Source organism: Staurois parvus, unplaced genomic scaffold, assembly GCF_062004578.1.
Source record: "Staurois parvus isolate SC_StPar_1 unplaced genomic scaffold, SC_StPar_1.0 ptg000468l, whole genome shotgun sequence".
Classification (NCBI taxonomy): domain Eukaryota; kingdom Metazoa; phylum Chordata; class Amphibia; order Anura; family Ranidae; genus Staurois; species Staurois parvus.
Window position 1 is genome coordinate 9,088,941 of NW_028318264.1, and position 72,089 is coordinate 9,161,029.

The 72,089-nt window shown below is 44.8% G+C and overlaps 1 protein-coding gene across 1 annotated transcript; it reads left to right on the top strand.

Annotated features, from left to right (window-relative positions):
• Window positions 1–23,913: 23,913 nt before the first annotated feature.
• Window positions 23,914–57,328, top strand: RMP24 (ribonuclease MRP subunit p24). The gene is made up of 5 exons (XM_089689035.1): window positions 23,914–24,119; window positions 41,119–41,141; window positions 43,073–43,272; window positions 52,915–53,120; window positions 56,900–57,328. The coding sequence occupies exons 1-5, from the start codon at window positions 24,046–24,048 to the stop codon at window positions 57,054–57,056; spliced, it is 660 nt and encodes a 219-aa protein (XP_089545161.1). The 5' UTR covers window positions 23,914–24,045; the 3' UTR covers window positions 57,057–57,328.
• Window positions 57,329–72,089: the final 14,761 nt, after the last annotated feature.

Consider the following 72,089-nt stretch of genomic DNA (forward strand, 5'->3'; position numbering starts at 1 on the left):
TTTAATTAGTTAGAAACCTTATTATTGTGTCTTACATTGGTAGGATATATCTTTGATTGTGTGTATCAATATTCATCTATCACCAGTCTTTTGCGTTTTGTGTTAATATATATATAATTTTTGTACATAAATAAATTTTTATATTTATCTATTATAAGGCAAATTTTGTGTGTATGGTACGAAATCATATTGGCTAAAAGAATTCAAGGTATAATAATAAGTGGTGATCAAATTATCAAGGTGTCCAAATTATTGGTTCACTAAATATTTGCCGTATTTTAACGGCTGGAGGAACTGTAATATTTCATCTAAGGGAAAGGGACACGCCCTTTATAAGTAAAATATATCCTTACATAAACCACCACATTCCTTTTGCAAATGATTGCACCAACTGTTGTCACCTTCTCACCAAGCTGCTTGGCGATAGTTTTGTACCCAAGTCCAGCCTTGTGTAGGTCTACAATCTTGTCCCTGATATCCTTGGACAGCTCTTTGGTCTTTGCCATTGTGGAGAGTTTGGAATCTGATTGTTTGATTGCTATACAGGTAACAAAATGAGATTAGCTGCACTCCCTATAACAGACTGCTTCTAATCTCAGCTTGTTACCTGTATGAAAGACACCTGGTAGCCAGAAATCCTGCTGAATGATAGGGGATCAAATACTTATTTCCCTCATGAACATGCAAATCAGTGCATCATTTGTTAGACATGCATTTCTTTGGAATTTTTTGTTGCTATTCTGTCTGTTTGCCCACTCACCAAGAAATGAAAGAAATGTTTGCCCACTCACAAAGAACTGATCAGTCTCAAAATCGAATGGTAGGTCCAATCTCGATCCAGCGATGTGCAAAAGACCAGAGGCTGTGGCAGGAAATTTCTAAGTAACCGACTGGAATAGTCCACCAGTTGTACCTTTAAAATATGTCTCTTTGTGTGGCAATGTTTTGTTTTTCGGTTTACTTTTTTCACAAAACTGTTAACATTTTATTGAGAAAAGGACAAAAATATTTATTGTAAAAAAAAAAAAAAAAAAAAAAAAAAAAACAATGTTTTAAAGCCATTACTTTAGTAAACAAATGCAAGACTATATATTCTGAGTATTCAAAGTTGAATGAAGATGAACTAAACTCAGAATCTGATAGCCTTTACTGGCTTTCTTCTGTCTGTGTCTCAGCTGTGCTTAAAGAGTAACACCACTTTTGTTGAGAAAAAAATATTCCTCTCTGGGCGATCAATGTACACTAGTAATAAAAAGATAATAAGCGAGCGCTATCCGGGATCTCAAGAGGACAGCAGCTAGAACACCAAAAAGGTAACCAAGAAAGAACCTTCCAGTAAAATACATATAAATATATATATATATAAATATATATAAGGTGCAGCGCTATAATAGCATAAATGGCATACATAACATATTATAAAGTGCAAATATCAAATCACACTGCGGTGAGATTGAGTGAGATAAAAAGTCCCAAAATAAGGCCAAGCGTGGGGATCCATTAGATCCTAGTAGGTGCGTGGGATAAAGTTCAGTGTATCACACGGTGAATCTGGGGTAAAAATTGCGCACTCACCAGAAGTGCGTAAAAAAAATGCATGTAAGATTACTCCTGTAGTATCGGATAGCAGTCAATTGCCAGGATAGGGACAGGGTCATAAACCTTCCAATCGCAACTTGGGTTAGATACTCCAAAATACACATATGTGTCTCAAGCGTGTCACCATCCGGGATCCCCATTTTGAGCAGATTCTGCATGTGGAAACTCTCATTGAAGAGAGCCCAATAAGGGACACCACATAGCGTGATACCGTATACACGGAGTTTAATGAAGGTACAACATAAATTGTAGAGGTAAAATGAAAACAAACACTGACCAGATATTAATCAGGATGGCCACCAGTGGCGGTCAGACATCCGGATACTGTAGCCACTGACGCGTTTTGTGCGGTGCACATTATCAAAGGGTCCTGGGCTTAAATGCAGGGACGTCAAAGAGCCGTTTACATTAGCTAAAATCGTGTGGAAAAGGCGCCAGCGATTATCGCGGTGGTCATTTTCCCGGCGATCGGCACATGCGCAGTGCGTTGGCGCCATTTTGTCGTAGATATCCGGCTTACAATAGTGTCCTACGTAGGACGGCGCCATTTTGTTGGCAGTATTCAGGTGCACGCCTTTAATGTAAGTCAGTGTGTATTATACTCTGACTTACAGAGATGTCTCCTATAGATTGGCGCCATTTTATTGGTAGTATTCAGGCGCAGTTAAGCAGTATAGGTCAGTAAAGCTAGGTGATCTAAAGAGGACGGATCCTATCTTTAATTAACAGAAGATCAGGTTTTATTAAGGGAAATAAAGAACTTTGCAGTAGACTTGATGTACCCCAATAGGATATTAATGATATATAAGATTGAGGCAGTCGATAGAGTATCACAATAGGACTATCCTGAATAATACATGGTCAGGTACATATTAAAAAAAAAAAAAAAAAAAAAAAAAGGAGGGAAGGAAGGAGTAATGAATGGGAAGGAAGGAAGGAGGGAAGGAGTAATGAATGGGAAGGAAGGAAGGAGGGAAGGAAGGAAGGAGTAATGAATGGGAAGGAAGGAAGGAGTAATGAATGGGAAGGAGGGAAGGAGGGAAGGAAGGAAGGAAGGAAGGAAGGAGTAATGAATGGGAAGGAAGGAAGGAAGGAGTAATGAATGGGAAGGAAGGAAGGAGGGAAGGAAGGAGTAATGAATGGGAAGGAAGGAAGGAGGGAAGGAGGGAAGGAAGGAATGGGAAGGAAGGAATGGGAAGGAAGGAAGGAAGGAAGGAACGGAGTAATGAATGGGAAGGAAGGAAGGAAGGAAGGAAGGAATGATTGAAAGACAAGGAGGAAGGGAAGGGAAAAATGAAAAAAGGGGATAGAGAAAGGAAAGAAGGTAAGGAAGAAAAGGGAGGAAGGAAGGAAGGAAGGAAGGAAGAAAATGGATGGAGGATGGAATGAAGGAAGGGGAGGGAAGGTAACAGGGAAGGGAGGAAGGAAGAAAGAAACATGAGGGATGAAATGAAGGAAAAAAGGAAAGGGGAGGGAAGGAGAGCGAAAGGAAGGAAGAGAAAGAGGGAGGGAGGGCAGGAAGGAAAGAATGAAGGGAGGGAATGGATGGAGAAAGGAAGGAAATGGATGGAGGAAGTAATGAAAGAAGAGAAGGGAAGGAAGGAAGAAAATGGAGGGAAGGAATGGAAGGAGAAAGGAAGGAATGAAGGAAGAAAATGAAAAGGAGGGGATGGAGGGAGGAAAGAATGAAAGGAGGGGATGGAGGAAGGAAAGGAAGGGGAGAGAGAGAGAGAGAGGGGGGGGGTGAGAGGGGGGAAAGAAGAAGATAGACAGAAACAGAGGGGGAGAGGGAGAGAAAGAGAGAGATGCAGAAAAAAATGAGGGAAGGGAGGAAGTTAAGAAGGGAGGGAGGGAGGGAATGGATGGAGGAAGAAAGGGGAGCGGAGGAAGGAAGAAAGGTAGGAAGGAAGGAAAGAAAAAAGGAGGGGGCGAATGGATGGAAGGAAAGAAGGAAGTAAGGAAGGAGGGGAGGGAAGGAAGGAAGGAAGGAAGGGTCAGAGCAGGAGCTGTGGAATGGATAGGCAGGGTCACGCACCGACTGACGATAACCACCACCCACAGACCGGAGTCCCTCAGGGAGTGGAGTCTAAGCCCCAGGCTGCCCTTCACCAGGGCACCTGATGGTGGGGATGGACTTGACGCAGCCAGGAACCAGGTCACGGCCCCCGAGAAACCCCAGCTGCAGTAATGGCCGCCGCCAATGGCGTATAGCTGGTAGGAACCAGATAAGAGCGACAGCGTAGTCGGACAGGCCAGGTCGATAACAGCGGGACAGACAGTACAGAACGGTAGACAAGAATACACGGGTCACAATCCGGGTTCAGCAACGGGAAGTCAGATAAAGGGATAAGGCTGAGAGTAGTCTTAGACAAAGCCGAGTCAGTTTCCAGGAGAGCCACGAGAGTAGAATAAGAGCTTGCAACAACACTAACAAACAGGGCACGAATGCAAAGAGCACGTGCAGACAACCAGCTTAAATGTGCTCAACCACACCCCTCTGGGGGATGGACCACAGAGGCCTGAAAGCATAAAAGGCTCCCACCATGCTTTGCAGAAACCCAAGATGGATGCCAGCACATGGAGCAGCATAACCTCTGGGAAAAGGTAGGACCTTGACAGTACCTTCTCCACAAGGGCCCCTCCACGGCTCAACAAAAGGCTTCTGAGGAAAGCGGGCATGAAAAGCGCAGAGGAGGGCAGGAGCATGAACATCCGCGGAAAAAACCCAGGAACGCTCCTCGGGACCATAAGCGCGCCAATGAACCAGGAACTGCACCCGACCGCGCACCAATCGAGAGTCCAGGATCCGGCTCACCTCATACTCCTCATGACCGTCAAGCCAGATGGGACGGGGCCGAGGCAGAGAGGTAGTGAAGCGATTGCAGACCAGAGACTTCAACAGGGATACATGGAAGACATTAGAGATCCGCATCCCAGGCAAGGGCATAGGCAACCGGATTCACCTTGCGGAGGATGCGAAAAGGGCCAACAAAATGGGGGGGCCAGCACCCGAAGATTGAGGTTGCGAGTAGACAACCACACCTGATCTCCGACCTGGTATGAAGGAGCGGGCAGCCATCTGCGATCAGCCTGGAACTTCTGGCACTGTGATGAGTCCCTCAAGGACTTCTGGATCTGCCCCCATGAAGAACGCAGGGCAGCAAGATGGTTCTCCACAGCCGGAATGTCCTGTGGCGAGAACCTCTCAGGTAATACCGCAGGTTGGAACCCCTAGTTGGCCATGAAGGGAGACATCCCGGAGGAGACGTTGACAGCCGAGTTCCTGGCAAACTCCGCACATGGGAGGAGATCGGCCCAATCGTCCTGATGGTCTGAGATATAGCAGCAAAGGAATTGTTCCAGGGCCTGGTTGGAACGCTCCGCAGCCCCATTGGACTGCGGGTGGTAGGCCGAAGAGAAGGAGAGCCTGATACCCAACTGGGAGCAGAAGGCGCGCCAGAACCTGGACACGAACTGACTCCCACGGTCCGAGACAATCACCCTGGGCAACCCACGCAGGCGGAAAATCTCCCTGGCAAAAACCATGGCCAGTTCTTGTGCAGTTGGTACTTTGAGCTGAACACAATGGCACATTTTGGAAAAACGATCAATGACCATGAAGATGACCGTATAGCCCCGAGACCCAGGGAGGTCTACAATAAAATCCATGCCCAGGTGTGACCAGGGACGCTCCCCATTGGGAATGAGTTGCAGAAGGCCCAATGGAAGATGCCGTGGAGATTTATTCTGGGCACAGACCGAACATGCCGCTACATAAGAGGCGATGTTGGAATGGAGAGTTGGCCACCAGAATAAACGAGAGATGACCCAGGACAACTGGCTCCTCCCCAGATGACCGGCAGTCTTGGAGTTGTGGTAGGTATGCAGAAGGCGGGTGTGCAATCCCTCAGGTATGAAACATCTACCATCTGGTCTCTCAGGAGGAGCGTCAGTTTGAGCCGCCAAAATCTGCTCCCCAAGGGGAGAAGTCAGACTGGTGCGAATGGCAGCCAGGATCTGATCTGGAGGTATGACCGAGGTTGGCTCAGAGTCCTCCCTGGACAAGAGTATTATCGCGACAATGCATCAGCCCTGACATTCTTGGAGCCAGGCAAATAGGAAACTACATAGTCGAAACGTGACAAGAACAAGGCCCATCTGGCCTGACGGGGCGTCAATCTCTTGGCCTCCGAGAGATACGTCAGGTTCTTGTGATCGGTAAGAATGAGGACCGGAACTGCGGAGCCCTCGAGCAGGTGCCTCCATTCCTTGAGAGCCAGAATGATGGCCAACAACTCCCTATCTCCAATCTGGTAGCTGCATTCTGCAGAGGAAAGCTTCCTGGAGTTGAACCCACAGGGAAGTAGGGGTCCATCAGGCGACCGCCGCTGAGACAGGAGAGCGCCTACTCCAGTCTCAGATGCATCAACCTCGAGGACGAAGGGCAACCCAGGATTGGGATGAGACAGTATCGGAGCCGAAGCGAAGGCGGATTTCAGAGCCTCAAAAGCTACGATGGCCTCGGATGGCCACTCGTGAGGATTACTGCCCTTCTTGGTTAGGTCTGAGAGAGGCTTAGCCAGCATTGAGAAGTTCCTGATGAACGTCCGATAATAGTTGGTGAAACCCAAAAAGAGCTGAATGGGCTGAAGACCATTGGGACAAGGCCACTGCAGAACCGCCTCCCCCTTCTGAGGGTCGATGGAAAATGATGTAGCCCAAAAAGGCGACCTGGTACCGGTGGAATTCACACTTCGAGCTTGCAAAAAAGTTTGTTCTCACGTAACCGTTGCAACACCTGCTTGACATCCTGGATATGGGACTCCATGGAGGCAGAGTAAACCAGGATGTCATCCAAGTAGACCACCATGCACTGCTGCAACAAGTCACGAAAGAGATCATTTATGAACTCCTGAAAGACCGCAGGCGTGTTACACAACCCGAAGGGCATCACCAGGGATTCATAGTGACCGGTTCTGGTGTTAAACGCAGTCTTCCACTCGTCCCCCTGCTTGATCTGTACGAGGATGTACGCCGCCCTAAGACCCCTTCCATTGTGACTTCCATTGCCGGTCAGCACCGGGAACTCCTCCGCCTGGATGCTATTGCATCACCCCTTTTCCCAGTCATTCTGGGGCTCCCATGGTTGCGGGCCCATAACCCCCAAATTGACTGGGAAACTGGGGTTGTCTCGTTCCCTTCCCCATACTGTCGGGAACTGTGCCGAACTTCGGGCCCGGAGGTCCCCCAGGTCCTCCTGTGCTCTGAAGGGGATGACAGCCTAAAACAAGTGATTCCTGCAGCCTATAATAAGTTTCTTGATGTGTTCAGTGAACGGGGAGCAGATACTCTACCCCCCCACCGCCCATATGACTGTCCTATTGATCTGTTACCCGGTTCTGAAATTCCCTTCAGGCGAATTTTTCCCCTTTCTGAGCTAGAATTAGGGGCCCTGAAGGATTATATTGAGGACAGCCTCCGGAAGGGATTCATCCGTCCCTCCACTTCCCCAGCAGGTGCAGGGATCTTCTTTGTAGAAAAGAAAGACAAGACTTTGAGGCCATGTATTGACTATCGGGAGCTGAATAGGGTCACAATCAAAAATCGTTACCCATTACCACTGGTACCAGAATTATTCCAGAGCTTAAAAGCTGCAGTAGTATTTACCAAGCTGGACTTAAGGGGAGCCTACAATTTGGTTCGCATAAGGGAGGGGGATGAGTGGAAAACGGCCTTCCGCACCCGTTTCGGCCATTTCGAATACCTGGTCATGCCTTTCGGGTTGTGCAACGCGCCGGCCACCTTCCAGCACTTTGTAAACGACATCTTTAGGGACTTCCTGGACATCTTTGTCATCGTCTACTTAGACGACATTTTGATTTTCTCATCCTCCCTGGGGGAGCACAGGGTACATGTAACAAAGGTGTTGGGGCGGTTGCGGCAGCACGGGTTGTACGCTAAAGCAGAGAAATGTTGCTTTGAACAGGCTAGCGTTACATTTCTGGGTCTGATTATCTCCACCACGGGGGTCGCAATGGACCCTCAGAAGGTCTCTGCGATCCTAGATTGGCCTGAACCCACGGACAGGAAAAGCGTACAACGTTTTATCGGGTTCGCAAACTTCTACCGGAAGTTCATCAAGAACTGCTCGGGTCTGGTCTCCCCCATCACTCAGTTAACCAAGCTTGGGACGCGATTCAGATGGACGCCAGAGGCACAGGAAGCTTTTGAAGCACTAAAGAAGTTATTTACCTCGGCACCCATTCTGGGTCATCCCGACGCCTCCCTGCCCTACATCTTAGAAGTAGATGCGTCAGAAAACGCGGTTGGCTCCATCCTTTCCCAGCAAAAGGGCGCCAAGGAATTACTTCACCCAGTAGCATTCTTCTCACGGAAACTTACCCCTGCGGAGAAGAACTACGACATTGGGGATCGAGAACTACTGGCTATCAAGACCGCATTAGAAGAATGGAGGTACTTGCTGGAAGGTGCCTCACATCCCATCCTGATATTCACGGACCACAAGAACCTGGAATATCTGAGGACGGCCAAACGTCTGCGCCCACGACAAGCAAGATGGGCATTGTTTTTCTCGAGGTTCCAGTTCCACATCACATACAGGCCGGGATCAAAAAACATGAAGCCAGACGCGTTGTCACGTATGTACGAGGACGCCAAGGAGATCCCAGTACCTGACACTATTCTGCCTGCGGGAAACTTCTTGGCCCTCCAGACGAACCTTCGCTCCGAGATCCTGAGAGCGTCCACAGCAATGTCTACCTCCGATGGGGCGCCCCTCCAGAACAAGGGGGGACTCCTATGGAGGGAGGACCGGATTGTGGTGCCGGAGGAAGCCCGAACCCTAGTCTTGGGACATTGCCATGACCACCCGATGGCAGGACATTTTGGCCCAGTCAAGACCCTGGAACTTCTCCGACGTTCCTTCTGGTGGCCGGACATGGCCAAGGATTGTAAAAGTTACGTGGGCTCCTGTGCCATCTGCCAGCGGAACAAGCCTTCAAGAAATAAGGCGTGGGGCCTGCTACGTCCATTACCCATCCCTGAACGGCCCTGGCAGAAGATCTCTATGGACTTCATAGTCGAGCTTCCACCTTCACTGAACCACACAGCAATTCTCGTGGTTGTGGACCGCTTATCCAAGATGGCCCATTTCATTCCTTTACGGAAGACTCCATCAGCAGCCGAGACGGCGCAAGTTTTTATTCGAGAGGTCGTTAGACTGCATGGGGTTCCCGAAGACATCGTCTCGGACCGAGGGGTGCAGTTTACCTCGAGATTTTGGAGGGCATTGTGCAAAGCCCTGGATATCAAGCTATCCCTTTCCTCGACATTTCACCCTCAGACCAATGGTCAGACCGAAAGGACCAATCAGACCCTAGAGCAATACCTGCGATGCTACACATCATTCTCTCAGGACGACTGGGTGCCACTTCTCCCTTTGGCGGAATTCGCGTACAACAATGCTTGCCATTCAGCAACAGGGCAGTCCCCGTTCTTCTCCAACTATGGGTTTCACCCTGTCTTCCTCCCGGATTTAGTTCCGGAATGCCCAATTCCAGCAACACAGGATGCACTAACCTTTTTCACTTCAAACAATAAAAAACTACAGGAAGCCATCCGTCAAGCCCAAGAAGACTACAAGAGGGCTTTTAATAGGAAGCGAAGAGGGGATCTGGTGTTGCGGCCCGGAGAGAAGGTTTGGCTGGCTACATCGAACTTGAAGATGCTCTGCCCGTCAAAGAAGTTGGGACCTAAATTTATAGGCCCTTTTTGCATCAAACGGATGGTCAATGAAGTGGCCTATGAACTTGTTCTCCCTGAGACACTCAAGATCCACCCTGTCTTCCACGTGTCCCTGTTGAAGCCGGTAGTCCCTGATGCCTTCCCGGAACGGGAATCCAGGCCCCCGGAGGCCGTAACAGTTGAAGAGGAAGAAGAATTCGAGGTGGAGGCAATCCTGAAGTGCCGACGAAGGGGGGGCCAGACCCAATTTCTCATCAAGTGGAAGGGCTACGGCCCTGAGGACAATTCGTGGGAACCAGCCCATAATGTCCATGCACCTAGACTTGTCCGGAGGTTTCTTTGTGATCACCCGTGGTGGAGAGATCGGGTGGGCATCCGGAGGTTGCCCGTAGGGGGGGGGGGGGGGGGCAATGTCAGGGATCCCCTCGATCCCTGCCGCGATGGTCCCGGCGCAGGCGCACTGCTCCGCCCTGTGCACGGGCCCTAGGTCCGGGCTGGCCGCGGCGTTCGAGTTCACGCATGCGCAGTAGAAGCCACGGCCGCCCGCTGGGCACCAATGGCAGCGCAGGGCGGGATATTTAAATGTCCCTGAGCTGTCAATTCGTTGCCTTCTGGTCTTACCTGCTTCCTGTGATTCTGAACCGGTGCCTTGTAAGTTTATTGACCCGGATTGTTCTTGACCTGCTGATTTCTCCTGCCCAGACCCTTGCTTTGCCTGACCTCTCTCCCTGCATGCCCCTCATTAGATCTGACCTACTGTTGCTGACCTGGCGTGTGACCCGACGATTCTCTGCCTGCTCCCTTGTACCTTACCGTCCTCTACGTTACCAACTCGGCCTGTCTGACTTCGCACTTGCTCAGCCATCCATCCCATCGGGGTCACCCGACCTCCTCACATCTGGCTCTCCCTGGTTGGAGCCCTTGGCGAACACCCCTACCACTGACAGGTGTGCTCAGTAGTGGCGACCTGGTCTCGGGGTACTACAAGTCCATCCCCACCATCAGGGGCCCTGGTGAACAAGTACCCTGGGGCTTAGATTCCGCGCTCTGGGCACGCCTGACCGGTGGAGTGCTAGTGGTGCTGCTCGGCGGTCCCTCACGGGGGGGGGGTATTTGCAGGGTGTGTGCTGTGAACACCCCGCACCCATGGATGATATGCCTCTCATCTTCCCACCGGCTCCATCACCAACACAGTGTCCGGACCCTTCACCTGACTCACTCTGCCACCACGTGAAGTGACAGGTGAGCTACTTCTGGGTCGGGATCTGAGACTGCCTCCTTCTCCGCTCCCCACACTGTCACTGGACAGTGATCCTCTCATGGCCCCCTACTGACCTCGGGCCCTCAGGCAATGCCCGAATGGTCAGTCCGCCCCTACTCGAACGTGATCTACCTGTCATCTACTGGCAGTCAACAGGTAGCTTGGGATCAACAAGTTAGCGACCTCCAAATTACATTGTTGCCAGGTCAGTGTAAGTCAGCAGCAGGGGCGGACTGACCATTTGGAAACACTGGCACTTCCCAAGGGCCCGGGGTCAGTAGGATTCCCCATGAGATGCCCCTGGTACCTTTTTCATAGACTTTTTTGAGTTTGGGCAAGGACACAGGGGCCCCATGATCCCCTATTGCCCAGGGGCCCCATGAGTTGTCAGTCCGCCCCTGGTCAGCACCACTATTCTTGATCACTGTCACAGTGCCAGTGCAGCCAGCAAAAGTGTTCCTGATTGCTGCCACATCAGTGACAGTGTCACAAGACCAGTGAAGCCAACAGCAATGTTCCTGATCTTAAGCCACACCAGTGCAAGTGTCACCAGAATCAGTACAGCCATCAAAAGTGTTCCCGATCGCCACCACATCAGTACAGGATCCCCAGGGCCAGCAACAGTTTTTCTGATTACTGCCACAAGTGCAGTGTTCCTTTTGCTTGCTGCCTGTACTGACCCTGACCTCTTTATTGAGCACATTTCTGCCTACTACCTGGACCAATTATTTTCCTGTTTATTGACATCTCTGCCTGTTCCCTGAACTGATCCATTTGCACATCCCACTGACCACCAGTCCCAGCCATCCCCTATGGGCAACTGCACTCCTAAAACCACAAGAAGTCTTTTGTTCACCCTTTGTTCATCCTCTTGTACTTCCTGGCCAGTCAAGACTACCTAAGGGCAGTCATGTATCAGCAGGATAGGCTTGCTTAGCTTATAACTTGCTTAGCTTTTTCAACTGGGATGTGGCAAAGAGTCGCTACGGCAAAATGACATAAATCCCTACACAGTCCGATCATTAAAGGGTTCCTCTGTTAACTTCTGTGTACAGAGGAGGAGGGAGAGAGCATATCCCGCACCTCCTTCCAACTCTCTCCTCCTCTATGCCGTTATCTGTACTCTTGCTGAAATCTGTGCAAGCCACCCGCCCATGTCCCGCCAATCAATGACATCATTGGTTGCTAAGAACAGGTTGGGCAGCCCCCACAGCTTTTAGCTTTGCTAGAAAGAGCAGATAACAGTACACAGAAGCTACCAGAGGAACCCTTTCATAATCAAACTCCCCCGATTACCTCCCCCATCTTCTATCCAGGCAACAAAAAAAATTGTAGGTGAGGGCAGTGTTCAAACCCTGCACAGTCCTGATCTGAGAATTCTTTATTACCTGTTGTATTCAGACAGGAGGGAGGGAAGCTGGGGTGTAAGAGAGCACAGCCCGCACCTCCTCCAGGCTCACTCTTCATCTCTTGTCAGATATCCGGGTATGACCAGAAGTGTGTGGACTGACACAGGGAAATGCAGGCTTCAAGTATAGTAAATAATATAATTTATTAAGACTAACAATACAAACGCAGTGCAGAACTAAGCATAAACACAGTGCAAACAAACTAAACCAAACCTCCAACAGATAAACATACAATACAAGAGTAGTCAGGCAGGCCGGGTCAGTAGCAAATGGAGTACCAGGAGCAGGCGGGGAGAGTGGTCAGGACTAGCCGAGGTCAGTACAGGCAAAGTTCAAGCAGAGTCAGGACAGAAGTAACAGGATCAGGAAACCAGGGCCAAGCGAACAGTACAACAAGGCACTGACTGCAGGTCTGGCCATCCTTTAAATACACCACCTGCAATCAGCCCAGGTGATGGCTAATTGCAGGAGTGAGCCTCTGGTTGTTGAGAGCACCTGCTGGCCAGCCCTGGTACTGCAGCCCACAAGGCAGGTGAGTCCCACCACTACTGGCAAGTCCATTCCTGACAGTACCCCCCTCTCAAGGAGCGGCCTCAGGACACTCTAAACAGTCCTAGCTGGGCAAAATGTTCCACCGCCCGGGTCCGGTAACTGGCGGGATATCAAAGACTGGCACATCGAGCTGGGCACCGGACAGAGGCACATCAGGCTGGGCACCGGGCCAACAGGCGGAGCAGCGGGCACCGGGCCAACAGGCAGAGCAGCGGGCACCAAGTCATCTGGCAAGACAGCGGGTCACCAGGCACGACAGCGGGCACCGGGTCACCAGGCACGACAGCGGGCACCGGGTCACCAAGCATTGGGTCATCTGGCATCAGGTCATCTGGCTCGACAGCGAGTACCGGGTCATCTGGCTCGACAGCGGGCACCGGGTCACCAGGCATCAGGCCATCTGGCTCGACAACGGGTACCGGGTCATCTGGTTCGACAGCAGGCACCAGGTCATCAGGCATTGGATCGTCTGGCTCGACAGCGGGCATCGGGTCACCAGGCCATCTAGCTCGACAGCTGGCATCGGGTCATCTGGCATCAGGTCATCTGGCTCGACAGCGGGCATCGGGTCATCACGCACGACAGCGGGCACTGGGTCATCAGGCATTGGATCGTCTGGCTCGACAGCGGGCATCGGCTCACCAGACCATCTGGCTCGACAGCAGGCACCGAGTCACCTGGCATGATAGGTTCATCAGGCTGGATAGAGACATCAGGCTGGGTAGAGACATCAGGCTGGGTAGAGACATCAGGCTGAATTGCGGGCGCTGAGGCACCAGGCTGAACCATGGAAGGCGGGTTCTCAGATGGCAGGCTGACCGGTTTGGATACTGGCAGGATGGTACTGGTTGTAAAGAATTTTCGCCTTTTCCTGGTTTTAGTTACCGGAGCACTGTAAGTAAGCGCAGGTTTGTAAACAGATGGAGCAGCTGAAGACAGAGAAGAGCTGGGAGGATGGAACAGAGGAGGGAGCAGTTGCTACAGAGGACTTCTTTACAGGGTTAAAAGGCAGGATAGGTGCAGCGAGTGGGAGCAGAGGACGGATATGTGGTAGTTAGCAGAGTATACTGGGCCGTCACTGGGGGTGCTGTCGGGGATGCAGGAAGAGTGCCTTGAGCGGAGGAATGACGTTGTAAGCTGACTGAGGCTGGGTGCAACAAGTCTGACCATGTCTGCAGTATGGGTTGAACAAAGCTCAGCTTACACAAAGCCTGTCTGGTCAAAGACTGCACTGCGTTTATACAATCCCTTAGTACCTGTTGTGAACATGCAGAATAATGCTCCAAGAAGCAATCCACATCATCCTCTAATAACCATACCAGGGACTCTACCTGGTCTGCACTAAATGGTGGCAAAAAGTCATTCCTGCTTTCAGGGGTACCAGATGAAGCCAACTCTGCGCAAACCTGAAACAAAGGTTGCACCTCAGAGAATTCTGTGCCCTGATCCACTAGAACATGAGCGACCCATATACATTCTAGCAGTTGATCCCTGGTATACTCCTTCAGAGTCTGATAAGCATACTCTCTTTCATCCAGCAGAGACAAATACACCACCTCATCAGGATGCATCCTTCCCAGCAACAATAAGCCAAGATGGCTTCCCTGTGCAGCCACTTGTGGTCAGGAATGGCCTTGTTGTAATTTCAGGGATCCGGGTACGACCAGAAGTGTGTGTGGACTGACACAGGGAAACGCAGGCTTCAGGTATAGTAAATTATATAATTTTTTAAGACTAACAATACAAAACGCAGTGCAAAACCAAACAAACACAGTGCAAACAAACTAAACCAAACCTCCAAACAGATAACAAACATACAATACAAGAGTAATCAGGCAGGCCGGGTCGGTAGCAAACAGAGTACCAGGAGCAGGCGGGAGAGTGGTCAGGACTAGCCGAGATCAGTACAGGCAGAGTTCAAGCAGAGTCAGGACAGAAGTAACAGGATCAGGAAACCAGGGCCAAGCAAACAGTACAACAAGGCACAGACTGCAGGTCTGGCCATCCTTTAAATACACTATTTAAATAAATAGTTTATTTACCCGGAAATGCAAATAACACATTGTGTGTGTGTGTATGTATATATATTATATATATATACATATACACATATACATATACATACATACATACATACATACATACACACACACACAGGTCCATAAATATTGGGACATGGACACAATTCTAACATTTTTGGCTCTATACACCACCACAATGGATTTGAAATGAAACAAACACGATGTGCTTTAACTTCAGACTGTGAGCTTTAATTTGAGGGTATTTACATCCAAATCAGGTGAACGGTGTAAGAATTACAACAGTTTGCATATGTGTCTCCCACTTGTTAAGGGACCAAAAGTAATGGGACAGAATAATAATCATAAATCAAACTTTAACTTTTTAATACTTGGTTGCAAATCCTTTGCAGTCAATTACAGCCTGAAGTCTGGAACGCATAGACATCACCAGACGCTGGGTTTCATCCCTGGTGATGCTCTGCCAGGCCTCTACTGCAACGGTCTTCAGTTCCTGCTTGTTCTTGGGGCATTTTCCCTTCAGTTTTGTCTTCAGCAAGTGAAATGCATGCTCAATCGGATTCAGGTCAGGTGATTGACTTGGCCATTGCATAACATTCCACTTCTTTCCCTTAAAAAACTCTTTGGTTGCTTTTGCAGTATGCTTTGGGTCATTGTCCATCTGCACTGTGAAGCAGCATCCAATGAGTTGTGAACCATTTGGCTGAATATGAGCAGATAATATTGCCCGAAACACTTCAGAATTCATCCTGCTGCTTTTGTCAGCAGTCACATCATCAATAAATACAAGAGAACCAGTTCCATTGGCAGCCATACATGCCCACGCCATGACACTACCACCACCATGCTTCACTGATGAGGTGGTATGCTTAGGATCATGAGCAGTTCCTTTCCTTCTCCATACTCTTCTCTTCCCATCACTCTGGTACAAGTTGATCTTGGTCTCATCTGTCCATAGGATGTTGTTCCAGAACTGTGAAGGCTTTTTTAGATGTCGTTTGGCAAACTCTAATCTGGCCTTCCTGTTTTTGAGACTCACCAATGGTTTACATCTTGTGGTGAACCCTCTGTGTTCACTCTGGTGAAGTCTTCTCTTGATTGTTGACTTTGACACACACACACACACACCTACCTCCTGGAGAGTGATCTTGATCTGGCCAACTGTTGTGAAGGGTGTTTTCTTCACCAGGGAAAGAATTCTTCGGTCATCCACCACAGTTGTTTTCCGTGGTCTTCCGGTTCTTTTGGTGTTGCTGAGCTCACCGGTGCATTCCTTCTTTTTAAGAATGTTCCAAACAGTTGTTTTGGCCACGTCTAGCAATGTTTTTGCTATCTCTCTGATGGGTTTGTTTTGTTTTTTCAGCCTAATGATGGCTTGCTTCACTGATAGTGACAGCTCTTTGGATCTCATCTTGAGAGTTGACAGCAACAGATTCCAAATGCAAATAGCACACTTGAAATGAACTCTAAACCTTTTGTCTGCTCATTGTAATTGGGATAATGAGGGAATAACACACACCTGGCCATGGAACAGCTGAAAAGGCAATTGTCCCATTACTTTTGGTTCCTTAACAAGTGGGAGGCACATATGCAAACTGTTGTAATTCCTACACCGTTCACCTGACCTGGATGTAAATACCCTCAAATTAAAGCTGACAGTCTGCAGTTAAAGCACATCTTGTTTGTTTCATTTCAAATCCATTGTGGTGGTGTATAGAGCCAAAAATGTTAGAATTGTTCCGATGTCCCAATATTTATGGACCTGAATGTATATATGTATATACAGTTGTGTTCAAAATAATAGCAGTGTGTTGAAAAAAGTGAATAAAGCTCAAAATCCTTCTTCTAATAGCGTTTATTTCCATACACACATTCTATTCCAAATCAAAACATAAAAGAAAAAATATCAAATTTGTGTTCCTATAAAAAAAAAAAAAATTGAAGAAAAGTGAATATTAGGCTGTTCAAAAAAATAGCAGTGTTTGTATTCTTCTTTACAAACTCAAACATTCATTATATAAACTGAAAAAAGTTTGAAGATTTTGCTTTCCTTTGAATCACTTAATATTTCATTGTATAAGCACTGTTTGAGAACTGCTGTACATCTGTGTTGCATGGAGTCAACCAACTTCTGGCCCCTGTGATCAGGTATTCCAGCCCAGGATGATTGGACTACATTCTACAGTTCTCCATTTCTTGGTTTTTCCTCAGAAACTGCATTTTTTATGTCACCCCACAAGTTTTCTATTGGATTAAGATCCGGGGATTGGGCTGGCCACTCCATAACGTCAATCTTGTTGGTCTGGAACCAAGATGTTGCACTGTTGCACTGATCCATGATCCCTGGTATGCGATAAATAGGCCCAACACCGTAGTATGAGAAACATCCCCATATCATGATGCTTGCGCAACCATGCTTCACTGTCTTCACAGTGTACTGTGGTTTGAATTCAGTGTTTGGGGGTCGTCTGACAAACTGTCTCCGGCCACTAGACCCAAAAAGAACAATCTTACTTTCATCAGTCCACAAATGTTGCGCCATTTCTCTTTAGGCCAGTCAATGTGCTCTTTGGCAAATTATAACCTCTTCAGCATGTCTTTTTTTCAACAGTGGGACTTTGTGGGGGCTTCTTGCAGATAGAAGACGGATATGTGAAGCCAAGCTAATTGTAACCGTACTTACAGGCAACTTTAGATCTTCTTTGATCTTACTGAAACTGATTGTTGGCTGAGTCCTTGCCATTTTGGCTATTCTTCTATCCATTCGAATGGTAGTTTTTAGCTTTCTTTCAGGTTTTGGTTGCCATTTTAAAGCATTTGCGATCATTTTAGCTGAGCAGCCTATCATTTTCTGCACTTCTTTATATGTTTTGCCCTCTCCAATCAACTTTTTAATCAAGGTACGCTGTTCTTCTGAAAAATGTCTCAAACGACCCATTTTCCTTAGAATTTCAGAGAGAAATGCACTGTAACCAGCATGTACAACATTTGCTGCCTTCCTTCCTTTAGAAGGGCAATAATTGCCACCTGTTTTTCAAAGAATGAATGACCTCACTAATAGAACTCCACACTGCTATTATTTTGAACATGCCCCTTTCAATTAGTGATTCAATTACACAGAATCAGCAGCATGCATGTCATGACTGTTGGGTCTGTTGGATTTCTATTACTCTACTACACCTGCTAGTAAATTATTTGCCATGTAGAAATATCATTTCTACCAAAAACAGTGATTGATCAGGTTAGTGATGTTTGACTGCTATTATTTTGAACACAACTGTATATGTGGGTGTGTGATTTTGCGCAGTCCTGCTGCCCTGTAGCAGTATTTCTGCTATAGGGCATCAGGCAAGCGGCTGTAAAACGTAACACGAGAACATGCAAAAAAAAAAAAAAACGCTCGCGCTTGGAAGAACCCCCTTCGTGAACGAGCCATCAGACTGGTGCTCCCCAGGCAATTTTAAAGGGTGCCTTGAATGAAATATAGTTTGAAAAACACTGGCTTATAGGAATGGGAACTATGGGAACTGCTGTAGCTCACGCTAAACTAAGCTACATTCCCTGACCACTGCAGGCATCGTCCTGGTATGAAGATTTGCAGTTGGTGGTTCCCTGATAAGCAGAAGTGATTCAAATGGCTGAAGTCTGCAGGTGGCGAAAGAGGGTCCTCTCATCCTGCCATTCAATCAGGGAGCCTGAGATTGCTCTGACGGCGGCAACAGCTGCACTAAACAGAGAGAGAGTAACTGACATTGTTCCTTCCTCTCTGTTACCTCCTATAAACCAGAACTGACAAGGATTTGTCACCTCTGGTTTTGGTTCTTTGTTTACCTGGCAGTGAGCGGCAAGGAAAGCAGCCAATAAGACCAATCTGTGTCTGGTCAAGTGCATTAGAGGCCAGAGGAGAAATATGGGGTCTAATAGACCCCAGATCTCTCCATACAGAGGACCTGTCATGGCCCATGCTATCCCAAGGAATATTGTTCATCTCTTGAGATAGCAATAAAGTTGATAAAAAAAAATTAAAGAGACAGCTAAGAAAAGTATTAAATAAAAGAAATAATAATGAAAGCGCCACCATGTTCATGTGCAAATCCATATGTAAACGGTGACTGCACCACACAGGTGAGGTACCGTTGTGAACATCAGCATGAGAGCAATCGTTTTAGCTTCAGACCTCCGTTGTAACCTGTAAAGGCATTTAAAGCGTTGCCTATGCAGATTTTTAGGCACCGTAGTTTGGCACTGTTCTATGGGCGGACGCATGATATGTATCCATTTACTCAGTGTAACATCATCTTGTATACTTTACCAAAAAAGTGGGAATTATATAGTGTTTGTGTGCAATAAAATTCATAAACCACTAGCCTACAGGGCACTTATACCCCCTTCCTGCCCAGGCCAATTTCCAGCCTTCGGTGCTGTCGCACTTTGAATGACAATTGCGCGGTCATGCAACACTGTACCCATATGACATTTTTATCATTTTTTTTTTTTTTTTTTTTTTTTTTTAGATAGAGCTTTATTTTGGTGGTATTTAATCACCTCTGGGTTTTTTATTTTTTGCTAAACAAACCAAAAACTGAAAATTTTGAAAAAAAAGTTTTATTTTAAAATTTTGTAAACAAGTGATTTTTCTCCTTCACTGATATGCGCTAATGAGGCTGCAGTGATGGGCACTGATGAGGAGACACTGGTAGGTGGCAGTGATGAGCATTGATAGGCATCACTGACGGACACGGATAGGCAGCACTGAAAGGCAGCTCAGATGGGCACTGATATGTTGCATTGATGTGGCACTGGCAGGTAGCACTGATGAGCACTGACAGCTGGCATTGATGGGCACTGACAGGTGGCACTGCTGGGGCTACACAGATCATCAGTGTAGATGTCCCCTCCGAGGAATGAGGATTACCTGCTCTCCTCTTCTCTAGAGCTGTCAGCGTGACAGCTCGTGAGGAGAGAAATGCAGATAACCGGCATTTCCCTGTTTACATGTGATCAGCTGTGATTGGACACAGCTGATCACATGACCGAGCCAACATCTTTGGCTCTGTTGATCGGTGATCCGCTATGTCCGAGGGACACAGCGTACTGACAGTCGCCACTCTCCCGGAGCTGTGCATGCGCGGTTAGAATGGGAGGACGTCATATGACCTCCTCCCAGAATGAGAGAACTGCCTTGCGCCCGTCATTGCCTTATATGGCGGCCAGGAGGTGGTTAAAGTGTATTTTTCCCCCAAACAACTGTTTGAAAAATACCACAATACACATACACAATACACAAATACCATGTGACATCAAAAATTGTAACACCCACCATTTTATTCTCTAGGGCCTCTGCTAAAACATTTTTTTAAATCAGTAGTAGACTGCAGGAGGGGGGGGGGGGGGGGGGGGGGAAGTCATCGCATGCTAGCACATTAAGTAAAAAAAAAAAAAAACTTACCTTAAAACGAAGCCCTCCAGCTGCTCGCTGTCACCGCTGTAGAGGCTTCCATCTTCACCCATCACCCTTCCTTGTTCACGAGCTCCAGCCGTCTGACAATTCTAGGCCACGATGACGTCACTCCTGCGCACTGGAGATCCAGGCAACAGCACACAGCTCTGAAGGAACCGCACAGAATATCTCCTAAACAGTACACGGCTGGCAAAAACACTCACCTTTCCAGGTGGACGCCATATGGCGTCCTTTCAGGCATGCGCAGTTTGCATGCCTGCAGAGCCACGCAGCGGCGAGATCTGGCACTGGCCGTGTACTTTGGACATGGCCGATGAGAGATCTGAGTACTGGCCCCGTTGCCGGTACCATGTGACCAATCACAGCAGGTCACATGACATTTGTATACAATGGATGGCTTCATTCATGCCATCCATTGTATACTAGTGTACCTAGCTGTGAATGGTCACAGCGATCACATGCACAAGCTGGGCTAATCTCCAACTCCTCCTCCACCAAACTCCAAAATGCACCACAGAAATGGAAAGAATGCTCCAGATAGTGAAGTATATCAAAACCAATTTGTACTTTATTAATACTCTTAAAATATGCATTCACATTTGTTTGTGTGCTCCTGGGACACTGCAGGATCAATCTTTGTAAATACTTTTTGTGAATGAAACAGCATACAATTCCCTTATCCAAGATGGCAGTACATACACTTCCGGTTCCAGGTTGATGGCATTGGAGTGCCCTATGCATTACGTCATGACATGTGACTTCATCAGGAGGACAGACAATTGCGCAGTCATGCAGCACTGTACATACATTAAATTTGTCATTTTTTTCCCACAAATAGAGCTTTCTTTCGGTGGTATGTGATCACCTCTGTGGTTTTTTATTTTTTGCACTATAAACAAAAAAAAAAACAAATTTTGAAAAAAAATGTTTTTGACTTTTTGCTATAAAACATCCAATAGCAAAATTAAAAAAATCAAATTTCATCATAAATTTAGGCCAAAAAGTATTGTACTACATGTCTTTGCTAACAAAAATCCCAATACATGTAAATTAATTGGTTTACATGAAAGTTATAGCATCTACAAACGGTGGTATATATGCTGGAATTTTTATTATTTTTGTTATACTAGTAATAGTAATGGCGGCGATCAGCAACTCATAGCGGGACTGCGGTGGGCATTCTGACACCGGGTGGGAACTAACTGCCACTGACATCACCAGAGACACTAATAGAGTGATCAGTGCTAATAAAAAATTGACACTGTACTAATGACAGTGGGCAGGAAGGGGTTAACATCTGGGGCGATCAAAGGATTTACTGTGTGCGTTTTATTTTGGAGACATGCTGTTTTGTACTTCTCTGCTTTGCAGAGAGATACGACACAGCATGTCCATGCCGATAGGAGAGATACCTGTGTTGTTCACAGTTTCCGGGGGAATTGCCGGCCGGGACCCAGTGATTGACATCCCTAGCCACCAATGGCAGCACAGGTAGTTCGGGTTGCGACTGCACCCCCTACCCAGAAATGCAAATAACACACATATAATATATATACACACACACACTTGGTGAATAAGTTTTGTGCTTTTATTTACAAAGTCCAGTGAACACACGGTGCATAAAAAAAAAAACAAAAAAAAAACAGCAAAACAAAAAATAAAGCCTGGCCACACTGGGCTAACTACAACACACAGCTTTCCTATCTAGCGGTCTGTATGCAGCCTACCACTGCTCAGACACAGGGTGTTCACACAGTTCCAAAATCACAGCGATTGTTTCTCACCATAGGTTGGTTTGGTTGCTCCCCAGTCTGTCTTACACAGCCAACTGGTTCCAGGTTGGCGCATTCTCCCTATGCAGCCTGGGAGTTTTATAGAGCCCAGAGCCCTTAACTCACTACACCTGAGCTAATTATCCACAGTGAGCCACACAGGATCACTACACAGCACAACAGGAGAAATAGTCTGTGTAGAGCAGGAACCTGGGACAAATATATCTCCCATCCTGAACACATCCCCTAGTTCTTCCTGACCTCCTGTCACAATATATATACAGTCAGGTCCATAAATATTGGGACATGGACACAATTCTAACATTTTTGTCTCTATACACCACCACAATGGATTTGAAATGAAACTAACAAGATGTGCTTTAACTGCAGACTGTCAGCTTTAATTTGAGTGTATTTACATCCAAATCAGGTGAACGGTGTAGGAATTACAACAGTTTGCATATGTGCCTCCCACTTTTTAAGGGACCAAAAGTAATGGGACAGAATAATAATCATAAATCTAACTTTCACTTTTTAATACTTGGTTGCAAATCCTTTGCAGTCAATGACAGCCTGAAGTGTGGAACGCATAGACATCACCAGACGCTGGGTTTCATCCCTGGTGATGCTCTGCCAGGCCTCTACTGCAACTGTCTTCAGTTCCTGCTTGTTCTTGGGGCATTTTCCCTTCAGTTTTGTCTTCAGCAAGTGAAATGCATGCTCAATCGGATTCAGGTCAGGTGATTGACTTGGCCATTGCATAACATTCCACTTCTTTCCCTCAAAAAACTCTTTGGTTGCTTTTGCAGTATGCTTTGGGTCATTGTCCATCTGCACTGTGAAGCGGCGTCCAATGAGTTCTGAAGCATTTGGCTGAATATGAGCAGATAATATTCCCGAAACACTTCAGAATTCATCCTGCTGCTTTTGTCAGCAGTCACATCATCAATAAATACAAGAGAAGCAGTTCCATTGGCAGCCATACATGCCCACGTCATGACACTACCACCACTATTACTATGGTAACATTGTACTACTTTGGTTATAGTGAAATATGAAAAAAAAAAATCTTAAAAAAAAAGAAAGAAATGTAATAAAAATTATAAATAAAAAAATAAAAAAAAGTATTCTTTTTTCCATACTGTCACCAGTCAGTGTCCCTGATCACCGCCATGCCAGTTATATGATGATGCTGTACTGAACTGGTGACAGTATGTAAAAAAAAAATAGTGAAAATAATTTTAATTTTTTCATTTTTCAAAAAATATGACAAAAAAAAATACAACTTCAAAAAACTTGCCATGCCTCTTATGAAATACATTGGACTGTCTACTCTGCAAAAAGGGGTCATTTGGGGGATATCTGTACTGTTCTGACATTCTTAGACCTCAAGATATTAGATTGCCCGTCAGTACTTCAGGATTGATCAATATTCAGATCTATACCATAGTTTGTGAACTCTATAACTTTCCTACAAACTAAAAAATACATCCTAATTTGGGTTATTTTCACCAAAGACATGTAGCAGAATACATCTCGGCCTAAATGTATGAAGAACAAATATTTATTTGTAAACTTTTATAACAGAAACAAAGAAAGATGTGATTTTATTTCAAACTTTTCGGTCTTTTTTTGTTAATTTAGCAAAAAATAAAAACCCCAGCGGTGATTAAATACCACCAAAAGAAAGCTCTAGTTGTGTGAAGAAAATGATAAAAATTTTAGTTTGGGTACAATGTTGTATGACCGCGCAATTGTCATTCAAAGTGTGAGAGCGCTGAAACCTGGAAACTGGCCTGGGCAGGACGGGGTATAAGTGCCCGGCATGGAAGAGGTTAATGTTTAGAGGTACAAAGTCATGTCTAGTAAAACAATGTATTCTGTTTTCCATATAAGTGAGAAGTCAGACCTGGCCTGGTGTTGAGGTGGTTAAGCTTTACATCCGGGACATTTACACTCTCACTGAAAACCCAGCAATAGCCATGTGATCACACAGACACGTGACATGACAGCCTCCTATACAACACACGGCACTGCCTGTGCTCTACACTATGTCACTATACACTCTGTCCCAGCAAGCAGGAAGCACATCGCATCTGCTCATTGGTCTAAGCTGGCCACGTGATGGTGACTTCATGAAAGGTCCTATAATCCCCGGGCTCCATGTGGTATTCCTCTCGGTGACACCATGACTGGAACGTACCAAAGGAAAGCAGCTGTGGCGGTGAAAGACTTCTGTCCGGGGCTGTCCCGGCATCTCTTGTGAGTTCATAGCGAGCTTCGTGTGGTGTGATGATACAGTATGAGGGTAAAGCTGTGCGACCGGCGCCAGGACCTAGCATGGCCATGTGCTTCCTGTACATGTATGTGTGTTTAGGTGGGGGAGTGTAGCAGCGTGTGTGACCTTCCTATACTACTTTGGTGAATCGGCGTGTGTGCTTTTATTTCTTCTTGTAACAGTCACCTCTCCTCCCTAATCCTTGCTGACTTACACCTAGGTTCACACTCAAGCTGTTTTGATCCTTCATTGATCGAACCTTCAGTTGATTGATCAGTCCTTTTAGCGATCAACTCTATTATCGATCGCTGTAATGGAAAAGGTCAGTCAATCAATGGGTTGGTGGATTGGAGGGGGAGGGGTCGACTGGTCAATCGGAGGGGTCGATTGGAGGGGGAGGGGTCGACTGGTCAATCGGAGGGGTCGACTGGTCAATCGGAGGGGTCAATTGGAGGGGGTCGACGGGTCGATGGGAGGGGGTCGATGGGAGGGGGTCGACGGGTCGATTGGAGGGGGTCGATCGGAGGGGGTCGACGGGTCCATTGAAGGGGGTCGACGGGTCAATCGGAGGGGTCGGGTCGATCGGCGGGGTTTACTGGTCGATTGGAGGGGGCGATCGGAGGGAGGGTTGATCGGAGAGAGAGAGGGTTGACTGGTCATTCGGAGGGAAGGTTGATCAGTCAAAGGAAAGCTCCAAAATTGCAGCTATATCAAAATCCATGGATGAAGGATGACCAGGGAGGAGAGGTGTGGGTTAAAAAAAACCCCATCAAAGTCGTATACTAAAGCTTAAATCATATCTATGCTGAGACTTCTGTGAGATAACCTAGAAGTCAATGGGGCTGAAGTCCACCAGGAACCTTTTCCAGAGTCGCACTGTGCTGAGTTGAATAGCAGGGCATCATTGAATATAATGCGATTTCCCTTGTCAGACGATTCTGTAAATCGGGACCTGAAAATGTCCCATCGGTTCGTTGTGTTTTTGATGTGGTTTCCATTCATTTCAATGGAGAGATGCTTTTTAGGTGTGTGCTTTTCTTGTTTTGTTTTTTTTCTTTCTTTTTTTTAACTGGACCAAACATTCACCAAAACCGCAGCAAGCAGAATTTATTTTTTTAACTGCGAAGTGAACGGACCAGTGTGAAGAATTGCCTAGGATTTTGCTTTTAACTAAAGAACGCACCAAAGTGGGATCAGTGATCAGAGGTCATGGGTGATTTTCAGCAGCTATTATCTCCTGCTTGCGCTGCTTCCATTATGTTATCCCCTTCATGATGAAAGTAAAACAAATCCTCATCTTATTAGGGTACATGCACACTGGATGTTATAAACGACTGCTCTGGATATTTTTCTGGTTCCAAAAAAAAAATGCTTGATGCTGGTAAACGTGTACTGTTTACCCGCATCAAGCACTTGGGCGTTTATTCATTTAATTGGTTGGAATAAATCATTTATTTTGGCCATTGAAATGAAAAAGTGGCTAAGCACTAAACGCACCTGGTGTTAATGCACACTTAGCCAGGTTTGGTGTTTTTTTTTTCTGTAAAAACACGTGATGTTTCCACACTGCTCAAAAAAAAAAAAAAAAAAAAAAAAGTGTATAGCATCAAGTCAGTTAACCGCTTCCTGACCGCCCTGTAGTAGAAGTACTGGTACAGGGTGGCGGAGATGCTCAGAATCGTGTGTGTGTGTATGTATATGTGTATATATATATATATGTGTGTGATTTTGTATTCCCAGGTAGTTCCCTACCCGTACAGCTATTGGCTCCTTGGCATGCCAGTCACCGGGTCCCAGCTGGGACTCGGTGATTGTCGGCGGAGCTGCCAGGGGAGAGGTCTGTATGTAAACACAGATCTCTCCCCTGTCAGCACAAACAGGCTGCTTTGTATTGCTCTGAATAGCAGAGCAATACAAAGCAGCTTGTCTCCCTAGTAAAACACAGCACACTCATTACCGTAGTACAGTGTCCGTGCTTTTTATTAGCACTGATCACAGTACTTGTGTCCCCCCAATCCTGCAATAAGACACTGATCGCCGCCATTACTAGTACCAAAAAAACAAAACCATTCCACTATATATACCACCATTTGTAAACGCTATAACTTTCACATAAACCAATTAATTTACACGTATTGGGATATTTTAGCAAAGACATGTAGCAGAATACATTTTGGCCTACATTTATGATGAAATTTGATTTTTTAAATGTTTTTATTGGACATGTTTAATAGCAAAAAGTCAAAAATATTGGGGTTTTTTTATAGCGCAAAAAATAAAAAATGCACAGGCGATCAAATACTACCAAAAGAAAGCTCTAATTGTGGGGAAAAAAGGACATACATTTTATTTGGGTGTAGCGTTGCATGATCGTGCAATTGTCAGTTAAAGTAACACAGCGCCGTAACACAAAAAATGGCCTGGTCAGGAAGGGGGGGGGGGGGGGGTAAATCCTCTGGAGGGCAAGTAGTTAAAAATCAAAACCACAAAAAGTCCAAAACCACTGAAAGAAAGCTCTATTTGGGGTGGGGAAAGGACACAAATTTCAATGTACAACGTTGCATGACCACACAATTGTCAGTTAAAGTAACGCAGCGCCGTATCGCAAAAAATGGTCTGGTCGGGGGGGCAGGGTAAATCCTCTGGAGGGCAAGTGGTTAAACTCCTGGGATATTGATCTGGTCAGTTAAGTAGCAGAGGGGGTTGTTAATCAGTTTCAGCTGCTTTTGGTGTTAATGAAATTAATAGGTGCACTAGATGGGCAACAATGAGATGACCCCCAAAACAGGAATGGTTTTACAGCAGGGTGGATTTGATTTAAATAACTAGTAAAAAGGCTCAATTTAGATCATATTTTTAAAGAGCAACTGTCATCTCCTCCTCTGACCCGCTGTTGACTCGCCTACAGTCCCATTCGCTTTAATGGGACAACTGGTGATGAGGCAGTGACACAAGGTGAGGGACTTGGTGGCAGCAGGTGAGTGGATACCTGCTAACAGGCACTGCCGTGATGGATCTAAAATGACAGGTGCTCTTTAAAAGTAAGGAATCCGACTCATTCTTGCTGGTAGTTAGAATCCTTCATATTTGCAAACCAAATGAAGGTTTCCTTTTTAGAATAATAAGCTGTCCGGTTAGTAAAACAGCGATATCACAACCGATTTTAGGTTAATAGGTTAATCACACAGAGCTGGAGAACGACTCGGATTATTTTATTTCATGGTTTTTCTCATGGTTGCTGTGAAATTGTGTGAATGCGTCAATGCAGTGCGTGTGATCTCAGCTTGCAGAACTTGGATTCATTGAATGAGCTTACTAAAAATGTAAATATTGCAGAATATACAGCCTCATGCTACATAACTAAGCTCCTTTTCATGCTGAATAAACTAAATTATTAATGTATCTTAGAAAACTATCTTTAGATAGATTTTTACCCCAAAAGCATTTTATTAACAAATCTGGTAAAAATAAAAAATTTTTTTTTTTTTTTTTTAATCAATTTTATCCACCCTGTTTTACAGGCAGAGGTCACTGACATTTTTTTTTCCCTACTCATCTTTTCTGACTGTTTTTCACTAGTTTTGTATTTGGCTAGGGTCAGTGTCACAACTGGTAGCATGAGGCGATACCTGGACCCTACAGAGGTTGCAAAGGCAGTCCAACTCCTCCAGCATGGCACATCAATACGTATCATTGCCGGAAGGTTTGCTGTGTCTCCCAGCACAGTCTCAAGAGCATGGAGGAGATTCCAGGAGACAGGCAGTTACTCTAGGAGCGCTGGACAGGGCCATAGAGAAGGTCTTTAACCCATCAGCAGGACCGGTGTCTGCTCCTTTGTGCAAGGAGAACCAGGATGAGCACTGTCAGAGCCCTACAAAATGACCTCCAGCAGGCCACTGGTGTGAATGTCTCTGACCAAACAATCAGAAACAGACTTCATGAGGCTAAAATCCTTGGTCCCATTCTCAGACCCTATGCTAGTGCAGTGGGTGCTGGGTTCCTCCTGGTGCATGACAATGCCCAGCCTCGTGGTGGGAGCATGCACACAGTTCCTGGAGGATGAAGAAATTGAATGGCTCCCACGCTCACCTGACCTAAATCCAATACAACACTTGCAGGATATCATGTTTCGGTCCATCCGACGACACCAGGTTGCACCTCAGACTCTCCAGGAGCTCAGGGATGCCCTGGTCCAGATCTGGGAGGAAATACCCCAGGACACCATCTGTCTCATTAGGAGCATGCCCCGACGTTGTCAGACATGCATACAAGCACGTGGGGGCCATACAAACTACGGAGTACCATTTTGAGTTACTGCAATGCAATTTCAGACTGCTGGATACTTTCTTCACTTTGATTTTCAGGGTGTCTGAATTCAGTCCTCTGTAGGTTGATTTTCATTTCCATCAAACGATGGGGCATCCTTATGTTCCTAACACATTACCCCGTCCATGTCAGTATTAATATTCTGCATGATATTTTTCCCCATTGAGATCTGATGTGTTTTCAAAGTATTCCTTAAACCGCTTCCCGACCGCCCTATAGAAGAAAAACTGCTACAGGGCGGCACGATGCGCAAAATCACGTGTGTGTATATATATATATACAGGATTTCACATTTCTGGGTAGGAGGTGCACGTGCACCCTACCCGCTCCACCATTCGTGGCCGCTGCTGTCAATCACAGGGTCCCGGCCAATGATTACTCGCTGGTGACCGCTGATTGCCGAGCATGTCTGACGGGGAGAACGGTTTGTAAACAAAACAGTTCTCTTCCGTGTCAGCTCATGCACACTGCTTTGGACGGCTGTGCAGAGAGCACGGCCATGCAAAGCAGTGTGCTTACAGTGAAGTACACAGTTAACCCTTTGATCGCCCCTCATGTTAACCCCTCCTGCCCAGTTCTATTAGTACAGTGTCAGTGCCTTTTTTTTTTTTAAGCACTGATCACTGTGTTGGTGTCACTGGGGATGTCATTGTTGACATCAAGTCAGTTCCTTCCAGTGCCAGAATACCTGCTGCAGTCCAGTTATAATTTGCTGATTGCCACCATTACTAGTAAAAAAAAAATAAAATAAAATCCCTGTGTATATATACAGAGCAGAATACATTTTCGCATAAATTTATGATGAAATTAGATTTTTAAAAACATTTTTTACTGGACATGTTTAAGCACTTACCCTCCTGAGGATTTACCCCCCCCCCCCTTCCTGACCAGGGCATTTTTTGCGTCACGGCGCTGCATTGTTTTAACTGACAATTGCGCAGTCATGCAATACTGCATCCAGATTACATTTACGTCCTTTTTTCCCCATGACTTGAGCTTTCTTTCCGTGGTATTTGATCGCCTGTGCGGTTTTATTTTTTGCGCTATAAACAAAAAAAGACCGACAATTTTGAAAGAAAAAAAAAACAATATTTTTTACTTTTTGCTGTTAAACATGTCCAGTAAAAAAATAAAAAAAATAAAATTTTGTCAAATTTAGGCCAAAATGTATTCTGCTACATGTAGATCTATTGGCATCCGGGTTCAACAACAAGGTCAGTCTTCTTTTTGTGTCCAGGGTAAGAGACCCTCACATGGCAGGGGTAGACACCTTCGTGATTCCTTGGAACCAGTTCTCACTGATTTATGCCTTTCCTCTGATCCAGCTGCTGCCACATCTCTTACGCAGGATTCGGAGGGGTCTAATCCAGTGATACAGATTGCTCTGGTCTTGCCCAGGAGTGCCTAAAACTCACACATACTAAAGATGGCAATAGACAGGCCGTGGGCCCTGCCATTTCAGCCAGACTTGTCATCTTAAGGTCCTATATTGACCCAGCTTTATGATTGTGAAATTTGATGGTGTGGCTATTGAAACCCAGATCATGAAACTGTTTGGATTCTGTCATTCCCATCATGTTGGGTCCTAGACAGGAAGTTTCTAGAAATATTTATTACAGAACCTGGAAGGCTTACATTGCCTGATTTGAGGTTCACAAATGGTACCCACGAAAGTATGTTATTGGCAGGATTTTGTTGTTTATTCAAACGGTTGCAGAAAAATTTGGCTGTTGGTACCATTAAGGGCCAAGTTTCAGCATTGGCTATTTTTCCCGAGTCATCTTCTAGGACAGCTCACTTGAGAGATAGGGCTCCTCCCAGGAAACACCCGCTCCACCTTTTTTTCCCTTTATAGGCGTCCTCTCTCCCATTGGCCCCCAGTTTTAGTGTTTCCTCCGGCCAGGAAGGAGCTACGCCCGTTTTTTATTTTTTATCTGGGCTCTCTGGCGGAGTACAGAGGGTCCCTGGCTGGGGCCCCCCCTTCCTCCAAGCAAGGCAGGGGCCTTGTGAGGGGGGGGACCTTTCAGCCAGTTTCACTCTGGATGCCCGTTGTGGGGTGGGGGCGTCGGCCCCAGATGGTCCCAGCGGGGCTCTCCAGGGGGGTAGAGCCCGCTCCGCCGACCGAGGCATTGGTGCCTTTCCCTGCGGGGTTTTCAGGTAAGTCTTACCTGCTCCTGGATCCCGGCAGCATGGCCAGGAGGCTCGGCTGCGGAGGGTCTGGACGCTGCGATCGCGTCACTTCCGGGCGCCGGGTGTCGTCACTTCCGGCGCAGGAGCAGGGAACGGCCGCCGCCATCTTGGAAATGGGCGGCGGGCCGTGGAAGGAACCCGTGCCACGGCCGCTTCTCCACCGGCGGCCGTGAGAGGGGGGGTCGGCGAGGGGGGATCGCAGGGGGGGGCGGAGCCCACCAGCCCCTGAAAAACCGTCGCACCGAGGCAGAGTCTGCGGCGGCATGGAGGCAGATCTGTCAGGAGCGGGGGAGGCCTGCAGTAAGGTAAGGGCCTTTGTTTGGCAACTTTCTTTTGTTTTTACCCCCCCCCTCCCCCCCCCTCCCCATGATGATTGGGTACCCCCCACGCACACACAGCCCCCCTCCCCCCCCCAGGCCCACGGCTGGAGCTTTCACAGTGGCACAGGGGGGGAGGCGTTGCTGTTACAGACGCATGAACGTGTGTATCTCCTTGTCCCCAGATGGGCCCACAGGAGGAGGATAGAGGGGAGAAAGAAGCTCCTTGTGAGCAGAAAAAGAAGTGTGCCACTTGTAGGAAGAAACTGGCGAGCTCCTGGAGGAAGCAGCTCTGCCAGGGGTGCATAGACAAGCTCATCAAGAAGGAGTCTGGATCTCTTTTTAAAGACTTCCTACAGAATATGACACAAGAGATGTCCAAGACATTTCAAAGCTTCAGAGAACAGAAGCCGGGACCGGCCCAGGATGAGCCCCAACCGGGCACTTCTGGCACCCAAGGGGGGAAAAAGAGGAAGCTGGTAGCGCCGGTAAGGGACTGGGAGGAGGACGAACAGTCGGACACCTCAGACTCGGAGGAGGGTGAGATTGAGGCTCAGGGCCCAAAGGCAGACAGGTTCCTTTTTCAGGTGGAAGACACGGAGGACCTGTTAAAGGTGATCTATGAGACCCTGGATCTGGAGGAAGAACAGCAGGACCTCTCTCTCCACAACCAACTGTACGCAGGGCTACAGGCAAAAAGCAGCCGTACATTCCCAGTACACCCTGCCCTATGGTCCACGATCAGGAGAGAATGGGAAGAGCCAGAGAAGAAGGCTTTCCTTCCCAAGAACCTCAAGAGACGTTTCCCCTTTAAGGAGGAAGATGCCTCGGTTTGGGAGACTTGCCCAAAGCCAGACGCCCCTCTCTCGAGGATCTCGAAGGACACGGATCTGTCCTTTGAAGACGGTGGGTCCCTAAAAGACCCGATGGATCGGAAAGCGGATGCCTTCCTGAAGAGGGCATGGGAAGCGTCCGCAGTGAATTTTAAACCTGCAGTGGCAACGACCTGTGTGTCCAGAACCCTGGATGTGTGGTTGGGGCAGCTCCGTTCGCATCTGGAACAAGGCACTCCGGGGGAAGAGATTCTGAAGTCCCTTCCGGTGCTGGAGAAAGCGGTAGCCTTCATCGCGGACGCATCAGCAGAGACCATCAGACTCTCTGCTAGATCTACAGCGCTCATAAACACGGCAAGGAGGGCTATCTGGCTGAAATCGTGGCAGGGGGATCTGGCCTCCAAATCTAAACTCTGTGGCCTGCCGTTTGAAGGTAAACTCCTTTTCGGCCCGGAGCTGAATTCAGTCCTGGAAAGGTCGGCCGACAGGAAAAAGAGCTTCACGGTCCCCAGCAGGCAGGTTGGACGGAAGGGGTTTCGCCCATCCAGGCGATACGCGTCGAGGGAAGCTAGGTTCCAAACCCAGCGCCCAGGCTGGGGCGCAAGAAGAGGCAGGAACGAGCCGAGAGGCAGGGGAGGTTTCCTTTTCAACCCCAGCCAGAATAGACCCAAAACCCAGCCGAAGTGACTGGAGAGGCCAGGTGGGAGCGAGGCTGGGGCGCTTCCACGCACAATGGCTAAGGATAACCCAGAACACCTACATTCTGGAGGCCATCCACAGGGGGTACAGAATAGAGTTCACAAGGGCCCCCCCTCAGAGATTCTTTGCAACACCCCTGCCAAAGGACAGGGCTATGGCGGATGCGCTGGTGGACCTCCTACAAGATATGCTCAGTCAGAACGTTATCTGCCAGTTGAGAGAAGAGGAAAGGGGAAGTGGATTCTTCTCCCATTTCTTTCTAAGGGAAAAAACCGTCAGGTACTTACAGGATGATATTGAATCTGCGGAAGGTGAACGAGTTCGTGAGGCCCAGCAAATTCCGTATGGAATCCATATACACGGTGAAGGAACTCCTTTCACCTGGGGTGTTCATGGCCTCGATAGATCTGCAAGACGCATACCTGCATGTCCCGATAAGAGAAGATTCCAGGAGATTCCTGAGGTTTGCGCTGGAAGGAGAAAAGGGTCCGGTGCTATTTCAGTTCAACACACTCCCCTTCGACCTGTCGTCGGCCCCGAGGATATTCACCAAGATTTTAGCGGAGCCTTTAAGAGTTTTGAGACTGGAAGGGATAAACATCATCCCCTATTTGGACGACCTGCTTTTATTTGCGGACACAGAGGGAGGCCTGAGATCGCACATCGAACGTACGATATCTTTTCTGGAAAGTTTGGGGTGGCTTATCAACAAGGAGAAGTCACAGCTAACCCCCTCCAAGAGGATTACGTACTTGGGGTACGTCCTGGACTCCGCACAGGCCCGATCGTACCTAACATCAGAAAAAGCCCTCAACCTGCGGCAGGACACAAGGGCCCTCCGGAGGATGTCGACCTGCACGGTCAGGACCGCGATGAGAATAATCGGGCGGATGACAGCGGCAATACCAGGGGTGCAATGGGCGCAACTTCACTCCAGGGTTCTGCAAAATCACACCCTTTCCCATTGGGACGGCAGCCGAGCAGGTCTGAGTTCCAGGATCTGCATCACGCACGAAGTGAAGGAATCGCTAAGGTGGTGGGGAAGCATCCTCACCTTGGAACGAGGAAGAAGTTGGAGGCTGGCCAACCCACTGCGGATCACCACGGATGCAAGCATGACTGGTTGGGGCGCCCATATGGAAGACGGCCTGGCCCAGGGCACGTGGGGTGCAGTAGACTCCAGCAGGTCGTCAAATTACAGGGAGCTGTTGGCAGTTTTCAAGGCACTTACGACCTTTCAGGAAAAGATAAGGGGGAGAGGTGTCCAGATTCTCTCCGACAATACCACTGCAGTGGCGTATTTGAACAGGCAGGGAGGCACAAGGTCCCCAAGGCTGATGGAGTTGGCCGGATCCCTCCTGAGCTGGGCGGAGGAAAACCTGGAGTTCATCACGGCAGTACATCTGAAAGGGGACCTGAACCAGTTGGCGGATCAGCTGAGCCGAAGAGAGGTCATCCAGACAGAATGGTGCCTCAGCCAGTCAGCGTTCGATCAGATTTGCGCCAGGTGGGGCTCCCCCTCTATCGATCTATTTGCCAACGGCCAGAACACAAAGCGGGAAAGGTACTTCTGCCTGCAGAAGGACCCCAAAAGCGAGGGGATAGATGCGCTAGCCCAGCAGTGGGAAGGAGACCTCCTTTATGCCTTCCCTCCATTCAGACTACTGCCGAAGGTGATACAGAAGATCCAGTTGTCTCAAGCCAAAGTTATTCTGATCGCGCCATTCTGGCCCAAGAGATCTTGGTTCTCCCGGTTGAAGGAGCTCAGTTTAGCAGACCCTTGGATGATACCACCCACACGCGATTTACTCACCCAAGGGAGGGTGATGCATCCTCATCCAGAAAGGCTGTCCTTAGCGGCGTGGCTTCTGAGCGGGACAGGCTAGCGGAAAAGGGGCTCTCGGCAAGAGTGGTCGCCACCCTCTTGGATGGCCGGAAGAGGTCGACGAACGCCTTGTACGACAAGGTCTGGAAGAAGTTTTCCGCCTGGAAGGTCAGAAACGAAGCACCGGGCACGCCCATTTTGCATACAGTTCTTGAATTCCTTCAAGCCGGGGCGGATAAGAGTCTGGCCGCCAATACCCTCAAAGTACAGGTAGCGGCTCTGTCGAACTTTCTCGAGCTGAGGTTGGCGGCAGACCCATTAGTAATCAGATTCCTGAGGGCTATCTCCAGGCGCCGTGCCCCGTCCTTGCCAAAACTTCCAACATGGGACCTGGGCACAGTCCTGAAGAGCTTTCAGCGGGGGCCTTTCGAACCGCTGGATGAATGTTCGCTCAGATCTTTGACTCTTAAAACCATCCTCCTCACGGCACTAGTTTCTGCCCGCAGGGTCAGCGAGTTGCATGCCCTTTCAGTGATCGAGCCGTACTGCACCATCTTATTGGATAGAATCATCCTCCGCACGGACGCGGCCTTCCTACCTAAGGTCGCGTCACACTTCCATAGATCTCAGGAAATAGTAATACCTTCCCTGGAGGCCGATCAGGGCAGCGCGGAGGACTGTAGCAGGTTAGACGTAAGACGGTGTTTGATCACGTACATCGAACGCACAAAGACATGGAGACACTCGTCCCGGCTTTTCGTCCTATTCCAGGGGCCAAGGAAGGGGGACGGTGCCTCCAAGGGCACCATCGCCAGATGGATCAGGGAGGCAGTTTCGGAAGGTTACAAGTCGGCAGGCCTGTCACCACCGCCCGGCCTAAAAGCCCACTCCACAAGGGCCACTGCGGCCTCCTGGGTGGAAAAAGGGGGGGCCTCCCCCGGACAGATCTGCAGAGCCGCAACGTGGTCCAGTTTCGCCACCTTCACTAAGCATTACAGGCTGGATCTGATCGGCAGCAAGGACCAGGCATTTGGCAGGAAGGTCCTACAAGCAGGGTGCCCGCCCTAATGTACGTATTTCTATTCTACTCCTCTCAAGTGAGCTGTCCTAGAAGATGACTCGGGAAAACGCAGTTATTTACCTGTTAACTGTATTTCCAGGAATCTTCTAGGACAGCGTAACTCCCCCCCGATTACTGTTTGATCACACAATTATGTGCAGGTATGTTGCGAACCTATGGGGGATGTCTTTATTACTGGTTTTCTTCTTTGTTTTCTCCTAGGCCTTCGGTCATATTCTTATACTGGGGGCCAATGGGAGAGAGGACGCCTATAAAGGGAAAAAAAGGTGGAGCGGGTGTTTCCTGGGAGGAGCCCTATCTCTCAAGTGAGCTGTCCTAGAAGATTCCTGGAAATACAGTTAACAGGTAAATAACTGCGTTTTTTTCTAGAGATCCATTGCATCTCACTCTTTGGTCCGCACCTGTTTACAAGGATGATGCGTATGGCTTCTCCTGTCAGGTTGCCCTTGTGTCCTTGGGACCTGAACTTGGTTTTGGAAGTTTTGCAGAAGCCACCATTTGAACCCATTGGAGAGATTCCACTGGTCCTGTTGACTCGTAAGGTGTTGTTTCTAGTTGCAATCACTTCTGCGAGAAGGGTGTCAGAGCTGGCAGCTCTATCTTACAGAGAACCATTTTCTGGTTTTGCATCATAAGGTGGTGTTGCGACCTCATCTGTGCTCTTTACCTAAGGTGGTTTCTGGTTTTCGTTCTTTCCTAGTAAGCAAAAGAAAGATCTCTGCATACCTTGGATGTGGTTCGTGTTGTAAGGGACTTCTTGAAGGTGGCAGCACAGGTCAGGAGATCAGATGCTCTATTTGTGCTGCCAGAGGGACCTGGGAAGGGGCAGACGGCATCCAAGAAGACTATTTATCATTGGATATGCAAATTGAACATTCAAGCTTATGGCTTGAAAGGTGAAGTCCCACCCTTTCGGGCGAAGGCACAACCCTACCAGGAGTGTGGGGGCATCTTGGGCAATCTGCCATCAGGCATCAGTGGCTCAGGTTTGCAAGGCCGCTACATGGTCATCGGTTCACACATTCTCAAGGTTCTACCAGGTGGATGTCAGAGCCGCAGAGGGTTCTGCTTTTGTCCGCAGTGTTTTACACTCTGCTGAGTAGGTCCTGAGGGATTATGGACGGTTGCTATCATGGTGTCACCCTCTCCTCCAAATGTCTTATTGCTTTGGGACATTTTCACAGTCATGAATAGCCTGGTGTGTGGCCCCTGATGTACGATAAATATAATTGGATTTTTTTTTCTACATATTTACCTGTAAAATCCATTTCTTGGAGTACATCACAATTCCCCTCTTTCTGGAATTTTCATTGCTTGATACAAAAACCTGAAGTACTTCCTGTATAGGAGGGGGTTATATAGGGGAGGACCACCTCTGATTGGTTAGCCAGTGTCCATTCACCTGTAGGTGGCCTATCCAAGAAATGGATTTTACAGGCAAGTACCGTATTTTCCAGCGTATAAGGCGACTGGGTGTATAAGATGACCCCCTAATTTTCCAGTTAAAACATAGGTTTTGGGCTATACTCGCAGTATAAGACTACCCCCCTTCCGAGGCAACACCATTTAAAAACATCAGATTTTTTAATTGAAATGGTTATGACTTACCGATACTTAAAATCCTTCAAAATCCTCATGTTCATCCTCTGACATCAAAAGTTCAAGAATGACATCTTGTGAAACATTTGTAAGACAGTCATCATATGGATCAAATTCCAAATCAGATGGTTACCGCTGGATGTGCGGTAATACGGTAGCTTCGGCTACATACAGCCCGCTGGATGTGCAGTAATGTACATACAGTATACCGTGCTGAGCCAAGCTGGCTCAAAACAAATGTCCCTATGAGAGATTAATCTGTCAGCCCGCTGGATGTGCAGTATATAAGGATCGCAGTGATCTACAGGCCTCCCGGATCCATACCCCGCTTCCTGGATGACTTCGCTGCCTGGCTTCCCTTCTTCCTCTCCTCTGAGCTACCAACCATCATCCTCGGGGACTTCAATATCCCCATCAATGACAACAGCCCGGCTACTTCCCAATTCCTCCACCTAACCTCCTCCTTCGCGCTCACACAGCACACTCAATCCTCCACCCACATCATTGGGAACACCCTGGACCTCGTCTTCTCCCACCTCTGTACCCTCAACCAGTTCTCTAACACCCCCTTCCCTCTCTCCGACCACCACCTCCTCACGTTCTCCATCTCCCCTTCCCCTAACTCCCCCCCCCCAGAGCGCCAAACCATCACCAGCCGCAACCTGAACCCGGCCCCCTCCACTCAGCTGCCGACCGCCTACACGACAGAATCCTTCCACTGTCTTGTCCTGACCTAGCCACTAACACGTACAACGACTCACTATCAGCTACCCTAGACTCTCTGGCACCCCTAACCACACGCTACATCAAACCCAGACCGCTCCAACCATGGCAGAACGACCACACTAAATGCCTCAAACGTCGCAGTCGTGCGCTGGAGAGACTATGGCGCAAAACCAGGTCCCCCCGTTCATTCTCCCTCTACAAATCTGCCTTCCTCACTTACACCTCCTCCCTCCACGCCGCCAAGCAGGCTTACTTCGTAAACCTGATTAACACCCTCTCCTCCTGCCCTCGCCGACTCTTCTCCACCTTCAACTCCCTGCTCTCTCCCCCCCCTCCTCCACTCAGTACCTCACTCACCGCCCACGAGATTGCCACTCATTTCCACAATAAAATTGATGCTATCCGTCAGGACATAGTCAACTCGCAATCTACCTCCCCACCTAGCCTCCCCCCCCCCCCCCCCCTATCTCCCCCTCATCTCTTCCCTCCTCTGACCTCACAACCGCACTGCCCCCCTCCACACCCAAGACCCCGCTTACCGTAACCCCACCAGCTCTGCACTCCTTCAGCCCCGCTACCACTGAGGAAGTCACCAGGGTCTTCTCTGAAGCCCGCCTCACTACCTGCCCCCTAGACCCTATCCCCTCTCGACTCCTCCAGTCACCCCCCTCTTCCCTCATCTGCTCCCTCACCCACATCTTCAATCTCTCCCTCTCTACCGGCGTATTCCCCTCCCCCCTAAAGCATGCGCACATCACCCCCATACTCAAAAAGCCCTCCCTGGACCCCTCTGACCCAAACAACCTCAGACCCATCTCCCTGCTGCCACTCACTTCCAAACTCCTGGAGCGCTTAGTCTACAACCGCCTAAGCGCCCACCTAACTGACAACAACCTCCTTGATCCACTACAGTCCGGCTTCCGTCCCCTACACTCCACCGAAACCGCCCTCCTCAAAATCACCAACGACCTACTTACCGCCAAAGCCAAAGGCGACTACTCTGTCCTCCTCCTCCTGGACCTCTCCGCGGCCTTCGACACAGTTGACCACCCCCTCCTCCTTAATAAACTATTCTCCCTTGGCGTCAGAGACACCGCTCTCTCCTGGTTCTCCTCTTACCTATCCCGACGCTCCTTCAGCGTTTCCTACAATGGTGCCACCTCCCCTTCCCTCCCCCTCTCTGTTGGGGTCCCCCAGGGCTCTGTCCTTGGACCCCTTCTCTTCTCCATCTACACCTCCTCCCTTGGCAAACTCATACACTCCCACGGCTTCAACTACCATCTCTATGCAGATGACACTCAAATTTACCTCTCCACCCCTCACCTCACCTCCACTTTCTCCGCCCGCATCACTCACCTCCTAAACGACATCTCTGACTGGATGTCGCTCCATTTCCTCAAACTCAACCTCTCCAAAACCGAGCTTCTCGTCTTCCCTCCTGCCCGCGCCCCCCCCCCCCCCCATCCTATCCATCACTACTAACATCACCACCATCAACCCACCTGGAGTGCCCAGAAGTACTAGGTGTTCAGTGCTCAGAGACATGGTCAAGGTAAAGAAGGCTGAAACCCGACCACCACTGAACAAGAAAAATAAATTGACAGGTCAAGACTGGGCCAAGAAAAATCTGACAGATTTTTCAAAGGTTTTATGGACTGATGAGTGAAGAAGTGAGAAGCGGATTTCTCTCCTCTCAGCGCAGGGATGACAGTACAAGCTAAACGGCTTCTGATTGATTGGTCAGCACCATCACAGTGCTGACCAATCAAAAACCGTTTGGCCTGTACTGTCATCCCAGCAAAGAGAGGAGAGAAATATGCTTCACAGGTCTGGGGATTTGAAATCCATGTGGCTTTCTCTTCTCTCCTTGCAGAGATGACATTATGGGATAGACTGTTTCTGATTGGTCAGCATCACCATGGAACTGACCAACCAAAAGCCGTCTATCCCGTACTTTCATTTGTGCACTTAAATTTGAGAGGAGAGAAACTGCGGGGGTTTCAAATCCCCAGCTTTTCCTTCTGTAATGGCATGGTATCAATGCAGGGAGGTTGCCTGCACCTTGCCTGTGTGAACTCGCCCTATGGCAAGTCTGGGCTGACACAGGAGCAGTGGGAAAACAGCATACAATATGGACAGGAATCGCATTCCTCTTCAAATCACATGCTTTTCTTTGCGGTGTAATTTGGCTTCATATATTTTTGTATTGAGCACTCCTGAAAATACTCTGTATCAGTATCTGTGCATCCCAAATAAAAATACATACTTGCCTTTTCAATTATTTGTTGAGCAGAAAATATAAATTTATATAGTAGTGTACTCTGGAAAAAGCAAGTACACCCTTGGCCTCGGAAGCTGGTATTGCCCATGTAGCAAAAATACTTATTCCAGAAACCGGGTCTTTGCCTATATGTTCAATGGCAAACTAATCTTGCACACCTCCTATGCATGAGAAAGTAAACTTTAAAAAAAAAACTGTAGAAGAGACAAGTCTGTTCTGCCAAACAATTGCTACTTCTCGCTGCTAGCGATTTCTTTTTTTTTTTTTTTTTGTGTTTACCAGTGCATGCACCATGTAGTGTACACTTCCAGCTTCTACCAGAAGCTAGGAATGTCAAAATGATATAACTTGTTTGCAGAAATTACATCATATGAGGCTTCCCAATGGGCGAAAATGACAACGGGGGACCCAAATTACACTGCAAAGGAGATGTTGGGGGATGGCGCAGCAGTTGATTGCATAGATTGATCAGCGCTGGCAGAGGGCACGAACATAAGTTGTGTGCCATAAAAAGGTTACCCACTTTACATTCTTTTTCTATTGGTGCAGTCTATTTCCAATTTATAGATGCATGCACTTTTACATAAAACTGTGCCTTTGTGCGTCCACATTCATAAGAAAACATGACATAATAGATGGTACTGAGCCAGGCAGGGCTGGTTGGAGGTGTGCTGTTTTTCTACACTGAGAAGTGCAAGAAGGGCGTGTGAGCAGGCACATTCACCTGCAAAGGCACAATGTTCCCGGTAAAGCCCAGAAGGACGTCTGATTAGAAACAATAGTCTGACCTAGACAATCAGCAGTTACAGTAATGCATAGTATGTATAATAACATTTTCATCATTATACATACTAACCAAAGGCAAATTTTAACTTTTTAACTGCAATTCCCCTTTGAATTCACTATTTTTAGCAGCACAATATATTACAACACACTGCTGTGCTGCTAGACAAGGTGTTTTCTATGGCACTAGTGATGATCTGCATTGTTCTTGTTTTAGAAAAACACAGATTACCACTTCTAGTTTGAATGAGGCTATACTGTATGCAGCTGTTCCCACACTTTTGCCTTTTGTATTCATGCTGTTCCTTTTTTTTTTCTTCCAGGTCTCTTTGTCCTGCTCCAAAAAGTGAGTATGTTTTGAGAAGTGAAATTATTAGTTCCACAACCAAATTTTGGCAAGATTTCTACACAGTGTGGATACCAGTAGCAAAGTTCCACTTTTATTATGTCCCTTGTAAAGGAAGTTCAAACCAACAGCTGCTTTGAAATTGTTCTAGTTTGTCCCAACATCTGGCACTGTTACCTTTGCATGTAAATGTGGAAAGTCATATCAAAGACCTATGAAATATATACATTATACAACACAGTCATGGCCAAAAATATTGACACCCCTGCATTTTTGTCAGATAATGCACCACTTCACCCAGAAAAATTGTTGCAATTACAAATGTTAAGGCATTCTCATGTTTTATCTCTTTTGTTTGTATTGGTATGACACAAAAAGTGGAGAAATAAAAAGCCAAATCTGACACATTCCATACAAAACTCCAACAATGAATAACACAATTGTCTACAGAACTAAATCTCTACATATATTCTTTTCTCCAAATCTTGTGCATATAAGATATACTGATTGCACAAGATTTGGAGAAAAGCACAACGTACACAAACTGGTAAAAATACAAACTAACACACTGGTTTTGCGCAACACTTTTTTTCTATTTGTATTCAATGCCAGCTCTGGGAGTACCAGGGTTCTAATGCTAAATAAAAGAGAAATGGTAAGATTCTTACCCTTCTTTACCTTTCCTGGTGAACTCCTGGGCAGCATATGCAAGGGTTATAGCTCTGCCCCTAGCCCTCTTACCAGTTAGGAATAAAATACAAAATAGAAAACAGTGCAGCGCTGAAAAATGACACAATAATAAAAATAATAGATCATAAGAAATTATAATAAATAGATTATTGGTGATATAATTTATTAATAAATTATAATAGATCATTATTCGTGATATAAAGTATAAGTGAATGAAGCGCTATGATTAGCGCAATAAAAAGAGAATAAGTGCAACTCTGAAAGTCTTAAAAGCAAAGAGTGTTCATAAAGTGGTGAAGGCGTGACACATTCGGGTCAGCATACAGTGTTGCAAATGGGTCCTGTTGCACAGATGGTGTCAAATTATTCCGTGTGGCTAAATCTGTGTGGGAAAATAAAAATGCGCACTCACCAGATGCGCATAATTAAAGCGCAATATGTTGAACAGTATATTGCAACCAAGAATCAGCAGGAAGTCCCATTGCTATAAGCAAATTGTGTAAAAAAAAAAAAAAAAAAAAAAAAAAAAAAGTGAATTTTTATTTTTTTCATTTTCCGAAAAATGACAAAAAAATTTACGACTTCAAAAAACTAGCCATTCCTCTTATGAAGTACGTCGGACTGTATACTCTGCAAAAAGTGGTAATTTGGGGGATATCTGTACTATTCTGACATTCTTGGACCTCAAGAAATTAGATTGGCTGTCAGTACTTCAGGATTGATCAATATTCAGATCTATACCATAGTTTGTGAACTCTATAACTTTCCTACAAACTAAAAAATACATCCTAATTTGGGTTATTTTCACCAAAGACATGTAGCAGAATACATCTCGGCCTAAATTTATGGAGAACAATTATTTATTTGTAAACTTTTATAACAGAAACAAAGAAAACCGTGGGTTTTTTTTTTTTTCAAAATTTACGGACGTTTTTGTTAATTTTAGCAAAAAATAAAAACCCCAGCGATTGATTAAATACCACCAAAAGAAAGCTCTAGTTGTGTGAAGAAAATGATAAAATTTTAGTTTGGGTACAATGTTGTATGACTGCGCAATTGTCATTCAAAGTGTGAGAGCGCTGAAACCTGAAAAATGGCCTGGGCAGGAAGGTGTAAAATTGCACGGTATTGAAATGGTTAAAAAAAAAAAAAAATCAGTTTCCTCATCCTGAATATTTTCAGATTTATTTTTACAAAGTGTTTTCTATTTAGAATTATCACCTCTTTATGTTCTCTTGCAGAAGTAACAAGTGAAAGAAAGGGAATATGCCCATTCTGCTTCCAGATTTTTACACCTGATAATCATAAAGTTCGCCTGAGGCCAAAAATGAAGATAACTCCCCGCATTGAAATCTTATTAAAGAAAGAAGCAAAATGTCACAGATTAAACCTCAAGCAAACAAAACTCCTTAGAAAATACAAATGTTCGAGGAGCGTCCTGGTAAGATATTTTGTTAGAGTACATATATTATTATGTATGTTTGTGACAGTTTTTGTTTTGTGTGAGATGGTGAATAATATAATCTATAGCTTTAAAAAAATGCATTAAAGTCTAGTATTTTTCAACCAACCAATTTAAGTGGATGTAAACGCCAACCCAAATGACAGTTTGCAAAAACGCTGTGTATCATAAATATTGACCTATTTTAAAAAAAATAAAATGCTACGTTCACTTATTTTGCCCTTCGTGGTATCTCAGTACAGCTGGTCACCTGCAGCCTTTTTGCAGCCACTACCTGTCCACAGGCTTTGCAGCGATACCCTTTTTTGTTTGGCGAGTATGAGTACCGATACTTTCGATCAAGTACTCGCCAGTACCGAGTACCAATACTTTGCGGTGAAATTTGCGTCTATGCAAAATGTATGAACGCAAATTGCTCCATGAAGAATAGCGTGCGATTTGAACAAGAATGCGATTTTTGTCCAAGTCGCATGCAGTTTCCCCACTGCTCCTGTGTGAACCCAGGAGCAGTCGTAGCCTGAGTTCACACAGGAGTGATGTGGGAAACCTCCCTGCACCAAACCCACGCTGTCATAGAAGGAAAAGCTGGGAATTTGCAATCCCTGCAGCTTTCTCTCCTCTCCTTGCAGGGATGACAGTACGGGCTAGCTGGCTTCTGATTGGTCTGCACCATAACAGTACTGACCAATCAGAAGCCTCTAGCCCGTACGATCATCAGTGCAAGGAGAGGAGAAAAAGCCACGGGGTTTAACGTCCCCAGCTTTTCCATCTGTGATAGCATGGTATCAGTACAGGGATGTTTCCCACACCACTCCTGTGTGAACTGAGGCTATGACAAGCCTGGGTTCACACAGGGGTAGTAGGGAAACCGTATGTGACTCGGACAAGAATAGCATTCCTGTTCAAATCGCATGCTGCTCTTGCAGTGCAATTTGCGTCTATACATTTTGTATTGACGTAAGTCGCAACGCAGAGTATCAGTTTCAGGTTTTGGAAAAATGTTCACGAGTACTGAAAATATTTGGTATCTGTGCATCCCTAGTATTTTTCAATACAAAGTTCAAAGAAAAAATATGGCACTCAGAGTATGAAGATGACAGACAGCCAACAGCTTCTGCCAATAGAAGTTCCACAGGAGACTTCATGCTTGTATTTAGGACCAGATATCCCTGCAACCCAGCATAGCTACAATCCATTTTGTAAAGTATATTGCCCCAGATCATACTTCATACTTTTGCAATCTTGATCATGACTTTTTACTGTCCTTGTTTACAGATGTTACAAAAGGCTAAAAGTGCCCAAGGGAAATCAAAATTTCTACTTGTCTGGCATGCTGATGCATTGGCTTTTAATGCTTTGAGTAACTTACCTGAAACAAGTATGGACAGATGCAATTCTGACACGCTTTCCAGCATGCATGTTATAGGTGACTCCAAGTATTGAAGTCTGATGCCACCAGGCAACTGGCATTTTCAGAAGGCGGCTCTCAATGGCAGCCACCATACTTGACAAACTTTGCTTTCATGTTTTCACCTACTCACTTTCTATGAGAACGTTTAAAGGTGACTGCACAAAAAGGATCAGCTTAAGGCTTTTCTAATTGCTGCAGTAAAGTGGAATGAAAAGCCATGATGCCCTGGATCATATTTCCACTTTACAATCTAAAGCAATGGCTGCATGGCATTTCTGAGGGTGGGCTTCCTGATGGAGCAATGCCTAGTGCTGGCATAATGTGTGCTGAAAATGTCACCTGTAGTCTCAACCAAAGAGCTTTTAGCAACGCTACAATTGTATTATGTAGATACAAATTTATTTGTAATGTCCAAACAGTTTATCAAATATGTTTAATAGTTTTTACCTTTCTTTGTTTGGCAAGTAATCCCTTTCTGCCACTGGGAGTTGGCCCTTTAAGGGCATTTTAAGACTGGGGCTTCCAGATTTAGACATGTGACTGGGAGGCTTTTATAACTTAAGAAAAATGTATAAATTACGCATAAATTTTAAGGAAGATTGTTGATGTATGAATGGTATGGTCACAAGGTCTCTTTAAGTGTGTACCTGTACGGATCTGATGATATAATGTGAAGTGGCAGCAGAATGTCAGTGAAGGCACCCAGAGGTTAACTATTTATCTTTTGATCACCAGGAAACTGCCCTTGGCACTTTCCCTGAGGTATTGGAGTGCCATGTATGATTCACTTCTCTGTGCTTACTGGGAAGAAATACCTGTTTTTTGCTTCCAAGCTGAACTGGGCAGCAGAGTGGCTAAATGGTTAGCACTTCTGCCTGGCAGTACTAGGGTTACTGGTTCGAATCCCAACCACGGCACCACCTGTCTGGAGTTTGCATGTTCTCCTGTATCTGCGTGGGTTTCCTCCAGGTACTCGGGTTTCTTTCCACACTCCAAAAACATGCTGGTAAGTTAATTGGCTCCTGTCTAAATTGGCCCTAATATGTGTCTGTATGAATGTGAGTTAAGGACCTTAGACTGTACGCCACTTGAGGGTTAGGGACTGATGTGAATGTATAATATATATGTAAAGAGTGCTGTGTAAATTGATGGTGTTCTAGGAGTTATTTCAGGTACTTGTATATCACACCTACTCATTTACGTAAAGAAGTGTGTAATTTTTCCAAACTTAGGTTTATCTTGGATTTGGAGACCATAACATATTTTACTTTGCCAGCAAGGCCAAATAATTATAATATTTTTTAACACTGAAAAGGTTTCTCCATCTCAGTGAAATGAAATCTTCTTTATATAGACCCATATAAAGTATCACCAATGATGAAGTCATTCATTTGAGATCTCTTTGTACTAGGCTTTTCATTTGTGGTACATGATTTCTTATATGTTAAGATGTCTTATTGTCCATAATTTTGCTAAATTTTAAATATGTATATTTTAACCACTACAAGACTGGTCATTATAGCTTAACAGCTAGGCAGTCTGTTCCTATTCTGAGTGGGTGCTTTTTTTTGTACCTTGTGATTGCTGTGACCAATCACTAGTGTAAACCCATTGTGGGAGAAAGGGAAGAGCTAAGGTACCAGTTGCAGCCAGTGATACAGTGTACAAATTGGTGCCCCTTGCCAGATCCTGATTACAGCTAGGGTTTCCAATTTACTGACATCAACCAGTGCCAGTGTTTTCAGTGTTGATGATTCCAGCCAGTGCTTGATTGTAGCCAGTGCCAGGATTTCCAGTTCCTAATCACAGCCAGCACAAGGGTTGCCAGTTTGTTGATCGCAGCCAGCACAAGGGTTGCCAGTTTGTTGATCGCAGCCAGCACAAGGGTTGCCAGTTTGTTGATCGCAGCCAGCACAAGGGTTGCCAGTTTGTTGATCGCAGCCAGCACAAGGGTTGCCAGATTGTTGATCGCAGCCAGCACAAGGGTTGCCAGATTGTTGATCGCAGTCAGCACAAGGGTTGCCAGTTTGTTGATCGCAGCCAGCACAAGGGTTACCAGTTTGTTGATTGCAGCCAGCACAAGGGTTACCAGTTTGTTGATTGCAGCCAGCACAAGGGTTACCAGTTTGTTGATTGCAGCCAGCACAAGGGTTGCCAGTTTGTTGACCGCAGCCAGCACAAGGGTTGCCAGTTTGTTGACCGCAGCCAGCACAAGGGTTACCAGTTTGTTGACCGCAGCCAGCACAAGGGTTACCAGTTTGTTGACCGCAGCCAGCACAAGGGTTACCAGTTTGTTGACCGCAGCCAGCACAAGGGTTACCAGTTTGTTGATTGCAGCCAGCACAAGGGTTGCCAGTTTGTTGATTGCAGCCAGCACAAGGGTTACCAGTTTGTTGATTGCAGCCAGCACAAGGGTTACCAGTTTGTTGATTGCAGCCAGCACAAGGGTTACCAGTTTGTTGATTGCAGCCAGCACAAGGGTTACCAGTTTGTTGATTGCAGCCAGCACAAGGGTTGCCAGTTTGTTGATTGCAGCCAGCACAAGGGTTGCCAGTTTGTTGATTGCAGCCAGCACAAGGGTTGCCAGTTTGTTGATTGCAGCCAGCACAAGGGTTGCCAGTTTGTTGATCACAGCCAGCTTTTATATTTTCACCTTGGGGTGTCTGCTTTGCAAACGTGGTCATTTTCTGGGTGTTGCTACAGTTCTTGCCCTTTAGGTCCTCTGTAAATATGATAGTAAGGATATCAGATGTGTAATTTGTGCTCCTTGGATTTGGATTTGAGCCCCCTGTATGCAGCTAGGCAGAAAAAAGTCTCACACAGGGTATCCCCATACTAAGCTGAAATAACAGACTGGGGGGATTTACTGAAACCTGAGAATGCAAAATCTGATGTAACTGCATAAAAACCAGTCGGCTTCCAGGTTTTATTGTCCAAGCATAATTGAACAAGCTCAAATTAGAAACTGATTGGCTACCATGCACAGCCTCATCAGACTGAGTGCTCCAATTTTAGTAAATCTCCCCCACTGTGTTTTAGAATGCAGTTTTACAGATGTCCATGATGTGTGGGGAAAGTATGCTATTAAAAGGACAACTTGGCAAAAAATGAAATCTTCTAAAGACTCACTATGCTTCTCAGCAAATACCTTGGGATGTCTGTTTTCCAAAAACAGGGGTGTTTGTACTGGCATTTTTTTAAGGCCTCAAGAAATGTGATCGGCAGTCAGAACAACATAATTTGTATTCGCACACATTTCCGTCTAACTTTGTGAAGGATTATTTCTTTTAATATGATCTATAACAAAAAATATGGGGAACTTTTTTCTTTTTTTTTTTTCTTCCTCTTCTAGTAAGAAAAACCCTGGCAGTTATTAAATACTGACACAAAAATCGTTCTCTGTACCAAACTAATTATACAAACTATCACTGCACTAAGAGACAGGCCTGGTAAAAGGATGTGTAACATGATGGTAGTGAAGAGGATACTGAACACAGAAAACCTGCGCTGCCCCTATACCCCAAAAGGAAAACCGCATAGACCTATACCCCAAAAACAGGAATGGCTGCTAGCATCCAACTATATAACCACATAGTGAGAACACAGCAGGACAAAGGCGGCGAGGCACCACCATTGTATCCCACTGTTTTCCCACAGTTGATATGTTGGCCATACAGGCTTAGATTTCCCTTGTTCAGTCTCTCGATTTTCCTCTCCTGCCCTCTATTATATTCAGACTAAACACTCAAATAGTAGCTGTATATGATTGGGTAGTCACTTGTTTGGACCATTATTTTGCGCACAGCTCTCCTCCTCCTCTCTTCTTGTGTTTGTAGATCTGAATGGTGCCTACAAGGACAGCCATGATTTAAATTCTGACTGATTAGCAGGAATTTGTGCCATGTATGGCCAGTTTTTCTCTCAGAACGACACTGCTGCTCAGATGTGTTTGAATGGTATTTGTACATCATGAACTTTCTGTTTACAGTTTGTGCTTTACAATTTGTTTTATTTAGTAGGTGTTTTTTGTGTGAACAATGAGATGGGAGGTTATCACAATAGTGGCTTTTTATCAGATCAATTCATATTAAACTGACAGCTTGGCAATAGGCGCTTCCTGTACATCTGACTAAGATCTGCACATTTGAAGGGCATTCATGCCTAGAGGTAAGGGTCGGTTTTGCTTTCATAACATCACTATTCATGCTAATGGGTAATACAGTGCTTGCTTATCTATAATATTGTCAATATTGTCTGTCAACTGCTGACCTTCCCATAGTTGCGCAATCAAAACTACACTGGCTAAGGGCATTAGGTTCAATTACATCACAGTATGTTCTGGTTTGTGATGGCCTTTTATGTATTTGCACATGGGAAGATCAATAAATGATGTCTGGGCACTAGAGATTGTAATCTGCTGACATTTGTAATGAAAATTGATTACAAGAGTAGATATACATTTATTTCTGTACATGACTTAAAGTTGGGGAAACTCAATGGGGAGAATTTATCAACACTGGAGCAGACCAAATTATTTGAAGCAGCTGTTTATAGAAACCATCAGCTTCTATCCAGCTAAAGTGGAAGTAAAGTCCACTCGAAGCACAAAATAGAACCGTCTATTCATACTGATAAGTAAGAACTGTAGATTGCTGATCCAGGAAGTAGCCTGTTGCTATAATAGGTCAGACAGATTTATTTATTTTCCTATTTGTGAGTTTACGATTTTGGCGATTCATGCTTTTTATTTTTTTGGTTGGTGCTATTAGGGCACTTAAATGCTGAAATTAGAAGTGCCCAGAGCTGAGTGCTTCAGGTTTTGATCCATGCAAGGGAGATTGGTGGCTTCCATTCCAAAGCCCCATCATATGTCACAGGCTTATAGAGCAGAAAAGGTAAGCTCAGAGATCCTATTGGAGGGGAGACCACTACTGTACCAGTCAGTAGAAGTGATTGGGTGGCCAGTGGCCCAGATCACTTCTGCTAAAATAGGAAAGCTGCAAGAGCTACAGCAAGCTGATAAGCCATCATAAGCTTGCTTTAACACTTTTTTAAGTTCCATGTATTTCCTTGGCAGTCATAACGTTAAGTATATATATATATATATATATCTGACATTAACTGCCTCCCGCCCGCCATATAGTACAATGACGGGCGCAAGGTGGTTCTCTCGTTCTGGGAGGACGTCATACGACATCCTCCCATTCTAACTGCGTATGTGCGGCTCCGGGAGCGTGCAGCACGGCGATCTGCGGTGCACTGTGCCTTCAGACACAGCAGATTACCGATCAATGAAAAGAGCCCAAGATGTCGGCTCAGTCATATGATCAGCTGTGTCCAATCACAGCTGATCGCATGTAAATAGAGAAATGCCGGTTATCGGCATTTCTCTCCCCACGAGCTGTCACGCTGATAGCTCGAGAGGAGAAGAGAGCCGATAATCGGCATTCCTCAGAGGTGACATCTACACTGATCATCAGGTCATGGTCTGTGTAGCCCCAGCAGTGCCACCTGTCAGTGTCCATCAGTGCCACATTTCAGTGCCTACCAGTGCACATCAATGCCACATATCGGTGCCCATCTGAGCTGCCTTTGTGTCACCCATCAGTGCCACCTATCAATGCCAGTCAGTGCCACCTATCAGTGTGCATCAGTGCCATATGAGTGCTGCCTTTCAGTGCCACCTATCAGTAACCATTAGTGCCGCCTATCAGTGCCCATCACTACAGCCTCATTAGCGCACATCAGGGAATCACTTATTTACAAAATTTTATAACAAAAACTAAGAAAAAAAATTTTCTTTTTCAAAATTTTCAGTGGTTTTTGGTTTAAGAAAAAATAAAAACCCAGAGGTGATTAAATACCAGCAAAATAAAGCTCTGTCACAAAAAAATTATAAAAATGTCATATGGGTACAGTGTTGCATGACCGTGCAATTGTCATTCAAAGTGCAACAGCGCTGAAACCTGGAAATTGGCCTGGGCAGGAAGGGGGTATAAGCGCCCTGTAGGCGAGTGGTTAAACATCTAACTTGCTACTGTTTGGTCTATTAATAAAAACATTGAAAGCATTCGGTTATATCTAGAAGATAAGTGCAAAAAAAAAATCTCTTTTTGACTGGGAAAGAGGAGAGGAGGGGTGGGCAGAGTGACTACAAATGTCTCCAGTGTCAGAGCACCTTAAGTATAGTGATAGCTATACTCAGGTGCTCCGTAAAAATGTAAATGGTAAATAAAAAAGGGAGATGTCCATGAGGTGGCATACACCTGATTGGAATTAACCCTTTATAAGCCAGCACATTTTTAAAAGTGCTGGAGTTCCTTAAACCGTGTTCAATGCTCCTACTTTTTATCCTGAACTACAGAACAATTACTTTCCTATGTTGTAAAGATATGGAGAGTAGAAGGCTTTTTGTAGTTTGACAAAAGACAAGGCTTAGAAAAGGCACTTTTGTGTCAGCCCACAACAGAAAACTAAGAGCCAAATGTATTTCTATCAAGATCAACAAGAATTTTTCTGTATGTGCAGTGTCTTTAACCACTTCAAGTCCGAACACTTTAACCCCCTTCCTGCCCAGGCCAATTTTCAGCTTCCAGCGCTATCACACTTTGAATGACAATTGCGCGGTCATGCAACACTGTACCCATATGAATTTTTTAGTATTTGTTTTGAGATAGATAAAGCAATATTCTGGTGGTATTTGTTCACCACTGGGATTTTTTTTTTTTTGCTATATAAATGAATGTCCAAAAACTTTTAAAAAAAGTGTTTTTCCTATAAAATTTTGCAAATAAATATTTCATCAATCTTGGCCAAAATGTATTCAGTTATCTTTTTAGTAAAAAAAATAACCCAAATTAGTTTATAACCAAAAATTATAATTGTAAAAAAGATTTTACATTTTTATTTTTCTTATTTGTTTTTTACATACTGTCATCCTAGCAGTACAGTGTCACCATGGTGACTAAACTATTTGTGGGGGGTGATTTTTTTTTTTACACTGATTGCTTTTACACCCATAAAGGCTGTAAAAGCAATCCTTTCTCCTTCTCTCTGGCTGCATTCTTGCAACCATTGAGAAATACTGTAAGAGCTGTGATTGGTCACAGCTTGTCACATGGTACAAGGCTGTTGTGAATAGCCTTGTACCATGTGACCTCTGTGATCATTCACAGATTTCACACGTAGTAAGCAATGATGTTGGGAAGTGACATCTTGCTTACTACTCTGCATGTGATCACTGATTGGCCAAACAGTGATCACATGATCGGGACCTCGTACAGAGGTCCCGTACAACGATTGGTGTTCCACTTTGTCCAGAGGACACAGCGGGCACCGGATCGCAGCGCTGACCGCTCCCAGGGAGCGCGGCACAGTCCAAAATGGCGGGCACCGTTTATGAACGGCAACCCGCCCCTGGACTGCCACTGTCTGGCCGTTAATATACAGCGGCTGGACAGCAAGTGGTTAAAGAGATTAAACATGATGAAATGTGCACGTACTACAGAGATATACATATTTTTTTTTTTTCTTTTTAGTTTTTTTGCCTTGCCATTCCCTTTACAAGGTCACTAACTTGTTACTGTTCCTGCCAAATACTTCTTCACTTTGCAGGGGCATAAATATATCAACATATTTGATTTTACAGCTTAGGGTGGTAGCAGTAATGATTTTAGAGGAACTATCACACAACAGGCATTCCCTCAGTTACTATTGACGTTTGATTTGCATCACTAGTGCTGTATAAATGTGCTGATCTCTGTGTCTGAGTACCATTTGATTTTGCCAGCTGAACCTAGTTCTCCCTGGTCTCCTTTCTATACAGGATGGCAGCTTTTACTTCAGTAATGAGCTTTTTATTCTTTCTTCCTTTTGAACTTAAATATTTGATGCAGCATGTGTGCACTAGTTAATGCAAACAGAAAAATGACAGTGTGACAATTTCTATAAAATAGTTTTGTGGGTTTTTTTTTTTTTTTTACATAGCTCGTGTGTGTTTTTTTTTGTTTTTTTTTTAAACTTTGTAACATTTTGTTCAACTCTCTGGTTACCACTTTTAACTGTGTAATAGTTCATTTAATTCCTGTAATACACTGTGTGCCTGTTTTTATTTTATTATGTATATATTTATTTATTTCCTGTTATTTTGTTATACTTGCTGATAGCTATGATTGCTTTTGTGGAAATCTAAATTTATTCCTTTTTTCCAGGTGGTCACTTGCAACACATGTAAATTGGTTTCCAAATATCCTGGTGAAAGCAGAAGTGGTCTTGCTAATGGTCCAGGTACACCTAAAACAAAGAGGAATTTGGGGTCTCCTGACCTGAGGACACCTGGATCGAATAAGAAGGTGAACCTCTCTTACAGCGAAGAGAAGCTCAGCTCAAAAAGCAAAAGCCCAGTACTAACCCCCAGGTATAGTATAATCATGCGTTGTGTTGTCAGCCACCTCTGTGCTTTCTTTATAGTTTGTGGTATAGACCTGTTGACGTGAGCAGCATGTTAGAAATCTTTTGAGGATGTAAACACTGCCAGTGTATAGTTTGGATGCAGTGTATATATTCTAGAAAACGAGAATTTTTATATCAGATAGGCCAGCATGTTAATGTAGTCAGCCAATTTTACTTGATAATGGATTGGCAGATACCGTATGTTCTTGTACTTGTGTGAACTTAATGATGGTTTTACTGCTACAAGGAAAATGTGTGTTACCAAAAGTGGAAGTACAAGCTGCCAGACCAAATTCAAAATGTTGGGCCCCTGGGAGGTTTTTGCCATAATGCGTAACTATGCACAGCGTATTCTCAACCTCTCGCTTGGCTCAGAACACGTAACTTCTATGCACCTGAGTTATGCCTGTGTGTATAGTTAAAGTTCTAGAGAAAGTGCCCGCCTGTCAGCACTTTTACAAAATTGCCTTACCTCCTCCATTGTTTGAAAAAATATGGTATTTTTAAAGTAATGATAATGAAGCTTTCTCACAAATCAGAGATGGCTGTCTCACCGAGAACCATGCACTCTTATTTAACCACTTGCCCTCCAGAGGATTTACCCTCTTCCTGACCAGCCCATTTTTTCCGATACAGCGCTGCGTTACTTTAACTGACAATTGCGCAGTCATGCAATGCTGCACCCAAATTAAATTTGTCCTTTTTTCCTACAAATATAGCTTTCTTTTGGTGGTATTTGATTGCCTCTTTGTTTTTTATTTATTGTGCTATAAACAAAAAAAAGACTGAGCATTTTGAAAAAAAAAAAACAGTATTTTTGACTATTTACTATAAAACATATTCAGTAAAAAATTTTTAAAAATCTAATTTCTTCATAAATTTTAGGCCAAAATGTATTCTGCTACATGTAAATTAATTGGCTTACGTGAAAGTTATAGCGTCTACAAATGGTGTATATATACTGGAATTTTTTATTATTTTTATACTAGTAATGGCGGCGATCATTGACATATTGTGGGACTGCGGTGGGCATATTGCCAATGACATTCCAATGACACTAATACAGTGATCAGTGGTAATAAAAAGCACTGACACTGTACTAATGACACTGGGCAGGAAGGGGTTAACATCTGGGGCGATCAAAGGGTTAACTGTGTGCTGTTTTACATGATGTGCTGTGTGTGTTTTACTAGGGAAACATGCTGGGCATTTCTCTGCTGTGCAGAGAAATACCCAGCAGCATGTTCTTGCTGGTAGGAGAGAAACCTGTGTTTACTCACAGACCTCTGCCCTGTCAGTGTTACTCAGCAATCGCCGGGTGCCGGTTGAGAATCTCTATTCGGGACACGGTGATTGACATCCATAGCTGCCAATGGCGGCGCATGCCCCCTATCCGGAACTGCAAATCACGTGTGTGGTTTAACCACCTCCCGTCTGGCCATTGTATATAAACGGCTGGACGTTGGCAGTGCAGGGTCAGGTGGCCGTTTATAAACTGCCTCCTGCTTGTGCGCGCTCCCTGGGAGCATGCAGCACCGCGATCCGGTGCCCGCTGGGTCCTCCGGACACAGTGGAACACCGATCATTGTACAGGACCTCTGTGCGATGTCCCGATCATGTGATCACTGATTGGCCAATCAGTGATCACATGCAGAGTAGTAAGCAAGATAAGCAGATGTCACTTATGACATCATTGCTTACTACATGTGAAATCTGAATGATCAGAGGTCACATGGTACAAGGCTATTCACAACAGCCTTGTACCATGTGACAAGCTGTGACCAATCACAGCTCACAGTAGTTCTCAATGGCTGCAAGAATGCAGCCAGAGAGAAGGAGAAATTATTGCTTTTACAGCCTTTACGGGTGTAAAAGCAATCAGTGTAAAAAAAAAAAAAAAAAAAATCTTCATCACCCCCCCCACAAGTAGAGTACAGTGTCACCATAGTGACGCTGTACTGCTAGGGTGACAGTATGTTAAAAAAAAGAAGAAACATAATATAAAAATGTAAAAAAAAAAAAGGTTTAAAATTATAATTTTTGGTTAGAAACAAATTTGTTTTTGTTTTTTTTTACTAAAAAGATAAAGGAATAAATTTTGGCCAAGATTTATGATGAAATTTTATCTATTTGCAAAAAAACATTTTTCAAAATTTTTGGACTTTTTTTCATTTACATAGCAAAAAAAATAAAAATCCCAGTGGTGAATAAATACCACCAAAATAAAGCTTTATCAGTCTCAAAAAATGCTAAAAAAATTCATATGGGTACATGACCGTGCAATTGTCATTCAAAGTGTGATAGCACTGAAAGCTGAAAATTGGGCTGGACAGGAAGGGGGTAATAGTGTTCCGGACTTGAAGTGGTTAAAAAAAAAAACAAATGTTTTTATTCCATGGATTTACTACTTCTGATTTACATGATGTTGTGATTTACATCGCCTCCTACCTTTCCCAACGCTCCTTCAGCGTCACCTACAACACTGCCACCTCCCCCTCCCTCCCCCTCTCTGTCGGGGTCCCCCAAGGCTCTGTCCTCGGGCCCCTCCTCTTCTCCATCTATACCTCCTCCCTTGGCAAACTTATTCACTCCCACGGCTTCAACTATCACCTCTATGCCGACGACCCCCAAATTTACCTCTCCACCCTACCCCCTCACTCTCTGCCCGCATCGCCCACCTCCTAAACGACATATCAGACTGGATGTCGCTCCATTTCCTCAAACCTAACCTATCCAAAACCAAGCTCCTGGTCTTCCCCCCCACCCCATGCCCCCCCGCATCCTCTCCATCACCACTAACAACGCCACCATCTCTCCCACCCCACACGCCAAAGTCCTGGGTGTCACCCTGGACTCCCACCTCTCCTTCCTACCCCACATCCAACTGCTATCTAGATCTTGCAGGCTCCACCTCCGCAACATCTCCAAGATATTCACATTCCTCACCCCAGACACCACCAAACAACTCGTACACTCCCTCATCATCTCACGCATGGACTACTGCAACTCCCTTCTCACTGGCCTACCCAAACGAACGCTATCCCCACTCCAGTCGATCCTAAACTCAGCAGCTAGACTCATCCACCTCACCAACCGCTCCACATCCGCCTCCCCCCTCTGCCAATCCCTTCACTGGCTCCCGATTGCCCAGCGCATCAAGTTCAAGCTGCTAACCCTGACCTACAAGGCCATTCACAATGCTGCCCCGAACTACATAACTGACCTGATACCCAGATACTACCCTAACCGTGCCCTCCGCTCCTCACAGGGCCTCCTACTCTCTAGCTCCCTGGTCTCCTCCTCCCACACCCAATTGCAGGACTTCTCCAGGACTTCCCCCATCCTCTGGAACTCCCTACCCCAATCCCTCAGACTGTCACCTACCCTCCTCACCTTCAGGCGCACCCTGAAAACCCTCCTCTTCAGGGAAGCCTACCCCAACCTCACCTAACAACTAACCTCCTCCACTCCACCCACCACTCCATCCCCCACAGCCATCTCCTCCTGTGCCACCTTCCCCTCCCTCCTAGATTGTAAGCTTGAAAGAGCAGGGCCCTCGAACCCCTCGTGTATTGTATTGTTACTGTCTTGTCTCATGTTATGTCCCCCTTGCTATTGTGCAACGCTGAGCATACCCTTTGGTGCTATATAAATACTGTATAATAATAATAATACATGTTGTGTACATTTGTTTATACTGTGCATCGTCAAAGACACTTGTTATATCTGCATTGTCTTTTGTAGGTCATGTGTTTCTGCTCATTCTTCACCTGCCACAATAGCGAAGTCTGCAAAGAAGGGAAAATTTCAGTTTTCCAGATTAAAAATGCTTCTTAGCCAAGATGAAAAGGAACCAAGTAAAAAGGGGGATTTACAGAATTTCCTAACCTCTCTTTCTTGATGAATATTAAATGTATTTCTGTCTCTTGAATTATTGGACATAGGAAAACATGTACAGTCAGCTAGAGGAACTTGAAGAGAAGTATTGTTTTGCACAAGTATTGATGTACACTCATTCGGATATATATTCATATTCTCTGTGTACTTGAGGTTTGATTATATTATTACTTTATTTGAAAGGTTTATCTTAGAAAATACTTTCATCATGTTCTACATGATCTAATATTATGGAGAAGAAAACAGTCAGAATAAAGATTTTGTATTTAAAACCAAGCTTCGTGTTCGTCTGAGAAAAGTCATGGTTGTTTGTTACAATCAGATGTTTTTGTTTTTTTTTGTCCCAGTGTAAAGATGGATGGATATCTATAGGCAGCAAAAACTGTTTTATGCATGAAGCTCAATGTTTTAGCAAAATAATTACAATGGGTTGTCTGCAGCAAATCAGCCAAACACCTGATAGAGCTTATCTGCCACTGACACAATTGACTGGTTTTGCACAGAACAGTCCCAATCCTCCTCTTCTGGGATCCCCCACCGGCGCTCTGGGCTCCTCTTCATGTGCCACTATAGGAAGACATGTGTGCTCGATCTCGAGCAAACCTGCCATTGACACACAGTGCAGCTCGACCTTGTCACTGGATTTGATTGACAGCAACAGGAGCCAATGGGGTGAGGAGGGAAAGAGCAGCTGTTCTTGGGCACAGTTCTGGATCAAAATCGGGCTCAGTTAAGTATTTGGGGTGGGGTGGGGGAGCTGACAATAGTTTTTTTACCTTTTAATGCAGAGAATGCATTAAGGTAAAAAGAAAAAAACTTCAGCCTGTACAATCACTTTAATTGAGAAGAGTACAATATTTTTGTAATACCGGACAATTTGTTACATAAGAATGGTAACTAATACTTGGTAAAATAGCAGCTGTTCTTCTTTATACCTTTTTTTTATAGAGTAGGGAAGGATTAAAACACATTTTTATTGTGTCACCACTTGGGAAATTCATCCCATTTTGTTCTGGTGACAATTAATTGATGTACAAAAAATTGCTATGGGTATTACTGGAACAGGGACCAAGGAAAAAAATCTATCCCATAGCATCTCATTAGAGGGAAGTCTCCCCAACAGGGCACCAAAAAAAAAAAAAGTAAAGCATGAGAGGATTTAACCATTCCAAAACAAAAAAAGGAAATCTGGTTTGGGTCCATGTTTATTTCAATGTTTTTTTTATTTTATTTGTTTTTCCTCTTAAAGTGGAACTTCACTCTCTCTGTCAACATTGACTATTTTTAATTCTTGGGCTGTTACCATTTGTAAATTTAAATAGGAAAGAATAGCATATGTACATGTTTTTAAACTTTTTTTTTTTTTTTTTTTTTTATTCAGTTACTTCCTGGTTTCCATGCCTAGGCAAATGATGTCATACATCCCAGAAGTCTTCAGAAGGAATCTCTCAGTTAAGCACACCCTCCTGCCACATGCTTGAGCAAAAGGCAAATGGATTCCAGGAAGTAAATGCTCCATGAATCATCCTCCCTTACTCCAGATAGATGGCCAGAAATGCTAGGGGGTGTTTTTCATGTCAGCAAAAATAAAACATGGAGACATGGATGGATGAGTTTCCGTTGAATTTTAAACATTAAGTAAATCGCATTTTTGGGTTGTGGTGCTCAGATGCAGTGTAGTTTTACTTAATGTTTTTTTTCTGCTTTTTTACAAACAAAAAAAAAAAAGACAGGAGGGAAAGCAGACAAGTCAATCCCCTTATTCATGTTTGCCTGCTTGCATTAATTGAAATTGACATCTGTAAACCCTAATAATGAATATATTTCCTTCCTTTTGGTCTTTTCCAATCAATCACTTTCAGTTGTATATCTATTCGATAAGTGCAGAAAAAGAAAATATCTGTTGATCATGTCAAAAATTCAAACCCATCTGGTCTCCTGTGCGCACTTCTACATGTCTAATTAGTCCTCCCAGTTCCTTTCTAAAATCATGTATCTGGCCAATCCCATAAGGGACACACTGACCAAAGGGGTGATTCAAAACCCTTGACATCCTGCTGTGACAATATGCTCCAATCTTGTAGAACAGGCATTTGATTCAGTCACCATAAGGGAATTGTCAAAATTGCCAAACTCGCTCATCCATGTCTTTATGGACTTTGCTTTGTGCACTGTTGCACTCATGTTGGAACAGGAAGGGGCCATCCCCAAACTGTTCTCACAAAGTTGGGAACATGAAATTGTCTAAAATGTCTTGGTATGCTGACGCCTTAAGAGTTTCCTTCAGTGGAACTTAGGGGGTTAAGCACAACCCCTGACAAACAACCCCCTCCACCAAAAACTTTACATTTGGCACAATGCAGTCACGCAACTGTTGTTGCGCTAATCTGAAGGGCACGTGAAGTTTGGAGGTCTTTAGCTATTGACTCTGCAGACAGTTGGTGACTTCTGCGCACTGTGCGCTTCAGCATGCGTTGACCTCGCTCTGTCATTTTACATGGCTTACCACTTTATGGCTGAGTTGTTGCTGTTCCCAGTTCGATACAAAAAACAATGGAGAACCACCTGTGCTACCCTGAATACACTATTATTCTAGGAATGGGTTACCGCTGACACCTGGCTATACACCTGGATAGAATGGGATCAAAATTATAACAAAATTGGTGCTATACTCCCACACTTAAATAAATAATTAAATCAAAAAATGAGGTTTCAATTACACCCCTAGTGAATACTCCTGTGTGTAATTATCCCACACTCAACTCTTCATATTATTATACAATCTTATGCAGTGATGTTTGATAAACCATATGAAAATAAAAATGTGCAAAACGCATAAAAACACAATACATAAACCCACTTGTGTCCCTAAACAGGGTGAAATCACAAACATGTATTAAACCACACGTGATAAAACACTTGGCATAAATAAATGCCCAAAGGTGCAGTGGAAATAGATTGACAAATGGCACTATTGTGCCTATAAAACAAACAATAGGAGGGTCAGGATAAATGGACCCTGACTATAAGACAATCTACAAGGACTATAACAAATCCTTCAACATAAATGTGTGACCACCACTCAACAAGTGCCCACATGTACCAAAGTATAAATTGCCGTGCTATCGTCCCTAAACCTGGGACTATACTGCTATATAAATAGCAGGAAGAAAAAATAATTAAATATTGAGTGAATCCACAAATGAAAATCAAGTGACACTATGATAAACACATAACTTAAATTTATAACAAAGTCCACAAAAACACGTGCCACCAATTATTAATAAACAAATTGTCCTTGTGTATAATCTTCAATATGGCTGGATATATAGAAACCTCACCTTCATGAAGCGACCATGCAGGGTCAAACTGCTTTTTTGCTGTTAAGCACAGCCAACCACTCAATCCTCCACTTAAGATTCGTTATCACAAACAGTTATACACCTGTGGCCATGGAGGTGATTGGAACACCTGAATCCAATGATTTGTCCCAATACTTTTGACAATATAGTGTGTATATATACCATAGTTTCTAAGCACCTATAAAACTTCACACAGACTAAATAATATACATTGTTTTGGTTATTTTTACCAAAAAAAAGTATTGAATACATTTGGCCTAAATTTATGAAGAAAGATATTTATTTGCAAAAACTAAGAGAAAGAGGTGTGTTTTTTTTCCCCCAAAATATACAGTATTTTTTTTCTTGTATAGCAAGAAAAAACAGTGGTGAATAAATACAACCAAAGGAAAGCTCTCTAAAAAAAAAAAAAAAACCCAAAAAACATTTGGGTACAGTGTTGAATGCGTAATTGTCACTCACAGTGTGACAGTGCTGAAAGCTGAAAAATGGCCTGGACTGAAAGAGGGTGACTGTATCCAGACTTGAGGTGGGTAAGGGACAAAAGATGAAGTGTTCAGGTGCTTCGGGTTATGCTGCTGCCTTCAGGAGATGGATGCTGGGAATCAAACCTGTAAAGACAGTCCAGTATAACCTCTTACTCCCAGCATGCCTTCTAGAAACATTTTTTCTAGCAAGTTTTTTTTAGTTTCTGACCAGCACATAGGGTTCATTTTGCAGGTTTCCAGTATGGAAGGCTGTACTCTGGCCCCACTGTGATGTGCCACTGAGCATTGGATGCTGTGTTAGGTGCTCTCCTAGACATTCCTGGTGTGAAGTGTTAGCCATAGCGTAATCACCTGGTGGAGCCCTATTCCTGAAGACTTCCTATGGAGTATGCTGAGGGATCTTGTAGCTTCCTCCCTGGGGGGGGGGGGGGGGGTTTGACACCAATACCTGAACCACTGTTTCCTGCCTGAGTGATAACGATCCACACAGTTTTCCTCAAACCCTTCAGGGGCAGTGCCTTGTTTGCTTTTATAGAGGGAGGAATTCTCATCTACTGTGTCTGACTTTATGGGAAAAACTGCAAATATTATAGCTGACTCCGAACTCAGGGGCCACAAACATGCTTCAATGCCCTCTTCTCAAAAGTCTGTCTCAGGCTCTCCAAGGCTGCTGTTGCTTCTCCACAGACATCTAAGAATGAGTAGGACTTGAGGAGTGGTTACAGGAATCTCAATCTGTGGACATACCTCCAAAACTTAACTTTATTCAATATGTGCAAAGGGAGATCACACACATATAAGTAAAACATTTATTACAAGTAATGACAAATCCAAATAAAGAAAATATAACGATGAACTAAAAATGCTGTTTTTCTTTGGAGTCCCTGCCTGCTTTTTGTGGCATGGCCGACCAGGTTCAGGTGCATGCATGATTGCAAGCTCGGGTTTCAGACTAAATATTTGCAGCTACAACTGTAGTATATAGACTATAGACAGCCTCCAGCCAACTCCCCTTCTAAGTAACAAAATTACCTTTTAAGAATTTAGTCAATTTGTAATCACACATTCCTGAAAGGTTATATTCTGTGTATCTAGGAAACAATCCAGGCCTTTTTAAAAGAAATACACTGAGCTGGCCAGAACCAACTCTTGAGGGAGTCTATTCCACATTTTCACAGCTCTCACTGTGAAGAAACCTTTCTGTGTTTGGAAATTTATTTTCCTCCAGATGTAAAGTGTGCACCCTTGTCCTCTGTGATGACCTCAGGGTGAATAGTTCTACACCGAGTTCACTATATGAACCACTGATGTATTTATACATGTTGATCATATCCCCCCTTCATTGCCTCTTCTCAAGAGAGAATAAATTCAGTTCCTCTAATCTTTCCTCATAGCTGAGCTCCTCCATGCCTCTTATCAGTTTGGTTGCCCTTCTCTGTACTTTCTCCAGTTCCCCAATGTTCTTTTTGTGAATTGGTGCCCAAAACTGAACTGCATATTCCAGATGAGGTGTTACTAATGATTTGTACCGGGGTAATATGATATCTCTCTCTCTGGAGTCTATACCTCTTTTAATACAAGAGAGGATTTTGCTCGCTTTATAAACTACAGCTTGGCATTGCATGCCATTATTAAGCTTGTGATCTACCAGAACCCCCAGATCCTTCTCCTCCATTGATTCCCCCAGTTGTACCCCCCCTTAGTATGTATGATACATGCATATTCTTAGCCCCCAAGTACATAACCTTACATTTATCAACATTAAACCTCATTTGCTACATAGTTGCCCAATTAAACAAACAGATCATTGAGGTCGGCTTGTAAATTGAAGACATCCTGTAAGGACGTTATTCCACTGCACAGCTTGGTGTCATCTGCAAAGACTGAAATGGGATTTTTAATCTCAGACCCTATATCGTTTATAAATATATTAAAAAGTAAGGGTCCCAACACTGAACCTTGGGGTACACCACTGACGACCCCAGACCATTCAGAGTATGAATCATTAACCACTACTCTCTGAATACGATCTTTTAGCCAGTTTTCCAATCATTTACATACAGATTTTTAAAACAGTGTGGGGAACTGTGTCAAACGCTTTTGCAAAATCCAAGTATACCACGTCCACCGCCACCCCTCTGTCCAAGGTTTTGCTCACCTATTCATAAAAAGAAATCAGATTTGTTTGACAACTTCTGTGTTTCATGAATCCATGCTGTCTGTTGCTTAAAATATTTTTTTTCCAGTAATAACTCATCTATGTGGTCTTGTATTAGGGCTCATGTACACTGCAGCTGCTAAACTCACATTTAGGAGCTGTTCAGCGTTTTTTTCAGCAGCCCCTGAACTCACCCTAATGTTTTCCTATGTGTCCATGTAAATATCCTCATTTACAGTTATTTTTTTGAACGCAACAAACTTGCGTTCAGACGTCGATTTTATCAGCGTTTCAAACGCAAAACACTTGTAAACGTGACTAAACGCGTTTGTAAGCATTTGCGGTTTAAATTTTTTTTTAACTCTTCCAGTTCCCAATGCTTTCCAGAGCCTTTTTTCAACATGAAAAATGCATGCAAAGAGTTTTCAAGGTGCTCAGATGGACAAAACACTTAACAGGATGTTCCTACCAAGCTTGTTACACATTGCAATGAACAATTCACACCTCAGACCTCTCACACCCTTGGAAACAAAAGATATGTTAATGTACATTCACACCTCAAATTCCTCATAAAGACCCCCTGCCAGGTGACTTTAATGACTCCCTCCAGCAGACACCTATCCTACCCTTGGAAACAAAAGAAATGTTAATGACCAACTCACACCTAATTATCTCAACACATGCTGCTGTCTCTGCTTCTACTGACTATTTCTCTGAAACAGTCTGAAATAGTTAATAATTTACCACTTTTCAGTGCATTCTGGTCATTTGGGAGGTTCTCCCGTGCTTATCTTTAAAAAAACGCTTCTAAACGCAAACGCGCATAAATGCGTTATGCAAACGTGGCTAAACAGACGTTTTTAACCTACGTTTTCCAGCAGTCAGTTTCTGTCGTTCAGAAACGTCCCGTGTATATGGGGCCTTAAACTCTCCAGTATCTTCCCAACTATGGAAGTTAAACTAACAGGTCTATAATTACTTGGTAAAGATTTTTACCTCTTTTTGTATTTCAATAGTTTTTATTAGTTTTAATCAGTATAAAACCGAGGCGACAAAACATGCCCCCACAGGGGCTATCAATTGCACCGATAAGATAAAAAACATAATAAAAGAAAACCAGTGCTCTAACTTCAACAAGGCAGAAGGTACGCCCACGCAGGGGCTATCAATGGCACATAGGTTACAATGACGGTAATGAAATTCTAACTGCAATTAAAGGCAGCTGTCAACTATCACCCAAAAAAACTAACAGAAATGGAGAGAAAGAAAGAGAAGAGAAATAAGAGGAGAGAAAAAAAGAAAAAAAAGAAGAGGGGGCAGAGATCCAAGAGCGCCACCATCAAACGCCAGTGCCTAACGCCAGTACATCCCCATACTAGCCAAAGGAAGCGTGGGAAAGGCATATTGCAACCATGGTTCCCATATTTTCGAGAATTTACATTGGGAGTCGTTGCATATGCTCGACATCTGTTCATTAAGCATCATATTGGTCATACGATCCCGCACCCCCTGAAAAGGGACAAACGGACTCTTCCAGGCCTGAGCAATTGTTCTGGTGGCCGACAAAAACAAATAGGACGCCAGCTTCTGCTGATGAGCAAAGAGACCCGGTATGGGGCAATGAAGCAAGGCATACCGAGCATCCCGGCGTATGGATAGATGAAACAACGTGAAAAGGAGGCCAAATACACGAGACCAAAAACGGACCAGTCTCGGGCATGACCACCAGATATGCAAGACATCGCCACGATGGCCACAACCCCGGAAACATCGATCACTACAAGCGGGATTAGCCTGGGCCAAACGAGCCGGAGATTTTTACCTCTTTTTAAATATTGGCACCACATTGGCCTTATGCCAATCCAGTGGTACTATGCCAGTCATTAAAGATTCCCTAAAAATAGAAGAAATGGCTTTGAAATGACAGAGCTCAATTCTTTAAGGACCCGTGGGTGTATGTCATCCGGTCCAGGTGCTTTATTCTCCTTTATTCTGTCTAAATATTTTTTGATCATATCAGTTGTGAGCCAATGTGGATCATCTGGGGCTGTGTCAATACCATGCCCATTATGGACAAGAGCTCCCCCATGCTCCTTTGTATACACAGAGCTGAAGAAGGTATTTAATAAATTTGCCTTTTCTTTGTCCCCAGTCACCCACTCTAGATTATTTTGTAAAGGGCCTACATGCACGGACCGAACCTTTTTACTATTAATATGTTTTAAGAACTTTTGGGGGTTGGTCCTGCTATCTTTTACATAAATACTATAGTGAAGCGCTATATACCGTAGCCTAATATCAAAATTATTTGGCAGTGCAACAATGTGTGCCAATCTGTGATGCCAACCCTATGTGATCTAATAAATCAAAAATTCATATAATAAATATATGCAAAAACATTAAATAATAGGCATAAATCACACTTCAAAGTGACATGTGCAGAGAATGTGATCAATATCTGAGTATATATCAACCATATACTTATTAATAAAGTGCAATAAATAGTAATAATAAATAATGATAATAAATAAAACATAGAACAACCCCCTTTCATGAATAAATACTTAAATTGATAAGTGCAAAACAGTGACCAGAAATATGTCAAATAATTTTGATATTAGGCTACGGTCTATAGCGCTTTGCTATAGTATTTATGTATTAGTATTTTTCACTGATAAAGGTCAGTTTCAAGTGTGAGCTGCATTATATCTCATATTAATATATTTTTTCTCATTCCATACTAGCGCAGGAGGATTTTCATATATATATATATATATATATATATATATATATATATATATATATATATATATATTATCCTGCTATCTTTTGCAATCTGTCGTTCGTTTAATTTTTGCAGCCTTTATTTCCTTTTTGCATATTCTGTTATATTCTTTGTAATGTTTAACTGGTTCCTGCACGGCCTATGGAACAAAGGCAGCTGGACAAACAGATCATCCCTCCAGGAGGACGCCATATAGCAACACGGCCCCAGAGCACACCCCCGACAGCGCGTAGCGCACCGGTCTCTCGCCAGCTGTGTCCCATGAACACAGCGCATCCCTGATGAGGGTAAACAGCCAATGAAATTGGCTGTTTACTCTGCGATCGGCTGTGTCCTATCACAGCCGATCACAAATATAAACAAACAGCGGTAACTTGCTGTTACCGCTTCTCCTCCTCACACACAGATCCTGTGTGAGGAGAAGAAGGGGAACAGTGAGTTACAGCTATCAGTACTGTGTACCACACTGCCGATTGCTTTCACATTGCCCTGATTGCCTGTCACAGCTGCCCATCAGTGTACCTGTCACAGCTGCCCATCAGTGTACCTGTCACAGCTGCCCATCAGTGTACCTGTCGCCAGTCCGTCAGCGTACCTGTCGCCAGTCCGTCAGCGTACCTGTCACACAGCCCATCACGTACCTGTCAGCACAGCCCATCACATACCTGTCAGTACAGCCCATCAGCATACTTGTCAGCACAGCCCATCACATACCTGCTAGCACAGAGCATCAGTGTACCTGTCGTGCAGCCTGTCAGCAGAGCCCATCAGCGTACCTGTCAGCAGAGCCCATCAGCGTACCTGTCAGCAGAGCCCATCAGCGTACCTGTCAGCAGAGCCCATCAGCGTACCTGTCAGCAGAGCCCATCAGCGTACCTGTCAGCAGAGCCCATCAGCGTACCTGTCAGCAGAGCCCATCAGCGTACCTCGGTGACCAAATCAGAAGAGGAAGCAGTCCCTCCTAAAAGAGTAAGACGCTCTGAAGACCAGGCAACCACAAGCAGCGCCAATGTACCAATGCCATTACACCCAAAAGGTCGGTCAGCAAACGCCAACAGAGCTAGACCCCAGGATGACAGGCCCAGTACCAGCACTGGACTATCACACCAGACCCCAAGAGTCAGGGCCCAAACATACCTCCCAGACGCTCTGGCAAACCCTCTGTGGCTGCCTTCCAACTCAGGATCAGCTACAATCCACCCTTTCACTGCAGAACAAGGAGTGCAGCCAAACACAGAAAATATTTCCCCAATTGAATTTTTTTATTTATTTTTCCCTGATAATTTTCTTCAATCAATTGTAAATTAGACTAACCTATTTGCCCAAACATACTGTATATCGCACACAACCCCAATTCATGCTATGCCCATCTATTCGAGTGGAGACGGCTAACAGTAGAGGAACTTAAGTTGTTTTTGGGCCTTACGATCAACATGGAGCTTACAAAAAAATTATTAATTACATTCATATTGGTCCACCCACCCCATTTCCATCTTTTCATCTGTAATGTCCAGGTCACGTTATGACATGATAATGCGCTTCCTGCATTTCAGTGATAATTCCCAGTGCCCTCCCCAAGATCAGCCAGGCTATGACAAACTGTATAAAATTTGCCCGCTAATTAATTTTTTTCCTAAAATATTTTTTGAACTTTATGTCCCTGACCAAAATATCTGTGTGGATGAATCTCTTGTCCAGTAGAAGGGCCAGGTATGGACTGAAGCTCAACAAGCTCTGTGAAAGTACCACGGGATATGTGCATGGCTTTCGCTTGTATGAAGGCAAAGACTCCCAGCTCCAGCCCCCTGGGTGCCCAACTTACATTGGCACAAGTGAAAAAATTGTCTGGAACCTGGCCTTTCCACTTTTCCAAAAGGGGTATCACATCTACCTAGACAATTATTACACAAGCCTGCCCCTTTTCCGCCACCTGTACCTTGAGATAATGATGGCCTGCGGTACCACCCGAACAAACAGGAAGGGCGTCCCACAAAATTTAGTGAACACAATTCTACAAAGAGGGGAATCTGCAAGTCTGAGGAATGAGGAAGTGCTGGCCGTGAAGTGGAGGGATAGGAGAGATGTTTATGCCCTTTCCACTATCCATAATGACATCATGGTGGAAATTCATAGAAGACAAGGTTCCATCCAAAAGCCAGAGTGTTTCCACAATTATCAATTCATGGGGCGGGGGGTGGATTTAAACGATCGGATGCTGCAGCCATATTTATCAACAAGGAAGTCCCTCTACTGGTACAAAAAAGTTGCAATATACTTTTTCCACATGGCCATTTTTAATGCATACATCACCTATCAAAAATCAATGGAAAGACCTACTCCCTTCCTCAAATTTATAGAAGATGTCATCACTGCCCTAATCTATCAGCAAGGATCTCCACCACAAACTATTCGCTCCGAATGTGTCAGCAGACTTCATTGACGCCATTTCCCTGAGAGTATTCCACCATCAGAAACAAGAAGAAGACGCTGAAAAAAATGTAAGATATGCAACAGAGAGGGAGTTAGGAGAGACACTAGTTTTCATTGTCCCTAATGTCCCTCCCAACCAGGCCTATGCAATCGGAGACTGCTTCAGACGTTATCACACTTTACTAAGATATTAGTTCCCCATATTTTTAACAGCCTGCAATTTCTCCATTTTTATTATCTGTGCTGATCTTTTGCCTGCTTCCTTGATTGACCATGCCTCTGCCTTCCACCTTAACTGACCCTGGCCTGTTTACCGACAATGCCCCTGCTTGCCGTCTGAATTACTTCTAAACCACATTGCTGCCTTCCACTGGAACTGACCATGGCCTGGTTATCGACTATGCTTCTGCCTACCATCTGGATTATCAACCACGTTTATGCCTTCTCCCTGGACTGACCTCGGCCTGTTGAATTGACAATGTTTTTTGCCTGCTGCTTGGATTGATCTTTTGCCCTGCTACTGCAGTAGTGGGATTCAAGATAACACAGGGGTCTCACATATGCGAGGGGCTTCAGAATAGAGAAAAAACTGTTTTTGGTTTTCTCCAGGCTTTGTAATTCCCGGAACTGGGTCTGCTTGTCCGGAGGGTTCGAAGAGATTGGGCGGAACGAAGCCTTTACCCCTGTGCCCTGGTCTTACCTGACCAATGCCCTAAGCCTGATGTTCCTGCCTGCTACCTGGACCAATACTTTGTGATGATCATATCTCTGCCTGCATTGACCTAGGACTTTTTATGGACCATGTTCTTTCCTGTTGCTTGGACCAATACTTTGGCTGTGCTGACCATATCTCCTCTTTCTACCTGTACTGACCCAAGACTTTTTCAGACCATGTTCCTGCCTGCTGCCTGGACCAATACTTTGGCTATGCTAATCATATCTCTGCTTGCTGCCTGTACTGACCTAAGACTTTTTATGGACCATGTTCCTGCCTGTTGCCTGGACCAATACTTTGGCTGTGCTAACTATACCTCCTATTGCTACCTGTACTGACCCAAGACTTTTTCAGACCATGTTCCTCTCTGCTGCCTGGACCAATACTTTGGCTGTGCTGACCATATCTCTGCCTGCTGCCTGTACTGACCCAGGGCTTTTTATGGACCATTTTTCTTTCTTCTGCCTGGATCTCAGCCTGCTGCCTGTTCTGACCCTGGCTTGTTTATCCACTATATTCCTGCCTGCTGCCTGAGCAAATCCTGTGGCTGTTGCCTGCTTCCTGGTCAAATGCTCTCCTAAAACCACAGGTAAGCTTTTGCTTATCCTTTCTTTAGCTAGGCTGTGAAAAAGTCTCACATGTGGTATTGTAATGTTCAGGAGGAGTAGCAAAATGTATTTTTGAGTATAGAAGAAATATTCTATAAATTGACAACTTTGTGAAAAAAATTACTTTTCATTTTCTTTCCACATTTTCCAAAAACTTGTGGAAAAAAATTACATGTTCAAAAGACTCATTATACTTCAAAGAATATTTTGGAGTGTTTTCTTTCTAAAATGTGGTAATTCTGTTTGTTTTTCCATTGTCCTGGTGCCTGGGGCCTTCAAAACTGTGATAGCTAGTTAGGAAATTAGATGTGTAATGTATGCCCCTTTTATGCTCTTAGAATGCATGAAGGTGCTACTTGGATGTTGGGTCTCTGTATGTGGCAAGCTGCAGAAAAGTCTCACACATGTGGTATCGCCATACTCAGGAGTAGCAGAATGCATTTTGGGGCATAATTCTTGGCATGTACATGCTGTGTGTTAGAAATATCTTATAAATTGACAACTTTGTGTGAAAAAAGTTTTCATTTTTCTTTCCACATTTTCTAAAAACTTTTGGAAAAAAATAACATGTTCAAAAGACTCATTATGCATGATAGAATATACCTTGGGATGTTTGCTTTCCAAAATGAGGTCATTTTGTGGGTGTTTCTGTCGTCCTGGTGCTCCAGGGCCTTCAAAACTGTGATAGGTAGTCAGGAAATTAGATGTGTAATTTATGCCCCTTCTTATGCTCCTACAACGTGTGAAGGTGCTACTTGGACATTGGGTTTCTGTATGTGGCCAGGTTGTGGAAATATCTCACACATGTGGTATCACAATACTCAGGAGGTGTAGCAGAATTTGTTTTGGGGTGCAATTGCAAGTATGTCTATGCCAGGTGTGAGAAATAACTTGTTATTTTGACAATTATGTGTGAAAAAAAATAAGAATTTCTTCATTTTCCAAAGAATTGTGGGAAAAAATTACAACTTCAAAAAACTCACCATGTCTTTTACTAAATACTTTGGACTATTTTACAAAAAGGGGTCTTTTGGGGGCTATTTGTACTTTCCTAGCATGTTAGGGCCTCAAGAAATGAAATAGGCGATTAGTGCTTCAGGTGTGATCAATTTGCAGTGATTGGTGCCATAGCTCCATCTATAACTTTCACAGACTAAATAATATACACCGATTTGGGGGGGGGGGGTTACCAAAGTTATATAGCAGTATAAATTTTTGCCTAAATTTATGAAGAAAAATTATTTTTTTGCAGAATTTTATAATAGAAACAAAGAAGACCTTTTTTTTCTAAATTTTCGGGTTTTTTTGTTTATAGTGCAAAAAATAAAAAACCTAGGGGTGATTAATTACCACCAAAGGAAAGCTCTATTTGTGGGGAAAAAATGATAAACATTTCATATGGGTATAATGTTGCATGACCGCGCAATTGTCTTTCAAAGTGCAACAGCACTAAAAGCTGAAAATTGGCCTGGGCAAGAAGGGGATAAAAGTGCCCTGTATGGAAGTGGTTAAATGATGATAGTGTTCCTTCACATAGTCATGTGGTTAGCTTACAATGAAATTCCTATGTCCTGCAGTCATTTAAAGTTATAAGATATTTGTGAGGCCAGCATTAATAAGGAAATATGCAACTCCCCATTATCCCTATACAACTTTGTTAAGGAGATCGGATAAGTCGGCTACACACCAATAACATAAGCCTTCACAAAGCTTTAATATTCCAGGGCTATAACACAGAAGAGTCCTCTATGATTAAGTGTTTTTTTGATGAATCATGAGAGTAAGACCTGGTCTGGGTGGGCACTTCTGTGATCTAGTCCTGGAATAATCAAGCTTTGTAAAGGCTATTATTGGAGTGCAGCCAGCGTATTTGCTCATTCCATGTGTTTGAAGCATTGATGAGCTCAGCCGGTACCTGAAGCCACAGATCTGGGTGAATTGCTGTCAAACTTGCCAGCGTCACTACAAAGATTGGTGGACTTGTACAATGCTTTAGGACAGCTCCTCTCTAAAGGGGTCATTACCATTGTCCTGGAAAAATAGAGACTCCAGGGCTTCTACTCCAACCTGTTTTCTGTCCCCAAGGCCAACTGGGGCATCTGCTCCACCTTGGATCTAAAAGTTCTTGACACCTTCCTCTAGGTGCAAAAGAGGTACACAGAATCCATGTGAACCATTGCTTCCCTCTATTCAGGAGACCTTCTGGCATCTGTGGACATCCATTCCTACTTGCATGTCCCTACCTTCCCAGTATATTGATGCTTCCTGTATTTTTTTCAACAGATACACATTTACCTGTTTGTTGCAAATATCTCATTTTGAGGCAGTTTCGTATGCAAAATATTCTGACCATTGTAGCACAACATTCATGGGACAAGAAGGTGCAGTCTCCAGACTATGCCATACACCTGTACAGCAAGGCCAGACTTGTCCTGGCATGGTAGGATACCCTCTTGGTACAGGGGACTTGGTCGATGAAGGACACTTGTCC

What these genes read in the sequence shown, in the direction of transcription:
- RMP24 (XM_089689035.1), top strand. Translation starts at nt 24,046, where the DNA reads ATGACTGGAACGTACCAAAGGAAAGCAGCTGTGGCGGTGAAAGACTTC. An exon ending in TCTTTGTCCTGCTCCAAAAA is followed by an intron (nt 41,142 to 43,072) that starts GTGAGTATGTTT and finishes GTTCTCTTGCAG; the next exon opens with AAGTAACAAGTGAAAGAAAG. An exon ending in AATGTTCGAGGAGCGTCCTG is followed by an intron (nt 43,273 to 52,914) that starts GTAAGATATTTT and finishes CCTTTTTTCCAG; the next exon opens with GTGGTCACTTGCAACACATG.